The sequence below is a fragment of the Schistocerca nitens genome, chromosome 3 (genome assembly GCF_023898315.1).
Source record: "Schistocerca nitens isolate TAMUIC-IGC-003100 chromosome 3, iqSchNite1.1, whole genome shotgun sequence".
NCBI lineage: Eukaryota > Metazoa > Arthropoda > Insecta > Orthoptera > Acrididae > Schistocerca > Schistocerca nitens.
In genome coordinates, this window is record NC_064616.1 from 303,070,164 (window position 1) to 303,142,252 (window position 72,089).

Below are 72,089 nucleotides of genomic sequence, written 5' to 3' on the forward strand. Positions count from 1 at the left end.
TTCGCGTCCGTCAAAAATGTTTACGTTATGTAATTTAAAGTTGATATTTGCTAACTGATACTGTCTAAAATCGAGGTATATCACTCTCTGTATGCCTAGTCAGGAATGACTGTTAGTTACCGGCAGTCAAGAAATCTTAGTCTGCATGACCTGGGTTTGAATCCGAATGCAGAACGAGACGGTTCGTCGTGTCATTTGAAGTTCATACATATTCTCAACTAGCTGCTCGTGAATAACTTAAATTTTTAATACCATTTTGTGTTAAACAACAAGTATGGTCTGTTACTTTGAAGAGGATATCATGAATACGACGAACTTACTACGTGCATTACCTATCTGACGAAATAATGAGAGTGGTAACATTTCAGGTATGTCATTTATTGCAATAAATGTGAGATTACAAGCCTTAAGGACAGTCTTATCTGTGATAAGGTGTTCCCTGATATTTGTAGTATCTTGGTATTACTTTACATCTTGAATTATTGCGATACAGAGCCGAGTTTTCTATTGGTGACTTGTTGGAGCCATTTTCAATAGTCAAACGACTGTACCAAGGAGCGATTAGAGGACCTGCTAGACAGCTGCGTTATGTGGTTTGCATGCGAATCAGGCAAAATGCAATTCAGGTCATTCGGATACTTTTGAGCACAACTGTACATTATGGAAACATTTTCAATAGAAGAATGTAGCATAACTATCACCATGTGAAACATTGAAACATAAAGCTATTACTGAATATATCAGCCAGTTATAAGAGTTATGGACAGAAATGTGAGAGAGTGGACATGAACTGAACTTGATTTTTATATCACTGTTGGCAACAATCAGCAAGCTTCCAAGAACACAGAAAAAGCAGCAGTCACCAAAAGAGAGTTTCTGATGCCAAATCACAGTGCTAGTGATTACAGTCACAGAAAATTCAGATTATTATCACAAAAGAGTTAAACATTATGTGGCATTATGCTTTACCATACACTAACTTCATTTCATGTGTTTTTTCAACGAATCACAGTAATTTTCATTATATACAATCTCTGTCTGAACATTGCCTATTCTGGAAAGTTGAATCTTCATACCTATATACATTCTTGCCATCTGCAAAAAATCCTATCATAGTATGTCTTTAACTCTCATCACTCTCCACATTTCATTTTTGTATGTCGATTAAAGCTTCAAGCAGTTACCAAAAGATCAAATTTTCCACAGGCCAAATTCTATGATATTATACTAAGGCATTTTCACGTTTACTGCTTTGTTAAGGAAACACAGGTAGTAGTAACCTATAACCAAGGTAAAAAAAAGCACAAGAATTACACTTCCAGCAGATACGATCCAGGACCTGGATGTGCTACATAGGGAAAAAAGCTGCAGATTTTTAGGGATAAGTACAAAGAAGTCAAGAAAATCTTTCAAAAGGAACTCTGAAATTTGGAAAAAAAGTACAGCAATAAAATAGCTGTCAGCTAATACATACAAGGCTTTATGGTACATAACAAATACATTTCACAAAATCATCCTTAGCCAGACACTGAAATTGTAAACATAAGAAATGAAGGAGGCATAGCTGAAGAACCTAACAAAGTCTGCATCATTTTAAATAAATATATTGTATCTGCAGCTGTCAGTCCAGTTAATACCACAAATATGAGTGATAAGTTAAAGCTCTGCCCATTGCAAGGGCCATCGTTTTAATTCAAACAAGTGAATGAACAGGAAATAGGTAGAATAACAAATAATACAAAGAATAACTACTCATCAGATTGGAATGGTTTGCATTGTGTTGTGAATAAAAGATGTAATAAATAATTAGTTAAAATTATTACTCATCTGATTAACTGTAGTATCAGACAATACACTTTTCCAAATACATTGACGTGTGCACAGTTAAACCATGGCATAAAAAAGTATCTAACAAAGAAACTGGGACAAACATATTGAACACATTAATGACAAGCTGGATACAGGCTGCTGTCTTTTAAGGGCTCTAAGAGGAAGAATAAATGCCCAGGCACTAACGTGTGGCTATTACACATATTTAAATGCACATTTAAAATATAGACTCATATTCCAGACCACTTCACCAGCATATCTGTGACCCTCCAGAATCCAATAACGAGCCATTAGGAATTTTACATGGAGCAGAGCTACACAGTCACATAAACCAATATGTAAAGCAATGAAAGTGCTACCACTACCTTGCATGTTTATTCTTGACACACTAAGGTATATTAAGAAATGTAATTGGAAGAAAAAATTGTGACTTAGATAATCACAACACTAGATTAAAAGTTAACCTACATTTACCCCCAACCAATACAAGTTTGTATCAGAAAGATACATGCTAAATGTGAATAAAATTATCTAATAGGTTAAACATTGGAAAACTGAGGATGGGGTAGTGACAATGTTATGAAAGGGAGACTTGCTACTCACCAAATAGTGGAGATGCTGAGTCACAAACAGGCCCAACAAAATTACTGTCAAACAAAGCTTTCTGCCAAATGGGCCTTCATCAGAATTAGACAACATACACACACTAACACACATGCAAACACAACTCACCCTCACATGACCACAGTCTCTGGCTGCGAAGGCAGAGTAATCAGGATTATCCACAAACTCGGATTCAGAGACACTTGCAAGGAAATCTTTGTATGTCATAGTTGTCTGACAGTTTACTATATGAATTTTTACCAATAAATTATATTTTTTGTTACACATAAAAACAAAGAAACCAGTTTCTCTGATATGCATGTCTACAACACAAAAGGTAAAGACTGCTTCTATATCCCATGCATTAATGGCCAGATATGGTATAACACACTGCCAAGCTCTATAAAACATTAGTTACTTTCACGTTTCATGGATCATTTTGTACCATAAACTGCAATGATGTCTAATGAGTCATTTTACATTCACATTACAAACTACTCTGCAAACATGGCTACACTGAATTGAACTGAATTTTATTTGATCCTGTAGGATTACATGGTGTACAGTGAACATACATCTAATATATGAGACTTCAAACATTCAAAAACCTTAGTAGCACATACTTCCTAATTATTCTAATGTCATTGATTGTCATTAATAATATTTACAAATTTAATGTGAGCAGCACTCATCAATAATGGAAAATTCCTTTTCTACCAGATTGCCTTTTAGGTACTTTGAAGACTTTGTGTCATGTATGTTGTTACACAATTATTTAGGCAGACTTCTTAGTAATTTGATACCTGAGCACTCAGGCCATTTTTCAATCATTGCCAGATGGTGGGATATGCTTAACATCTCATTCTTCCTCTATGTGTTGTGGGTGTGTACACTAGTATTTGTAGTTCACTCTGCACTATCTTTTGTGACATATAGTATAGTTTCATATATGTACAAGGAGGAAACAGTTAAGATGCCTTGTCTTTTGAAGCATGTTTGTACGTGTTTCAGAAGTCTTTCTTCTTAATATGGTTCTTCCTGCTTTTTAATGTAATGTGAACACCATTTTTATTTCTTGAATGTTTGAGTTTCCCCACACTACCACTCCACACTGCAGGTCTGGTTCAAAGAGTCATTGGTATACCGTGCACAGAAGCTGTTTCTCTGCATACTGTGCTAGCTACCTAATTATAAATATGATGGAGATGAGTTTCTTATAGACAGAATTAATATATTGTTTCCATTTCAGCTTGTTATCCACAGTAATACCTAAGAATCTAGTGGATTCTACTTCTTCTAGTCTCATTTCAGCCACCTGTAAACCCATGTGCACAGCCTTCTCTTTATTTCTGGACACTTTTTAGGTTTATAACAAGTCCATTTTCCAGGAGCCATTAAGTTGTGGTGTTTGCTGATATGTATGCTCTTCTCTCAAGCTGCGGCACAGTTTGGTCATTGTTGAGTATTGTAATGTCATCTGCATACAATATTTTCTCCTCTTTCTCTTCAACACCCATGTCATTAACAAACCAGTGATGTCATAAGCGAGTCACTGCGTGTGAGATCGCTCTCCCAATTTTTATATATTTTTAGGTTTCAGATACATATTTCAACGGTTTTTGCGATAATATTTACTATATAAGTGACTTATTAGTGGTTTCTTCATTCAGCTCTGCCTTTCTTGTGTTGTGACCTGATATTTGTGAGTGTTTCGTATCGAGCAACGTAACCTCTTACCTGTGTTTACATTCCGCGCTGACCAGTTGCAGCTGTAGCGGCGCATCGAAAGGTAAGTACTAATTAATTGTTTGTGTATAGTGGTTTATTTAGGAACTTTAGTAGTCTTCAACCGGAGTTTTTTGTGTTTTCTAGTGAAATAATCTCAGAAGAACCTTTTGGGAACTGTTTTCAGCTTCGTTACTGTGTCATTAGACGTTTGATTCTCTTTCTGTATTAGTCATTTGTTATATTCAGATTTGTTGTTTATTAATACTATTAATAATAGTAGTTACTTGCCTTATAGAGTAAGTTTGTGATTATTGTAGTCAGGTTTTTAACATCTTCTTATTGTAGTAGCGGAACTTAAAAAAAGTAAAATTTTACCATGAGTGAGAAGTGTGGGCTTTGCCATAGGTTCATGAGTAGTGGATTGCGGTGTGAGACTTGTTTGAAGTATTTTCACTGGGCGGAATGCAGTGGAGAAGCCAGTGGGCATTCTGGTGAGATCCTCTCCTGGAACTGCAGGTTATGTAGCAAGAGTAAGTTGATAGAGGAGCAGGAGCGGAAGATCTGTGCCCTTCAGGTGCAGTTGAAAAACACACAGGAGGAGCTGGATAGGATGAGGAGGGAGAAGGGGGTTGGGGAATGGGAGTTGGCTGTTGGCAAGAGATCTGCTAGGAGAAGAAGATTTTTAGATAGTTTTACTATTGGTGTATACAATAGATATGACCAACTGTCAGAGTTTAGTGGAGAGGAATCTCTAGTAGCTGTAGATGTAGGAAGTATGCAGCAGACTTCAGTAGTTATGGTGGCTAGAACAGTTGCAAAGTCGAAGAGGAAGAAGAAGGTTCTGATGTTAGGTAGTTCTCATGGCAGAGGTGTAGGCCAGCAGTTGCAGGAAGTGCTGGGGAGTGAGTACCAGGTCACCAGCATTGTGAAGCCTAATGCAGGATTGGCTCAGGTGACTGTTGACATAGGGGGGTTATGTAGGGATTTTACTAAAGAGGATCAGGTAGTGATTGTGGTTGGGGCTGGTAATAGTATTGATAGCGGTGGGGAGTATGACATAGATGGTGACCTGGAAAAGATAGCCACTCAGACCGGCAACACGAATGTGCATTTCGTGCAACTGTTTCAGCATCATGATTGGCCTCATCTTAATACAGCCATCAGGCATAATAACATGAGACTTGGGGGTGCGCTGTTGACAGAAAGCATGGCTCACATTTCAGTGGTATCGGTGGAGTTTATCAGCAGGACGGGTTTCACTAGACATGGCCTGCACCTCAACAGGTATGGGAAGGGGAGGTTGGCAAAGCTTATAGGTGACAGCATAGGTGGGGTTGGTGGGATTACTCATGGGAAAATTCCTGCAGTAGTGGGTGTTAGAGCTGCACCTTTTTTAGATTGAAGTCAGCTGATAGGTATTCCTGCTAAAGGGAAGTCTCTCTAACAAAGGAACCACTTTTTACAAAGCTTAGGTATCCGAGTAATTAGGGAATTAGAATATTTCATCAAAATATACAAGGTATTAGAGATAAAGTTAGTGAACTGCTTATAGATGTTGACTCTGAAATTATTGGTATATCTGAACACTTCTTAAATAAGGAGTTAATTCAGAGGCTTCCTTTACCAGGATACAGGTTGGCTGGCAGCTTTTCAAGGAGCTCTTTGCGGTGTGGGGGAGTAGCCATGTATGTGAATAACGGCATCCCATTTGAGTCAATTGATGTTTCAAAGTACTGCACTGAAAAGGTGTTTGAATGTTGTGCAGGTGTGGTTAAATTTAACGGAGCTAAACTTCTAACTGTTGTTATTTATAGATCCCCAGACTCCGATTTCACAACATTTTTGCTAAAGCTAGAGGAGGTTCTTGGTTCACTTTATAGGAAATACAAAAAGTTAGTTATACGTGGTGACTTCAATATTAATTGTATAAGTGATTGTGCAAGGAATAGGATGCTGGTAGACCTCCTTAATTCATATAATCTTATGCAAACCGTATTCTTTCCAACGAGAGTGCAAGGGAACAACAAAACAACCATAGACAACATTTTTGTTCATTCCTCATTACTAGAAGGGCATTCTGTTAGCAAAAAGGTGAATGGCCTTTCAGATCACGATGCAGAAATTTTAACTCTAAAAGATTTTTGTGCTGCAACACGTGTTAAATATAGTCATCAGATGTTTAGGAAAGCTGATCCAGTTCCTGTAGAGACCTTTGTAAACCTTATCAAGGAACAAGAGTGGCAAGATGTTTATAGCACTGATACAGTATACGATAAATATAATGCTTTTCTCAAGACTTTTCTCGTGCTCTTTGAAAGTTGCTTTCCGTTAGAATATTCAAAACAGGGTACTAGCACAAACAGGCAGCGTGGGTGGCTGACTAGAGGGATAAGAATATCTTGTAGAACAAAGTGCAATTATATCAAAACGTTAGAAACTGTCAAAATCTAAATGCAGCAGCCCATTACAAACAGTATTGTAAGGTGCTTAAAAATGTTATTAGGAAGGCAAAAAGTATGTGGTATGCAGATAGAATAGCTAAGTCTCAGGATAAAATTAAAACCATATGGTCTGTCGTAAAGGAAGTGGCTGGTCTGCAGAGACAGGTCGAGGATATAGAATCAGTGTGTAGTGGGAATGTCCGTGTTACTGATAAGTCGCATATATGTACAGTATTTAATAATCACTTTCTGAATATAGCAGGTGAACTAAATAGAAACCTAGTCCCAACAGGGAATCATATAGCACTCTTAGAAAAAAGTGTTCCGAGACTGTTACCTGAAATGCTCCTCCATGATACTGACAAGAGGGAGATTGAGTTAATAATTAAATCACTAAAGACCAAGAACTCTCATGGATATGATGGGGTATCTAGCAGAATGCTGAAGTATTGTTCTATGTATGTTAGCCCAGTACTTAGCCATATCTGTAACATTTCCTTTCGGAGTGGTCAGTTTCCTGACTGATTAAAGTACTCGGTAGTGAAACCACTTTATAAAAAGGGAGACATTGATAATGTTGACAATTTTAGACGTATTTCTATGCCATCGGTGTTTGCTAAAGTCATCGAGAAGGTTGTATATACAAGGTTACTGGAGCATTTAAATTCACATAATTTGCTGTCAAATGTTCAGTTTGGTTTTAAAAATAGTTTAACAACTGAAAATGCTATATTCTCTTTTCTCTGTGAGGTTTTGGATGGATTAAATAAAAGGTTGCAAACGCTAGGTGTTTTCTTTGATTTAATGAAGGCTTTTGACTGTGTTGACCACAAAATATTACTGCAGAAGTTGGACCATTATGGAGTAAGGGGAGTAGCTTACAATTGGTTCACTTCTTACTTTAAGAACAGAAAGCAGAAGGTAATTCTCTTCAATATTGAGAGTGGTAGTGATGTTCAGTCCCAATGGGGCACTGTTAAGTGGGGCGTTTCCCAAGGGTTGGTGCTGGGGCCACTGCTGTTTCTTATTTATATAAGTGATATGCCTTCTAGTATTACAGGTGATTCAAAAATATTTCTGTTTCCTGATGACACCAGCTTGATAGTGAAGGATCTTGTGTGTAATATTGAAACAGTATCAAATAATGTAGTTCATGAAATAAGTTCGTGGCTTGTGGAAAATAATTTGATGCTAAATCATAGTAAGACTTAGTTTTTACAGTTTCTAACTCACAATTCAACAAGAACCGATATTTTGATCAGACAGAATGGGCATATTATAAGCGAGACGGAACAGTTAAAGTTCCTAGGCGTTCGGATAGATAGTAAGCTGTTGTGGAAAGCCCATGTGCAGTATCTTGTTCAGAAACTAAATACTGCTTTATTTACCATTAGAACAGTATCTGAAATAAGTGACACTTCAACACAAAAAGTAGTCTACTTTGCATATTATGTCGTATGGTATTATGTCGTATGGTATTACTTTTTGGGGTAATTCTTCTGATTCAAAAAGGGTATTTTTGGCTAAAAAACAGGCTGTTCGAGCTATATGTGGTGTAAGTTCGAGAACCTCTTGTCGACCCCTTTTCAATAGTCTGGGAATTCTGACATTGCCCTCGCAGAACATATTTTCTTTAATGTCCTTTGTTGTTAGGAATATTACCCTATTTCCAAGAGTTAGCAGCTTTCATTCAGTTAATACTAGGCAGAAATCCAATATGCATGTTGAATGCACTTCCTTGACTCTTGTGCAGAAAGGAGTGCAGTATTCTGCTGCATCCATTTTCAATAAGCTGCCACAAGAACTCAAAAATCTTAGCAGTAGCCCAAACTCTTTTAAGTCTAAACTGAAGAGTTTCCTCATGGCTCACTCCTTCTATTCTGTCGAGGAGCTCCTGGAAGAGCTAAAAAATTAAGCAAATTCCAGTGTTACATTGTTGATTTTCTTTATTTAAACTTACGACTTGTCACCTGAATATGTTTTTTTATATTTCATTTTATCTGTTTCTAATATTGTGTTATAATTTCATGTATTGACTCGTTCCATAACCATGGAGACTTCTCCTTAATTTGGTCCCACGGAACAATAGATAAATAAATAAAATAAATAAACAGATTAAACACCAATGGTCACATTACCAATCCCTGCGGCACCCCATATTTAATAGTGTTGGTTTCTGATTGATAATCATCTGTTACTGACACATATTGCTTTCTGTTGCATATGTATGGTTCTACCCACTTCCCTGCTTGCCCTCCAATACCATAGGTTTCCAATTTTCGTATCAGAATTTCATGGTCAAGTGCTGAAAGCTTTGGAGGGATTCAGAAACATTGCAGATACAAATTGTTTGTTGTCTAAGAACTGTATAGAGTATTCTGTCAGACTGGTGATCGCTGATTCTGTAGATCTACTCTTTCTGAAACCGTGCTGTGATGGTACGAGAATGTTGTATTTGTCCAGATAATCAACTAATCTATTATACATAAGTATTTCCAGGATTTTTGAGAAAACTGATATTAGTGAAACCGGCATGTAGTTGTTTGGGTTGTTCTTATCCCCTTTCTTGTACTCTGGTACCACCCTGCTTATCTTCACTTTTTCTGGAAAAATTCCATCTCTGCGAGAACTGTTTGCTATGTCCAGTAATTGTAACATCATTTGCTCACTTACTTGCTTTATTACATGTTTCAATATTTTACCATCAGCAACTGATTTCTTGGACTTAAGTTTCTGTATTGTTTTCCTCAGTTCATCTTCTGTGACTGGCCTCAAGAACATGGTTCTGCTTGATTTTTGTGATAACTTAGTAGCCTTATTTTGTGGACTATTTCTTTCCAGTTTTAAGTTATCTACCACATATATATAGTTATCATTGAGTATGTTAGCTATTTCTCTACCATCTGTAACCACTGTGTTGTTTATTTTCATTGACCTGATATTTGTTTCTTTGTTTGATCCAGTTTTTTCCTGTCTTTCATCATTAATGGTGTCTGAAGCTGTCTTAATTTTGTTTCTTGAGTTAATTATGGTAGCATTCATTGCTCTTGTTTTTTCCGCACATATTATTTTTCTATACTTCTCCTCCCAAGGAGGGGGACAATAAAAAGGAGTACAAACGATTTTTCTCTACTGAAAATTGTAATCAGTTCAAAATAATTTAAAAAATGCAGTTTGGTCAAAGGTCTTGGGACAAACAAACACAAATGATCTTTACAATATATTTGCTTCCACTTTTATGACATACTTTGAAATGTCTTTCCCAAAAAAGCTTTTGAGTTATAGATCATCTGGATCCAAAGGGACCTGGATTACACCCGGAATTAAAAAGTCAAGTGAAACCATGAAATTACTAAGCTTAAAGTTAAAAACATGTCAGTATGAACAGTTTGTGGAGTATGTGAGGACATGCAAAAAGACTTATCGCAAAGTAATAGCAATAGCAAAATTTTAAAGTAATGATAGATTAATAAGGCAGGCTAGTAACAAGTCCAGAATGATGTGGAAAACGGTAAAAAAAAAGAAACTGGGGGTCAAACTAAAGAACAGGAAATCAATCTTAAAAATAATGAAAATATTCCCATAGAAAAATATGTCATTTCAAACTATGTAAACAATTATTTTGTAAATATTCCCCTTACTTTAAGTAGTAAATTTAAGCAACAACCAACAGTGATGACTCCAATGGTAAATACCAGCATGATGGCAGTCCCAACAGATGAGCATGAAGTTCTAAAAGTCATTAAATGCTTGAAATCCTAAATGTCCTCTGGGTTGGATGATGTACCTGTATCAATAATTAATAAAATTGCTCCATGTGTTGTCAAACCTATAGTGCACATAGCAAACTTGTCCCTTAGTAAAGGAATATTTCAGGATAAACTTAAAATCTCTAAAATGATACCTCTATACAAAAATGGTGACAGACTTAAAATTGAAAATTACTGACCTATATCTCTCCTCCCAACCTTCTCCAAAATACTTGAGGAATTAATGAAAATCAGAGTTACAAAATATCTAGAAAAACATAAACTAATAAATAACAGTCAACATGGTTTTCGAGCAGGGCACAGAACAGAAACAGCCATATTGGACTACACAACAGAAATAGTAAGAAATTTGGAGTCAAATAAACAGGTTGTTGGAATTAATCTAGATTTATCCAAAGCCTTCGATACTGTGAACCATGTAATATTACTAGGGAAACTTGAAGCAATAGGCATCAGGGGTACTGTTAAAAAACGGTTTGAATCTTATCTGCAAAACAGGTCACAAGTTGTTGAGCTGAGGTCATCCAATAATCTTCACAATTTTAAACTCATATCTGAACCGAAAACAAATTGAAATAGGTGTTCCACAGGGCAGCATTCTGGGCCCATTGTTATTTCTAATTTATATCAATGATATACAGGCTCCAGACACCTCAGCCAAAATTCTACTATTTGCAATTGACACGAGTATCATAATTAGTGATATAAAAGAATCATCGTGTACTACAGCAGAAAAAATGCTCTCATACATACAGTCATGGTTTTATTCAAATAAGCTGACATTAAATACAAAGAAAACAAACTTTATACAGTATGGAAGCAAGTGTCAAGGGGAAAATATGTGCCTTATTCTGGATAGCAAACAAATAGAAAAAGTGTGCCCCACAAAGTTTCTGGGAATGTGAATTGACCAAGATTGAAACTGGAATGAACACAGAGTATATCTTACTCAGAAACCTAGCTCAGAATGTTTTGCCTTAAGAATAATATCCAAGGCATGTAGCAAAGAATGTATTAGAGCAGTGTACTTTAGTTATTTCTAGTCAGTTGCAAGCTATGGCATAAGTTTTTGGGGAAAAACCAGGTCAAGACTAAATGACATTTTTATTATGCAAAAAAGAGCTATTCGTGTCATGACACACAGCCCACCACAAACTCACTGTAGACCCTTATTCAGACAACTAAAGATACTGACAATACAATTGATATATACTTTTAAATGCCTGGAAATGACCAGTAAAAATAACTGCGATCTCCGAACCAACTCAAGCTACCATGATCACAATACAAGGCATTGTAAAGACTTCCACATTCCCTATGTAGCAAAAACGAGAAGTCAGAAACATGTTAGCCACTTAGGAATAAAGCTTTTAAAAGCACTTCCATCTCAAATTGAAGAATTAAAAGGCAAAAATAATTTCAAGTGTGAAGTAAAGAAATACTTGATGGAAAAATGCTACTACAGTGTAAATGAATACCTGTCTCAGACTGTGGATTGAAACCTGTACTTATTTTTTAAAAATTCAAACTAATTTAATTATGTTTTCAACTTCGTAATTATGATACTTATGAAAAGTCTGTTAAATATCTGTAATACGTTTTGTGTATAAGGTGTAGTTCATGATCTATAATTGTTTGTCATGAGCACGTACTCTTGATTTTGTGTAATAAGTTCTTGTACACTACTTATGTACTATGTGTATGTAATTTGTTTTGCTGTTTGTATATGTTTGTCCAGTTATTATGTGTGTGTATTGTTATGTGTTATGTGTAATCAAATGACAAATCCTATATCACATGTGTGATCTACTGGATGCTAAATAAATAAATAAATAAATTTTACAATTTTCAGCTTCACACTGAACATGTAATGAAAGGAACTTATTCAAAGTGGAACTGAAATCATCTTTCACTGATAAGTTCTTAGACTCTCTGAATAAATGTTAATATCAAACTAAACTGAAGTTTTTGTATATTTTGTTCTGTAAAATCCGAATATTTTTAATAATTGTGAAATAGCACACAAAACTTACAAAGAATTATTAGGATCTTTTCAAAAGTTATTGGTTGATTGTAAAAAAATACTACAAATACATAGGCAAAATAAACAAATAAATCTTACTTTTAACTGCACTTCTGTATATATTTAGCCAAAAACTCCCATCCAAATGCTTTTCTTCATTTTCTGCAGGCAGCAACACTCATGTTAAAGTATGCCTGCTAGTCTAAAACTTAAGGAAACTAAACAGTGCATGTCATATGATATAAAAGTAACCCAATGAAACTGTTAATCAAACTGTAATCATTTATTAATAAAAATACAGTCATATACATGACAAATAGTTTTTGTATAATTATTGTAATACAAAGTTCCCTGAATGACAGTATAATGGAATAAACATATTTTTAGGAACTTGGTCAATATCACACTGCCCAACATCTCTGACACTTCAAGCCATGTGTATTTGTCTAACATACAAACTTCTTCAAGAGATTTTCCCAATAAAACTTAATTTTACCTTCATGTTTTCCCGTATTTTCAATACTTGGAACTGCATGTGGCTTTTATGGTGCTACATTTGCACCAAATATTTTCTGGAAATAATATAATTTTTTACATTCATTATTATTGCTGCTATCAATATATTAAATAGTATACTGCATTTATTACAATGGACATTTTCATTCTAAAGTTAGGAATATGTAGTAGACCCCGTAACCTTATTATGTTCTTTATGATAAAGACAGTACACATTCAATGGCCTTTATTCATCAGCTGGTTTGTTCTTTTACTTGGATATGAACTAACTCTTTGAGTGGAAACCCAGTGTTCACTGCATTACATCATTTGCGCATATTAATTCTATCTTAAGTTCCCCTCCACCATGACATCGACAGTGTGTTAATTGCCTACTAAAACCACAACAGTTAATATCTGCTCTTGTTGTTTAACATAACTTTGTAGCAGAGTTCCAACTACTTAATAATTGTATCTACAGCTGCTAAGAGAGTAATAAAGAAAAACTCATTTATATCCCTCATGGAGCTCCTTCTGTCCATTACAATGTAAAAGAGTTTTATCTCATTATTCTTTGATGGTTTTCAGTTTTATAAAGTATAATTCTTTCAATCATGGGCACAGAGTAAAGTGTATTTGTTTTTTCTCCAAGCTCTGTGTATCAAGTTCCAAATATATATTTTTAATCCTTTACAGCCTGATATTTTGCAAGTTATTCTCTGATATTTCATTAATAATTTTCACTACACATGAAAACTCTGTATATCATATGTATACTAACTTTACTTAAAGAAATACGGTGATCTGCCACAATTTTATGAGTTCATTCTACTCTAAAGCACATTTTTTGCTTTCACCCATTTTCAACTGTCACAGTAGGTTTGTATCTTCCTCAGTATAACCTTTTTATTGACCACATTTTGAATGCTGTAGCTGCCCTGTGCAAAATACAATGCACTTAACTACAACATTTCTCAAATTTTCCATTTATGTTTAATTCATAGTTACATGCACTAACCTTTGTTCTGTAATTTGTGGATCCTTTCTTACACTGACATGTCCACTTCTATGGCTCATTGGTCAGTATGTCTGGCTGCTATGCAGTGGCATTCAAGTCTGATTCCTGGTACTGGTAGGAGATTACCCATGGTGGGAAAGCTACTACTTGAGTGATAGGTAACGGCTGCTATGTCAAGAAAGCATTCTGACACAATGCCCTTTCATCCATATCTAAGGGAGCCATTGGCAGAGGATGACATGGCTCTTGGACTTGGACAGTTCTGATTGGCTCATGGGCCAGAAACAGAGAGCTTTGCTGGTCTCCCCCCCCCCCCCCCCTCCAAATGCATGCATGGCATAAACAGTATGCACTGTAACATTCACCAGGTGACCTATTAATGCATTTGTTTGAATTGGAAGTTACATCTAAACTTTCTTACACATTCGAAAACTACTTCTGAAGTCAGCCATGTTCATAGACTCAATCTTGATGCCCTTAAATTATTAAAAATCTGTTCAAAATACAATATATGATGTAATGAAAAACATTTCCCTTTTTTATGCAGACTGATTATATTAGAGACAAACAGTAGCTAAATTATATTTAACATTATTAAGGTTCTTTGGCACAGTTTTTTCCATATAGGTAGTGGTAACACTAATGTTACATACAGGTAACAGACTGACACATTGGACTAAAATTTTATAATGAATACTCCGAGACATAAATGACTTATATTATACTTACATTGTAGTACATATACTTAATATTATATAAACAGTCATCACACTGGGCAGAGAACAGAAAATTAAAAATGGTTCAAATGGCTCTGAGCACTATGGGACTTAACTTCTAAGGTCATCAGTCCCCTAGAATTTAGAGCTACTTAAACCTAACTAACCTAAGGACATCACACACACACATGCCAGAGGCAGGATTCAAATCTGCAACCGTAGCGGTCGCCCGTTTCCAGACTGAAGGGCCTAGAACCGCTCAGCCACACTGGCCAGCTGGGAAATATGTAAAACCTACAGGAAGATGTACCATTCATGTGGGTATAAATTATCTTACACAGTCCTTAGAATCCATCGTCTTACAAGAGTGTAGTCACGATGTCATTCTTGGATGGAACTTTTTGAAAGCTTCTCAGGCAATTATAGATTGTGGTTGCTCGAAGATTATGCTAGACGAGATGAGATACTGTGGACAGGGAGATGCACATCCGAGTGTGTAGAGACTATGTGTGCTGCACGAAGTGATCATTCCTGCAGTCAGCGCTAGAAAGGTAACTGTCACGTGTCATGCCATACATGAACCCATGGATCTTGTAGTGGAATTTAAGAACGGATTTGGTGAATTGTGGATAGTTAACTGTCGGCAAGAACTGCAAATGCTTCCAAGATGCATGTGCGTAGCAAATGCTGAGCCGTTAATCGCAGAACAGCTGAGTGTCATAGAAACCTGCCATGCCGAGTCTGTGGGCGAAATTAGTGCTACCCCGACAAGACAAGATCTTCTAGCTCGACTATCGCCAGATCTCACTAAGGAACAACAGAAGAAGCTACTCACCATTCTTCAAGAGTTCTCTGAATGCTTCAATCCACAGGTGAAGAGCAAATTAGACAAATCGGTGGTGAAGCTCCAGATTAGCACTGGAGACCATCAACCAATAAGCCAGAGAGCATACCATAGAACATCGAATAATTCACGACGAGGTAGAGAAAATGATGAAGAATGACATCATTCAGCCTTCGTAGAGCCCATGGTCATCACCAGTAGTCCTTGTCAGGAAGAAGGATGGGAGTTGGCGCTTTTGTGTTGATTACAGGAAGCTTAATAAGATAACTAAAAAAGACATTTACCCTATTCCACGAATTGATGAAATGCTAGATTGTCTGAAGGGGGATAAGTTTTTTTCAATGATGGAAATGTACTTGAGATACTGGCAAAACAAAGTAGATGAGGCTGATTGTGAGAAAACTGCATTCATCACCCTTGATCGCCTGTATGAGTTTAACGTAATGCCGTTTGGTTTGTGTAATGCACCAGCAACTTTTGAACGTATGATTGATAATCTTCTAAGGCACCTGAAGTGGACAATGTGTCTTTGTTATTTATATGACAGTATAGTGTTCTCAGAGACATTTTATGAACATATAAAAAATACAGGGCCGTTCTTAAGAGTCTCCAACAAGGCGGACTAAAACTTAATCCTAGAAAGTGTCACTTAGCCGCGTGGGATTAGCCAAGCGATCTAAGCCACTGCAGTCATGGACTGTGTAGTTGGTCCCGGCGGAGGTTCGAGTCCTCCCTCGGGCATGGGTGTATGTGTTTGTCCTTAAGACAATTTAGGTTAAGTAGTGTGCAAGCTTAGGGACTGATGACCATGGCAGTTAAGTCCCAACACATTTAACAGTTTTGAACAAAGTGTCACCTAGGAGCAAAAGAAATTGAAATACTTGGACATCTTGCACCAAACAAAGGTGTGCGGCCAGACCCAGGATAGGTAAGATCTATAACGGAATTTCCTATTCCTAAAAGTACTAGAGATGTGAGAAGCTTCCTCAGATTAAGTTCTTATTACCATTGTTTTATCAGAGACTTTTGTATCAAAGCCAGGCCACTCCATGAGTTGTTAAAAGCTGATGCTCAATTTATCTGGACATGTGGCCTGTAATTGAAGAAGTGTCATGATGATCTCTCCATTGGCAAAAGATTCCGGAATAGTCCCCCATTCGGATCTCCGGGAGGGGACTGCCAAGGGGGAGGTTACCATGAGAAAAAGATTGAATAATCAACGAAAGGATAACGTTCTACGAGTCGGGGCGTGGAATGTCAGAAGCTTGAATGTGGTAGGGAAACTAGAAAATCTGAAAAGGGAAATGCAAAGTCTCAATCTAGATATAGTAGGGGTCAGTGAAGTGAAGTGGAAGGAAGACAAGGATTTCTGGTCAGATGAGTATCGGGTAATATCAACAGCAGCAGAAAATGGTATAACAGGTGTAGGATTCATTATGAATAGGAAGGTAGGGCATAGGGTGTGTTACTGTGAACAGTTCAGTGACCGGGTTGTTCTAATCAGAATTGACAGCAGACCAACACCGACAACGATAGTTCAGGTATACATGCCCATGTCACAAGCTGAAGATGAACAGATAGAGAAAGTGTATGAGGGTATTGAAAGGGCAATGCAGTATGTAAAGGGGGACGAAAATCTAATAGTCATCGGTGACTGGAATGCAGTTGTAGGGGAAGGAGTAGAAGAAAAGGTTACAGGAGAATATGGGCTTGGGACAAGGAATGAAAGAGGAGAAAGACTAATTGAGTTTTGTAACAAGTTTCAGCTAGTAATAGCAAATACCCTGTTCAAGAATCACAAGAAGAGGAGGTATACTTGGAAAAGCCCGGGAGATACGGGAAGTTTTCAATTAGATTACATCATGGTCAGACAGAGATTCCGAAATCAGATACTGGACTGTAAGGCGTACCCAGGAGCAGATATAGACTCAGATCACAATATAGTAGTGATGAAGAGTAGGCTGACGTTCAAGACATTAGTCAGGAAGAATGAATACGCAAAGAAGTGGGATACGGAAGTACTAAGGAATGACGAGATACGTTTGAAGTTCTCTAACGCTATAGATATGGCGATAAGGAATAGAGTAGTAGGCAGTACAGTTGAAGAGGAATGGACATCTCTAAAAACGGCCATCACAGAAGTTGGGAAGGAAAACATAGGTACAAAGAAGGTAGCTGTGAAGAAATACAAGTCACTGAGGAATGAAATAAATAGGAAGTGCAGGGAAGCTAAGATGAAATGGCTGCAGGAAAAATGTGAAGACATCGAAAAAGATATGATTGTCAGAAGGACAGACTCAGCATACAGGAAAGTCAAAACAACCTTTGGTGACATTAAAAGCAACGGTGGTAACATTAAGAGTGCAACGGGAATTCCACTGTTAAATGCAGAGGAGAGAGCAGATAGGTGGAAAGAATACATTGAAAGCCTCTATGAGGGTGAAGATTAGTCTGATGTGATAGAAGAAGAAACAGGAGTCGATTTAGAAGAGATAGGGGATCCAGTATTAGAATCAGAATTTAAAAGAGCTTTGGAGGACTTACGGTCAAATAAGGCAGAAGGGATAGATAACATTCCATCAGAATTTCTAAAATCATTGGGGGAAGTGGCAACAAAACGACTATTCACGTTGGTGTGTAGAATATATGAGTCTGGCGACATACCATCTGACTTTCGGAAAAGCATCATCCACACAATTCCGAAGACAGCAAGAGCTGACAAGTGCAAGAATTATCGCACAATCAGCTTAACAGCTCATGCATCGAAGCTGCTTACAAGAATAATATACAGAAGAGTGGAAAAGAAAATTGAGACTGCGCTAGGTGACGATCAGTTTGGCTTTAGGAAAAGTAAAGGGACGAGAGAGGCAATTCTGACGTTACGGCTAATAATGGAAGCAAGGCTAAAGAAAAATCAAGACACTTTCATAGGATTCGTCGACCTGGAAAAAGAGTTCGACAATATAAAATGGTGCAAGTTGTTCGAGATTCTGAAAAAAGTAGGGGTAAGCTATAGGGAGAGACAGGTCATATACAATATGTACAACAACCAAGAAGGAATAATAAGAGTGGACGATCAAGAATGAAGTGCTCATATTAAGAAGGGTGTAAGACAAGGCTGTAGCCTTTCGCCCCTACTCTTCGATCTGTACATCGAGGAAGCAATGATGGAAATAAAAGAAAGGTTCAGGAGTGGAATTAAAATACAAGGTGAAAGGATATCAATGATACGATTTGCTGATGACATTGCTATCCTAAGTGAAAGTGAAGAAGAATTAAATGATCTGCTGAACGGAATGAAGAGTCTAATGACTACACAGTATGGTTTGAGAGTAAATCGGAGAAAGACGAAGGTAATGAGAAGTAGTAGAAATGAGAACAGCGAGAAACTTAACATCAGGATTGATGGTCACGAAGTCAATGAAGTTAAGGAATTCTGTTACCTAGGCAGTAAAATAACCAATGACGGACGGAGCAAGGAGGACATCAAAAGCAGACTTGCTATGGCAAAAAAGGCATTTCTGCCCAAGAGAAGTCTACTAATATCAAATACCGGCCTTAATTTGAGGAAGAAATTTCTGAGGATGTACGTCTGGAGTACAGCATTGTATGGTAGTGAAACATGGACTGTGGGAAAACCGGAACAGAAGAGAATCGAAGCATTTGAGATGTGGTGCTATAGACGAATGTTGAAAATTAGGTGGACTGATAAGGTAAGGAATGAGGAGGTTATATGCAGAATCGGAGAGGAAAGGATTATGTGGAAAACACTGATCAGGAGAAGGGACAGGATGATAGGACATCTGCTAAGACATGAGGGAATGACTTCCCTGGTACTAGAGGGAACTGTAGAGGGCAAAAACTGTAGAGGAAGACAGAGATTGGAATACGTCAAGCAAATAATTGAGGACGTAGGTTGCAACAAGTGCTACTCTGAGATGAAGAGGTTAGCACAGGAAAGGAATTCATGGCGGGCCGCATCAAACCAGTCAGTAGACTGATAAAAAAAAAAAAAAAAAAAAAAAAATCTGGGTTGGTGCCCAACAAGATTCCTTTGATGTGCTGCGCGAAGCTCTGATGACTGACCCTGTACTTGGTCTGTATGATGAGAGAACACCTCCAGAACTACACACAGATGCCAGGGGATATGGGATTGGTGCTGTTTTGCTGCAAATTTTGGATGGAAAAGAGAAGGTTATAGCCTATGCTTCTAGGACACTTACAAAAGTCGAGAGAAACTACTCATCTACAGAAAGAGAACGTCTTGCTGTGATCTGGGCCATGTGCAGATTTCGACAGTATCTCTATGGAAGGCAATTCACAGTTGTTACAGACCATCATTCATTTTGTTCGTTGACAGGTCTTACGGATCCAACAGGACGATTTACCAGGTGGGCACTACATCTTCAAGAGAATGACATTACCATAGTGTACAAAAGTGGAAGGAAACACCAAGATGCAAACTGTCTCTCAAGAAACCCTGTGCAAGACCATCAAGACTTTGATGAAGATAGGGACTGTCTCACTGCACTCCAGGATCTTTCTGCTGAGCGGAAGAAGGACACCAAGATATCTCAAATTATGCTTGCCTTAAATTGGTCAGAGGATGTGAAAGGACAATTTAAGTAGTTAATGGATTACTTTGCAAGAAAAAGTTTGATCCATTTGGAAAGAGGTGGATACCAGTGATTCCTAAACACATGAGCTTAGATGTTCTACAGAGATTCCATGACACATCTGAGGCTGGACATTTAGGATCTATTAAGACATACAATAGGATCCGCAAGAGATTTTTCTGGTCAGGTTTATTTAGGAGTGTCCATCACTATGTGTTGCACTGTCGAAAGTGCCAGAGGAGAAAGGCAGTTCCTCAGAAACCACCTGACCAACTCATACCAATTCCACCAGCCGAAACGCCTTTCCAGAGTGTTGGAATTGACCTCCTTGGACGATTTCCAACGCCGGCTAGTGGCAATAAATGGATTATAGTTTGCACAGATTATCTGACACGCTATGCCATTACAAAAGTCATGACAAGAACCAAAGCATTCGAGGTAGCCAAATTTATCGTAGAAGACATAGTATTAAAACACGGTGCCCCAAGGGTGTTAATTATGAGTCGAAGGAAAGTTTTTCGATTGAATCTTGTGACAGAGATAAACCGTCAGTGCAAAATGACTCATCATATGACAACTGCCTACCATCTGCAAACTAACGGGCTTACTGAACACCTTAATAAGACCTTGGCTGACATACTATCAATGTTCGTGAATGTTGAGAGCAAGTGGGATGAGGTGCTACCTTTCGTAATGTTTGCCTACAACACCGCCAAAAAAGACACCACAGGATTTGCGCCATTTTTCCTGGTGTATGGGCATGAGGCAACTACGACAATGGATACTGTGTTTCCGTTGCATCCTGATGACGTTGATGACAACTACATCAGCCAGGTGTTAACCAGAGCTGGGGAAGCTCGGCAGTTAGCTCAACTCTGCATGCTACAGGCTCAAGAAAACGATCGCCGAAGGTACGATGCGCGCCACCGCCCTGTTGTCTACCAGCCTGGTGACCTCGTCTGGATCTTCACTCCTGTTTGGAATGTTGGTCTCTCTGAGAAGCTCCTCAGGTGTTACTTTGGACCTTATAAAATTGTAAGAGAGTTGTCTGATGTTGCTTATGAAGTTGAAGATTTCGACCCCGGCACAAGACGATGAAAGATCAGAGATACAGTGCACATCCTTCTAATGAAGCCCTATAAGGATCCTGCAACCCAGGCTACATTTGAAGCTCCAGCAACAGGGAACAAGTGGAAAGGTGATAAAGAGCGTGGCAGCAAAAGAAGTTCTAATAAGATCACCATCAGGATGAGAATCAGCCATCGGGAGTCGAAGTATGCAGGATCAATGACTCATTGCCAGACTAGGAGGATGTAGCACTGAGAGGCTGTCCTATTAAGGAGGGAGCAATGTCGCAGAAGAACCCTACTAGCACAGTTGCTGTAGCATAGCGGTTATGGTAGAAGACTGTTGCATCCAGGGTCGTCAGTTCAAAACTCACCTGAAGAGCCAACTTTTAATATCTATATTCGGTTTGAGTACATTCTAGAAGTATCCGCAAATAGCAAGAATCATTGTACTGGAATGTTCTGTAGCTGTACATATACTATATGTGTTCTGGCTGGAGGCATTTTGCTCCGCGCTCTTGTATGTGCAAGTGCTGAATAAACCTTTGTTAAGTGAAGTTAGTGGTTGCCATTCATCTAATTACACCTTCTTCTACATGACAATATTATATGGAGAGTTTGACAGTGTGCCAATGGCTAGGCACATCAGTCAATCCACCCCAGTCTTTCTCACTGTAGTTTACAATGACATCGTGTGCCCTTTCTTGAGGACCATGTGGTTAACTGTCGAAATCTCCCTCTCCCTATTATTATACATCATCTGCCTCCAGCAGAAAACAATGGCAGCTATGGTGCGAGCCTTGGAGCAGATCTTCTGAAAAGAGGGTGCATTGCGCACACTGGTGAATGGCAATGGTCCCTGGTCCATGGCAACCAATTTCAAAAGGTTTTGTACTTGTATTTCAATTAAGCAACGTATCACACACTCTTTCAATTCAGCCTCAAATGGGCTGTCAGAATGGTTTGTTTGTACTTTCAAAGTACAAATGTTAATAGCCTTAGGGTTTAATAAACTGGCTTCATAACAAGGGTATGGCCATAATTAGTTAAACAACTCAATTACATAAAAATAAACAGGCTTACACAAATTAAAGTCACGGTTAAGGTTTCCCAACCTCCATAGTAGTCTTCCCATATATCTCACTGAGCATGAAGTTTCTTGACCTAGCCAATGCCACATCATTTCAGTCTGTCATGCATGTGAGGGAAAAGTTATTTCTGTTATCCTTAATCAATTTTCAACAAAAATGATTGAACTTAAAATCCAACCATGACTCACGGTGACATGTAACAATATCTAATATAAACTATCTTCATTCATAAGGTCTGAAGGATTTTTTCTTTTCTTTTTTTGTCCTGCACGCAAGATATGGAATAGATTTATAACAAACAACAAAATTTAATAAAAATTAGAAAAAGTTATAATTTCATATTCAGATACATTGGTTATAGTCCTAATATTGACTAGAAGAAATTACATCTTCAATTAAAAATAACTGAGTAAAATATAGTTTTCTAAAATATGAAGCAGAATATGTTTCATCATGCATACAAAAAGTGTAAAATTGTGACACTGCGCCAACTGTTCATCTGTTGAAGGGAGAAAAAGGACATGTACAGAAACTCGAATTAAAACAATAATTATGAACAAAACACACACAACACTGGTGTACTATTCCACAAAACTGTATAATATTTTATGAGTGTTGTGTGTGTTTCATTCATAACTTATAAAATATTCTATGATAAACAGATGGAACAATCAATCAATAAAATAATAATAATTAGTGCAGATACATTCATGAACAATTTCTGGAATTCACTTTCAGCTTTTTTTATAAAATTTTCCCACAAGTTACAAAAGATCAAAACAAGTGGCATTTATAAAACTAGTGACCTAATTTTCTTTGTTTGAATGATTACCTGTTTTTACATATTCTGTTATTCTTGTTCTCAATCAGACGAATCTCTGCTTTAGGTACTTATGGTAGTACTTTTGGGAGAAAATAGACTTCCTCTGGAACAATAACTATAAGAACACATAATAAGTATGGAATTATAGCAAGCAATAATTATTTTTAAGCAGGAACAGAAAATCATATCATTTGTATTCCTTGCCCCCGTCAAAGTTTTGATCATATACAAGGTGTACAACTTTGCTTCTGCCATTTTTCCCCAACATTTGAGGCCTTAATGAAACAAATTGGTTACACATGTATCATTCAAAGTATTTTCCATCACTGGCTGCTACTTTCTCCTATCTTCCGGGCAGGGTATGAATCCCGCGTCGAAAAAATTGTTCATCGTTTGAAGCGATCTGTGAATCGATCCAATTTGTGACTTCTTCATGAGATTGGAAGTGTTGGGCGGCCAGGTCATGTGCCATTGATCTAAACAGGTGATAGAGGGAGCAATGTCTGGAGAATACTGCGGGTGGGGTAGGACTTCCCATTTTTATGTTTCCAAGTACGTTTTTACATCTTTTGCAATGTGGGGTCGAGTGTTGGCGTGCTGCAAAATCACTTTATTGTCCCTCTCACTGTATTGTGGCAATTTGTCTTTTAATGCTCTGCTCAAACACATTAATTGCATTTGATAACGAGCACCTGTGATTGTTTCACTTGGTTTCAACACCTCATAGTACACGATGCCGAGCTAGTCCCCCCAAATGCAGAGCATGGTCTTTGGAGCCATGAATATTCAATTTAGCTGTCAATGTGGAAGTATCCCCATGATTTTTTGCATTTAGGGTTATCGTAATCCACCCATTTTTCATTCCCAGTCACAATGCGATGCAGAAATCCCTTCCATTTTTGCCTCTGAAGCTAATGTTCACAAACACCATTCAACACCTCTTGGATTCAGCTCACACCAGACCAAAGTTCCTTCTCTCTGAATCATGCCCATAGCCTTGAGACATTTTGAAATGGCTTGCTGTGTCACTACCACGAATCGTGCCAATTCTTTTTGAGTTTGACATGAGTCTTCACTCAGCAATGCCTCCAATTCTGCATCTTCGAAAACATTCCCTCTTCCACCAATATGTAGGTCTACAACATTAAAATCGCCATTCTTGAAGCATTGAAACCACTCACAACATGTTCTTTCACTAATAGCGTCCCTACCATATGTACTTGAGAGCATTCGATGAGACTCAGCCGCTGTTTTCTTCATGTTGAAACAAAACAGTAACACCACCCGCAAATGACAAGAATAAGGCTCGTAAACTGACATTTTCAATCAAGAAAAACTTTATGATGCAGACACAAATCAACAAATGTTTGAATGATGTTATGTTGACCGAGGTCTAAGCTAACTGCCCGATGCCTGCGATCTATTTCTTTCGAGCGCTAGTTACTGTTGTCGCCACCTATCAGAAAATGGTGGAAACAAAGTTGTACACCTTGTAGCTGATGTGACCAGTGCAGTTACAAGTTTAAAACACTAAAAAAATGTTATTAGTTGTTAATTCACTTCTGACTGTTAATTAACTACTTATATTTTTAAATTAAAATAAATGACATGCAGGACACCACACTATTAATTATTATCATTACAGAAAAATATTATGAAAAGACAGAAGATCTTATGATAGAGGGAAGAGAAATGTTTAATTATTATTGTGTGGTGGGTGAAGGAAACGAAGGAGATATAGTAGAAAAATTTGCACTAGGCACACAGAATTGTAGAAGTGAAAGGTTAATTAATTTTTGTAAATAGAACTCATTAGTTTTTGGTAACGCCTTGTACTAGAACCATAAAAGGAAGTGATATACATGGGTTTCTTTTCTGAATGGAGAGAGGTACCAACTGGACTACAAACTTACAAGGAAGAGATATGGTAACTTCCGCAAGGATGCTAATGCATACCCTGGAGCTGACAAATTTTTTCCATAACCTGGTGGTAGGGGAAATAAAAGTAAAGTTGAAGAAAGTATGGAGAGGAGAAGCTAAAGAGAAATTAAGTATAGAGACTCTAAAGGAGGCAATTAAATAACTAGATGTGGAAAAAGAAGTTAGTACAAAAACTACAAAAAGAAATTAGTAACACCGCATAAATGATAAACGGATAAAACTGAGAGAGAGACTCAGGGCAGCTTCAAATGAAGTTGCAAGAAACGAAAGTTTAAAAACATCAGGAAAGAATAGGTGAAAGAAAACATATTATGTAAATTGAAAGTGGAGGATGGAGAAAGGAGAGGGAAGAAACTATTGATGTCAGCTGCATTGGGACTTTATGCAAAATCAGAGATGATGAGGGAAAATGTGTGCCCACCTGGGATTTGAATCCAGGATCGCAGGCTTGCTAGGCAGTTGTGTTAACCACTGCACCATCTGGACACAGCAACTGCAAGGTCTACCTCAACTACAAGGACTGTCTTGGCACGTCTCCCACCCGACCCACATTCCCACTTACTACCACCTCTGCACAGTCCCTGTCCATGTCCTCCGTGCTCACTACTTTGAGATTCCTACAGAAGGTCAAACAAAATTGTGCATCTGCACTGAAGATGGTGGATTCATTGCCCACTGAGGTAAATCAGTTATTTGAATGTGTGGTGTCTATTCTTTTGGACATGTCCTTACACAGGTTCTACAAGGTCTGGAGAGAACAACATGAGGCCTCTAGCTGAAGATGACTTGGAACACTGCTGCATTGTGTGTGGTTGTCAATGTTGAGAATATGCAGCTTGTGTAATTACATTTCAAACAGATAGCAAGATCATATGCAAATGGCATCCAAATAATATGCTGATCTTCAAAATTTTTCTGTGGAAACTGGAACATTGTAAAATGAGAATAATTTTATACTTGGTTGGTTTTAAATTAAAACATTATTTATCACTGCTCAAATATTTATACTTAAAATTTTGTACCCTTTTCATCATTTTGAGAGTAATGATGCATATTATTGCAGCCTGAGGTACTGGCCTTTCAATTGCACAACTTAGCATATTGATATCATGATTTGTTCATGAAAAGCTTAGTTTTACTAAGACTGCAGAACATATATTAAACAGTTTTCCGTTCAATGTGGTATACCTCTTTGTTAGCAGTTGATAAAACCATGTCGGCTAATCATCTTCCACCTTTAGTGTTGAAAGACTCTAAAAAATCAGGCTTTGGTATATTTGGGAAGAACAGACTTGTTGAAAGTAAATACAAATGCATCTTACTTGTACAGTAATCCAATGACTTTTATGTGATATTTTTTATGATAGTCACTCCATCAACCTCACATCCTTTGTTCAATTCACTAATGTCCTGGTCTATTATGTCCACAAAAGTCATAACCTCTTTGCCACAATTTTGGATATTGTGCAGCTCCATCATAATTGAGTGCTCTGCAAGTCATAAATACTCTACAGCTTTGTAACTCCACATGATACAGCTGCTTTTACACTAAGAATGCCTCAATGTGCACATGTTTTACCATATTCAAAAATTCCCATACAAAGCTTTCTGATGTAGAGATGTGACAGGTTTTTCAACATGCCTTATTCTCCTATTATGCTTATAACATATTCAGCAAATTGACCTGTATTCTGTTAATGCTTTATTATTTCATCTTGACTAATGTTCAGCTGGGTTGAACTCATTTCTCTTAAGAAGTTGGGAGATAATAGTACCCAATTGCCCACTCAGACATATGGGACTGTTTTCATTTGATGTTGGATGATTCATGGGCACACCAGCCCACAGGTTCACCCTATTGGCACAAAGCACACTTTCAGGTAGGCCAATTCCAAATGTGTGGCAATTGAGACCCCTGCTAAGGGAGAAAGCACAAAAACACAGGGGGCAGATGGAGGAGGGAGGGGGGGGGGGGTTGCACAAAAAAATGACTCAAGAAAATACAAGGCAGGCAGACAGTTTAAGAATTAACTGGGTAAGGTATGTGAGTTCTCCCAACCATCATCTGCCCATGAGAAGATGCCTTTCCCTCAATCCATGACTGTATACAAACCCTGTTCTTAATGTGTCATTTCTACAGTGCCATTATGTCCTAGAAGCATCATCATAAACAGATGACTACTGCTTAACAGACCTCTCCCATTCAGGTGGTTTATGTGGCTCAGTTCCCACAGCTGTTGCCTACACAACTCCCTCATCTACCACAACAGAGTTGTTGGTACTACTTTGTCAGAGTATAGCAGGATCTCAAATGCTGACTAGTGGGTGCTAATCAGACATGATATTTAACTGAAGGCTTCTGATTTTTGGTAATTTTTGCCAAATGAATACCAAACATGATGTGACAGTGGAAAAGGTAGCTCATGTTTTGATTGGTATGATCAGCTGGGTAAATAAAAAAGGATTCTGGAACAAGACTTCTGCAGCTGATGAATAACATTACAGGAGTTGTTACTTGTGCTTATAGACAGCTAAGCTCTATTCATCTATGTTGAACCTTTTTGTAAACAAACGTATACTCTAACAATGGTCATCGGCTGCAGTACTCAAGCATCTGGTGTCATAAGGCCACTGAAAGTATGTCTTACTTGGTACTAGATATGCCAGTTGATTTTAGTGTGGATTAAACTTCAACACATTACAAAGTATCGAAAATGTTGAATGTTATGCATAAATCACTTTGTTAAAGTTTTAACCAATATAACTCTTGTATGAAATCTCATCGCTGTGGTTCATTTTTGTTAAATCTACACACAAAGATAAAAATTAAAATTTGTTACATGAGCATAGAGAAAATGGCAGAAAGCTACTTTATAGAGAGGACTGGGAGGGGGGGGGGGAAGGGGGGGGGTAGTTTTAATAGTTTCACTAAGAGCACAGGATTTCCTCAGTACTCTTATGCTTGTTATCTGTTTATTTTAATAGAGGTTTGTACCATATCCATGACCCAAGCAGTTAATCTAGGATCCATATCACCTATGACATAAAATTTTCCACTGCCATGCCACTGGTAGTCACTGTGGCAATCAGATAACTTACAGTTACAGAGTACTGAGAGAACTCATCTGCTCCCACCTGCAGTGGGACATCATTCTCTAGGATTACATTTTCTCAACAGGAATTGTGGGTACCAGTATTGTTTTTCAAATTTTGGACAGGTCAATATTATCTCAATTGCTTTTCTATAAACTTTCATATAATTTTATACACAGTATTTTATATTTCAAGCTAAAATTTATGAAAAGGAATTATTTTATAAAATATTTTAGTGAAATTACGAATTATTGGCACACTTAAAATTTCTATTATTAATTATACAATCCTGTACTGTTTACTATATTTATTTCTGGATTCATTTATGAAATAATAATAAAAATTAATAATGTAACAGAAACTAGTAGAAATTCATTTGTGAAGAAAAACTGTAAACCCTTTGGAATATGATTATTTCTGCAGAGTGTGAAAGTCACAAGCATGCCTCTGATGTGATTCAAATGGCTCTGAGCACTAAGGGACTTAACAGCTATGGTCATAAGTCCCCTAGAACTTAGAACTACTTAAACCTAACTAACCTAAGGACATCACACAACACCCAGCCATCACGAGGCAGAGAAAATCCCTGACCCCGCCGGGAATCGAACCCGGGAACTCGGGCGTGGGAAGCGAGAACGCTACCGCACGACCACGAGATGCGGGCTCTGATGTGATTGGATGTATTTTTGCAAACAATGTAATTTTTGCTTTGTTAATGTGAAAAATCAAAATACTGTATGATATACTAAAATGTGAGGAAATATATTTGTGTAAAACGAAAACCTCCAGCAACAATCTTCAGATTTATTTAGTTCAAACAAACTGTGAGAACCCAATGTGACATTTTCAGCTTCAAGAATCAGACCCCTCGACAAGGAGAACTGGAGCCAACTCGTTCATTGTAATCTTCACTTCTCTCAAATCTTCATCAAAGACTTTGGTTATTAATTATTTGTACTGTACATTGTTTAATGTGGACAACATATGGAAGTAGGGCGGAGGGGGAGATTATAAGTGTGGATGTCAGCTGTGATTAATTGACTAATAATGAAATTTTGTCTATTACAGAAACTGTTTTATTTCGTTGATTTTTGAAATTTATCTAAGAAAAAATTTTTGATCACATGGAGTGAAACTGATGGCTGCCCAACAAAGGATATTTATACCAACAGTGACAATGTACTACGAATAATGATGGACTGGATCAAATGAAAGAGGGGAAGACTTTATAGCTACAACCAGGGACATTAAAAAGGAAAGATAAGTAGAAACTATTTGTGAAGTTAATTTGTTTGTGGAATCTTGTGCTTGTTAACAAAATTAATAGGGATGAGTGCAAAAGTGAGGTAGAAATGGAAGGTGCCCAATGCAGAGAGACATGTTTGAGCCAAGTGAAATTGTGGACAGTAAAGGAACTGTAAATAATGATGTTTAGCAGTTAATTGTGGCAAAACTAGAGGATATAAAGACAGATAATGATAGCAAATTTGCTTCACTACGAGGACAATTAAATAACTTGAAAACTGAAAACAAAAGTTAAATGGACAGGGTACAAGACCAGATAGGACAACTTTGTAATCAAGTTTCAGAGTTAAGAAAATGGGTTGTCAGAGGAGTTAAAAATGTGAATGAAAAAGTTTATGTTTTGGAAAATAAATTTATTGTTTTAGAAAATGAGTTTGTAGCTGAGTGTGAAAAACAATCAAAGAATGTGGATGACATCACAGTTGAACAGAAGGCTATAGTGGAAAAACGGTGTGAGTTGGGAGCTATCACCCAACAAAATGTCGCCAGTTTAAACCAAAACATTTTAAATGTAGGAAACAACATGCAAACTAATGTAACTGTTATAGGTCAACAAATTTCAGCAGTTCAGGAAACTTGTATTAACAAAAATCTGTGCGCAAACAATGGTATTGTGAGGTCCAAGACTTCTATCAAAATGTTTTAATCAGATAATTTACATCCAGTGTATCTTCTGCACCACTGCAGAGATCGCTTTGTGTCAGGCATAAATGACAATCAAAAGATTAAATTTGTTGAAAGCTTTCTTGAAGGATAATGTCATGAATAACTTCAAATTTAAGTCAGTAGGAAACATACCAGAGTTTTGAGAGAAGTTTTTTAAATAAATTTTTGTTTGAAGCAGAAGAGGGGAGAATCGAAAGTGAATTTTTGAATGGTACTACTTCTAAGAATAGGGATGGAACTTTGAAAGTGTTTTGTACGAACCATCTTAAAAAATTAGCACATCTTGACAAACTGTTTGACAAAATGACCTTGATTGATCCACTTAAAAGGAGATTATCAGAAAGATTGCTGTGGGATTTAGTATACAGACCTGACAATTGTCTTGAATAGTTTTTATGATATGTTGACAGGCTCGGTAGGGCAGTAGAAAGAATTATGTACTATAATACCATAATAACAGAAATGATAGAAATCACAATGGGAGTAATCAGAGAAACAGAGATAAAGGTAGCTTCCATCAGGATCAAAGTGTCAATAGAGAGAGAAATTCTGAACAGCAGCATGATAAGAATAATGGGAACAACCATGGGCATTTTAATAGAAGAAACAATCATAGAAGTAACTACTCGGGAAATGGCAGTGTGCCTCAATGAAGGTTCACAATTTTGGGGCAAGAAAACATAACAAGCACAGGACCCCTATGTTTCTCTAGCAATTATACATTAATAACAGTGTTAATGACATGATGCTTGTATCTGAAATTGAACAGAAGGAGTAACAGACTTCTCATTTATGTTTTGATCAAAAATTTTGGGATACCATATTTAGTTATGGTGATGTAAGTGCTAATCACAAACCAAAATGTAAGATTAGTGTGAATTTTGGTATAGTACGTACTAATGATTTATTCTCTTGGGTGGGAAACAGTGTTGTTGTTGTTGTTGTTGTGGTCTTCAGTCCAGAGACTGGTTTGATGCAGCTCTCTGTGTTACTCTATCCTGTGCAAGCTGCTTCATCTCCCAGTACATACTGCAGCCTACATCCTTCTGAATCTGCTTAGTGTATTAATCTCTTTGTCTCCCTCTACGATTTTTACCCTCCACGCTGCCCTCCAATACTAAAGTGGTGATCTCTTGATGCCTCAGAACATGTCCTATCAACCGATTCCTTCTTCTAGTCAAGTTGTGCCACAAACTCCTCTTCTCCCCAATTCTATTCAATACCTCCTCATAAGTTATGTGATCTACCCATCTAATCTTCAGCATTCTTCTGTAGCACCACATTTCGAAAGCTTCTATTCTCTTTTTGTCTAAACTATTTATCGTCCATGTTTCACTTCCATACATGGCTACACTCCATACAAATAATTTCAGAAACAACTTCCTGACACTTAAATCAATACTCGGTGTTAACAAATTTCTCTTCTTCAGAAACGCTTTCCTTGCCATTGCCAGTCTACATTCTATATCCTCTCTACTTCAACCATCATGTTATTTTGCTCCCTTTTACTACTTTAAGTGTCTCATTTCCTAATCTAATTCTCTCAGCATCACCCAACTTAATTCGACTACACTCCATTACCCTCATTTTGCTTTTGTTGATGTTCATCTTATATCCTCCTTTCAAGACACTATCCATTCTGTTCAACTGCTCTTCAAAGTCCTTTGCTGTCTCTGACAGAATTTCAATGTCATCAGCGAAACTTAAAGTTTTTATTTCTTCTCCATGGATTTGAATACCGACTCCAAATTTTTCGTTTGTTTCCTTTACTGCTTGCTCAATATACAGACTGAATAACATCGGGGAGAGGCTACAACCCTTTCTCACTCCCCTCCCAACCACTGCTTCCCTTTCATGTCCCTCGACTCTTGTAACTTACCATCTGCTTTTGTACAGATTGTAAATAGCCTTTCACTCCCTGTATTTTACCCCTGCCTTCTTTAGAATTTGAAAGAGAGTATTCCATTCAATATTGTCAAAAGCTTTCTCTAAGTCTACAAATGCTAGAAACGTAGGATTTTCCTTTTCTTAATTTGGCTTCTAAGATAAGTCATAGGGTCAGTATTGCCTCACGTGTTCCAATATTTCTACAGAGTCCAAACTGATCTCCCCCGAGGTTGGTTTCTAGCAGTTTTTCCATTCACCTGTAAAGAATTTACGATAGTATTTTGCAGCCGTGACTTATTAAACTGATAGTTCGGTACTTTTAACATCTGTCAACATCTGCTTTCTTTGGAAATGGAATTATTATATTCTTCTTGAAGTCTGAGGGTATTTTGCCTGTCTCATTCATTTTGCTCACCAGATGGTAGAGTTTTGTCAGGACTGGCTTTCCCAAGGCTGTCAGTAGTTCTAATGGAATGTTGTCTACTCCCAGGGCCTTGTTTAGACTTACGTCTTTCAGTGCTCTATCAAACTCTTCACACAGTCTCATATCTCCCATTAAATCTTCATCTACATCCTCTTCCATTTCCATAATATTTTACTCAAGTACATCGCCCTTGTACTTACCCTCTATATACTCGTTTCACCTTTCTGCTTTCCCCTCTTTGTTTAGAACTGGGTTTCCATCTGAACTCTTGATATTCATACAAGTGGTTCTCTTTTCTCCAAAGGTCTCTTTAATTTTCCTGTAATCAGTATATATCTTACCCTTGGTGAGATAAGCCTCTACTTCCTTACATTTGTCCTCTAGCCATCCCTGCTTAGCCATTTTGCACTTCCTGTTGATCTCATTTTTGAGACGTTTGTATTCCTTTTCGCCTGCTTCATTTATTGGATTTTTGTGTTTTCTCCTTTCATCAATTAAATTCAATATTTCTTCTGTTACCCAAGGATTTTTACTAGCCCTCTTCTTTTTACCTACATAATCCTCTGCTGCCTTCACTACTTCATCCCTCAAAGCTACCCATTCTTCTTCTACTGTATTTATTTTCCCCATTCTTGTCAATTGTTACCTTATGCTCTCCCTGAAACTCTGTACAACCTCTGGTTTAGTAAGTTTTTCCAGGTCCCATCTCCTTAAATTCCCACCTTTTTGCAGTTTCTTCAGTTTTAATCTACAGCTCATAACCAATAGATTGTGCTCAGAGTCCACATCTGCCCCTGGAAATGTCTTACAATTTAAAACCTGGTTCCTAAATCTCTCTCTTACCATTATATAATCTATCTGATATCTTCTAGTATCTCCAGGCTTCTTCCATGTATACAAATTTCTTTCATGATTCTTGAACCAAGTATTAGCCATGATTAAGCTATGCTCTGTGCAAAATTCTACCAGGCAGCTTCCTCTTTCATCTCTTACCCCCAATCCATATTCACCTACTATGTTTCCTTCTCTTCCTTTTCCTACTATCGAATTCCAGTCACCCACGTCTATTAAATTTTCGTCTCCCTTCACTATCTGAATAATTTCTTTTATCTCATCACACATTTCTTCAATTTCTTCGTCATCTACAGAGCTAGTTGGCATATCAACTTGTACTACTGTAGTAGGCATGGGCTTCATTTCTATCTTGGCCTCAATAAGGTGTTCACTATCTGTTTGTACTAGCTTACCTGCACTCCTATTTTTTTTATTTATTATTAAACCTACTGCTGAATTACCTCTATTTGATTTTGTATTTATGACCCTGTATTCACATGACCAAAAGTCTTGTTCCTCCTGCCACCAAACTTCGCTAATTCCCACCTTATCTAACTTTAACCTATCCATTTCCCTTTTTAAATTTGCTAACCTACCTGCCCGATTAAGGGGTCTGACATTCCACGCTCCGATCTGTAGAACGCCAGTTTTCTTTCTCCTGATAAGGACGTCCTCTTGAGTGGTCCCTGCCCGGAGATCTGAATGGGGGTCAATTTTACCTCCAGAATATTTTACCCAAGAGGGCGCTATCATCAGTTAACCATACAGTAAAGCTGCATGCCCTCGGGAAAAATTACAGCTGTAGTTTCCCCTTGCTTTCAGCTGTTCTCAGTACCAGCAGAGCAAGGCCATTTTGGTTAGTGTTACAGGGCAAGATCAGGCAATCATCCAGACTGTTGCCCCTGCAACTACTGAAAAGGCTGCTGCCCCTCTACAGGAACCACATGTTTCTCTGGCCTCTCAACAGATAACCCTCCGTTGTGGTTGCATCCACGGTATGGCTATCTGTATCGCTGAGGCACACAAGCCTCTCCGCCAACAGCAAGGTTCATTGTTTCTTGGGGTGATAGTGTTGTTGATATATGTAAATCAGGTGATGACTGTATTGGATCTGAACTAGGTGGTATTTTTTATGTAGATGTGAATGGCAGCTGTGAAGTAACTGAGGTCAGTAAGTCTGAGACTGGTGGCTTATTACAGATGAATGTAGGTGAGGTAAGTGACTTTGATGGAGATGAGACTTATACTGTCAGTGACGTTGTTGATGAAGTAGTTTTGTGGGAATATGATGATGGTGAGTATAAGGTATTTGTGGAGTTTAAGTGATATTGACAATACAGGTAAGGTAGGTGATGTATGTGATGTTTCAAGTGAGGGTCATGGAATACCAGTCCAGTCAAAATAGTTTTTCATTAATGTCATGCAGAGTAATGATCCAAACTGTAAATGTGAGGTATCTGTGAGCCTGGAGAATAAAGGTGAAAACTTTTTGAGGTTTGTTTGGGACCAGATTGATGACAGCTTATATAAAGGTGCATTCTGGAGTAAGTTAGCTGTGATTGGTCAGACTTTGTATCCCAGTTGGTGCAATGAAGTAAAAGAGGATCTAAGCAGGAAGTGTAATTTTGACAGTAATGTGTTTTGTGTTTCTTCTGTAACAAGTGATGTTAGATGTGCCATGGAAGCTATTCACTGTGCTCGATCTGTAGCTGACAACACGAGTGATCAAAGTAATAGAGAATTGTTTTAGATTTTGGATAGACTTACACCAAAATTAAGATTTATGGCAACTGTTTCATTGATACAGGTAGCTTGATTTGTGGTATATCTTAACACTTTAGAGACAAAATCAAGTATAGTAAGAGTTTTGTGGAAATGCCCGTTGTAGGTGTGAAGATAAGAGCAGCTACAGGTGAGTAGCACAAATTGGTAAAATCTCAGGTACTTTTAACTTTTGGTATAGAAGAAAAGACCTTTGAACACGCATACTTAGAGATCCCTAGTCTTTAAGAAAATATGAATAAAAATCTCTCGGTGTACTTGCCGTGTCAATTCAGGATAAAACTCCAAGCTTTCGATCACTACCTCTATGGTCGTTGTCAGGGCTAAAACTGACTGTCTTAATCTAGTGAGGCTCCCACTTTTATATGCAAAGGTCAGCTTCTGATTGGGTGGAATACGTCATAGTAACAGCGATATGGTGCATAGTGAAGTGGTGCCGTCTACTTCCATAGATGTAGTTTCTATCCCACGTTGCTTGCAGTGCCATCCCTTGAATCAGGAGGTATAGTGCGGGAAGTTTTCCTCTGCGATTTTTCTTTATCCAGTGCACTCTTCCAGGTGTTGCTAACTGCATAGCCTTTGTCTCTGTTAAAGTTATTATCTCTAAGTCTAATTTAGATTGCTTCTTGGATCACAGAGTCCCAGTAATTCGATGCGTGGGCTGTTACTCTCGTTTCTTCAAATAAAATCTTATGCTTGTTAAGCACGCTATGCTCAGCCACTGCTGATCTTTCCAAATACCTTTATTTCAGGTGGCGCTGATGCTCGATGCAGCGGTCGGCAACGGTTCTTACAGACTGGCCCACATAATTCTTGCCGCATTCGCAAGGAATACTATAAATTCCTGGCACCCTTAAGCCGAGACTATCTTTGACTGGTCTCAACATTTCCTTAATTTTCCTAGGTGGTCGGAAAACTGGTTTTATTTCTTGCCTCTTTAGGGCTCTGCCTATCTTGCTTGTTGTAGCACCTCAAAATGGAAGCTGCACAATGTGTTCGTCCTCTTCTTGTTTATGGATGGCATCGTGTCTTACTTTCTTGGACAATACTGATTTAATTTCACTGGCAGAATAACCATTCCTCTTGAAAACAGCCATCAAATGGTTAATCTCGGGACTGAGGTGGTCCTTGTTCTAAATAGTCCTGGCTCTGTGTACTAAGGAATTCAGCATAGCTCTCTTCTGAGACGGATGATGGAAGCTGTGGCTATGCAGATATAAGTCTGTATGCATTGGCTTTCTGTACACAGAATGGTCGAGTCATCCATTTGGTTTTCGCTCCACCAACACATCTAAAAAGGGTAACTTCCCTTCCTTCTCTACCTCCATTGTAAATTTTATGTTTGGATGTACATCATTCAAACTGCTGCAGCGTGTCACTGCCATGTGGCCAGATTAAAAAAGTATCGTCGACATATCTGTAGAAGCATGAGGGGCAGAGGTGAGCACTGCTCAATGCTCGTTCTTCAAAGTCCTCCATGAAAAAATTCGCCATTGCTGGTGATAGTGGCACACCCATGGCTGTTCCATCCGTCATTTCATAATAATTTCCACTGTATAAAAAGTAAGTGGTCATCAAGGTATGCCGGAACAACTTCAAAATTTCTGAGGAAAAATAAGCAGCCAACAGTTGTAATGTGTCATCCACAGGTACTTTGGTGAACAGAGAAACCACGTCGAGGCTGACCATGATATCATTTGGGCCTATCTTCATCTGTTTTATGATATCAACAAACATTTTTGAATTCTTAATATGATGTGGGCAGTGACCAACTATAGGCGCCAACTTAAGTGTTTTGCAAGCCTGTACGTAGGAGAGCCAACAGCGCTCACAATTGGTCTCATCGGGACGTTCTCCTTATGAACCTTTGGCAAACCGTACAATCTTGGTGGCCTAGGTGCGCCATATCGCTGTTGCTATGGCGTATTCCAGCCAGTCAGAAGCCGTCCTTTGCATATAAAAGCCTCGCTAGTTTACGACAGTCAGTTTTAGCCCTGATGACGACCATGGAGGTAGTGGTCGAAAGCTTGGAGTTTTATCCTGAATTGACGCGGCAAGTACACCGAGAGATTTTTATTCAAGAAATACATCAAGAAAGACTTCATATCCATTTTAAGAAAATATAATTCTCATTATGGATTGGATAGTGAAAGTTGAGGCTTGTTTTGGATGGAGTGCTAAAGAATTGTTTACTTTGGAATCTAAAAGTATTACTTACATGAAAACTAATTTCTGCATTTTAAAGTGTAGGAAAAGTTGTAACTATTTGCAAAACATTGTGAACCAAGGTGAGTACCAGACATTTTATAACAACATAAATTTTTATGAGACTGAGGATCAGGATTCTGAAAGTATTGTAACTGTAACTGAGAAAGAACTTTTGGCTGTACATTGGGCATTCAACAAGTTAGAAAATTATTTGCTGGGTCACAAAGTCATCATCTATACTGATCACAAAGCATTATGCTATATTCATGAGTGTAAGCTGTACCATAACAGAATTACTCATTGGGCCTTGTTTTTACAGCAGTTCCATTATGAGATCAGATATATGAAGGGCACAGACAATGTAGTTGCTGATGCTCTGTCTAGGCTAACTTAGGGAGTGAATCGTCTAACAACTTTGGAGAAGGAGAGAAAGAGTTTAAAATTATGTATTTGAGAGGTGTAAAATAGGAAACAGAGATCTTGAAAATTTGCAAAGACATCTGTAGGTATAAAAATGATGATCAAAATAGGAAATTGGTTAAAAGCATGTTGGGTAAGAATGGAGGAGAAAAGACTGAACAATATTATAAGGTACACAAGGGTATTTTATTCAGGAGACGTAAGACTGACTCAAATGATTGGAACTATGTTGGCCGGAACAATGTACTGATACATTAATATTTTTATAACATAGGAAGGAGAGTCAAGAAGAAGAATGCCAGCTATGACAGATATCAAAGAGTGAAGGTAAATAACCAAAGAAGTAGGGGTCAAATGCAAAACATACCACCTAATTGTAACCTAGACCTCGTGCCTGTGGATGTCTATAGCCATTTGCTTAAATCTAAGAAAGGATTTTGTTATGTTTAGTAAGGCTGTTTCCTCTTAAGAAAGCTACTAGTAAGCAAATCATTTATATGTTTGAAAACACATATCTTCATCAGGAGGGTATTCCTAAACCAGTTTTATCTGACAATGGTTTTCAGTTTACATCACAAGCTTGGAAAGCTTTTGTTGGTCATGCAAAAATAAGGCACATTTTAACCTTTGTGTACCATCTGTCTAGTAATAATGCAGAAAGATATATGAGAGAAATTGGAAGACTGTTAAGAACATATTGTAGAAAGAATCATACCAGTTGGATAGATTATGTCAGTGATTTTGAGAATATTATGAACAGCTTAGAACATTATTTAACAGGTTTTTGACCATCTGAAATCATGTTTGATCACAGACCAGATAACTTTATTTCTGAGAATGTTGAGTCACATATAGAGAGAGAAGGGTGTGCCAGGGAGATGATGAAAAAGCAAGGAGATAGGAGAAAGCAGAGGCATGATGGTAAAGGCAGATTTTCTAAGTTTGAGGTAGGAGATGTTGAGTTGGTAAAAGCCAAAGAGAAATCTAAAGTGTTGTGAGATAAAGAAATTCTTTGACATTTATGTAGGATCATTCAAAATTCTTGAAAATCCGCATTCTAATGCATACAGACTTGTGTATCATAAATCTAAGAAAGTAGTTTGGATTATGCAATGTCACTGAACTGAAAGCTTAGGAACAGGATACATAAGTATCTCATTTTTTTCTTTCTCAGGAATGTAGTATGTAAGATGATGTGCTTTCTAAAGTTCTGTCTTATCTATTGACTGAGTTTAAATCTATGCCACACTATATTTGCAGGTTTATACCATTATATAATTCTGTTATGTAACAGATTTGTGCTTTAGATTTTGATACATATATTCCATGTGACTAAATGGGTAGATCCTTTTACAAGTTTGAAATATGACAATGCCATTAAATATCTATTGATAGGTTTCTAATTTTAGAATGCTGTTAGTGTTAAATATTATTATTATTGTTGTGTACTCTGCAGAAAGTGGTTTAATGTAATTATCAGGAACTCTTTTGGGTAAAGTCATGGGTATTCTGTTAACTTGTTCTAGTTATGTTTTATTCATGTAAACTGTAAATATTAGGAATAGTATCTTGAAATTTCATATGTGCAAACCAAACACATGCGTATGTTAAATACAGAATTCTTATGTCATAACATTGTCAACTATGGCCCATGCCTCATTTTGTAGTCATTTGTCCAATGCTGTGTCAGAGCAGTCCAACTTGTCTTGCTTGTGCACATACTTTCTTTTAATGAATGTTACTTTGAAATACCTCTAGTATATATGTGCATATTACCTTAATAATTCATTTTTTCATTGCATTATCTCTGTTTATTAATATGTGTGAACAATTTTTAATCCATTCTTATGTACACCTTGAATACTTATTTTTTCAATACAGATAGGCAGAACATATGCCATGTGATGTGAGGGAGGTATTTAACAGCATACATAGTATATAAACGGCATATCAGGATTTGATGTGAAAGCTAGACAGGAAGTGATGAGAGATCTAGGGATTGACTGAAAGATGTGAGTGGATCCACTCCCTACTCCTGAATGGCTATGCCCTTGTTGGTCCAGTTGACTTTCAAGAGATCATAGGTGCTGGGTAATGTACTCAAATGTACTCAAGCATCTGACAACTACATCAGTCTTGTGACTGAAATTTGTAAATTGTTAACCAAGAAATTATCCTATGTGCAGAATTCTTATATTTATATAAATTTCAGGGAACTATTTGTTTAGAAAAGAAATCACTGCTTTGGACAGCATTATTCCACATAAATATATGTTTCTTCAAGTAGGGGGATTAACTTTCCAATATATTATGTAGCTTTAAATCTGGTTTGACTTGAGTATAATATTGTGGAAGTTTGAAGTTCTATGACTGATGATTTGTTATGTTCAACACAGACATGTGAAAACTTTAAAAGTTTAGGAGTATGTTGTATGAACCATATTGTAAATCATTATCAGAAGCTGATAAAATTAAGCACTGTTAGGTTAGTAGTCATACATTTCAATGAATTTTCTTATCTGAACACTCAGTATGTATTGTTTTTTAATTGTAAATGGATTTTCTAGGCTTCTTTGTATGTAGGTTAGTTTGCATAAACAATTAGCAAATAGTGTGGAAGACATTTACGTTTGTAATCATTAATGTGTACAGACTGTATAACAAGATGAATACATTTCTGATTTCACACACTGATTTTGGTCCTCATATTACTCTATTGTGTCATCATTCAAAGCTATTTAAAGTCTGACTACTTGTATTTATCATGAGTACTGCATTATTGTATCTCATTGGAGCTTGAGTTGTGTGCAAACTCATACTTAACTCTGTTTCGGGTACCCCTGGTTATCATGACTGTGTGTGTCTAATCAATGAGAGTGTGTAACTATTGATTGAGGCAAGATGTTTCCTCGAATTAGTCTTTACATATGACTGAACTTATTGATATATGATAATGAACTTTATTCATTTAGTTGTGTGAAAACATTTCTGCTGGTGTGGTTTGTATTCGTGGGTCGGTCCCCACATCAGGAGTCAACATATCATTACATATTCTGGTTTATGTGGCTGATTGATTTTGTCCTACACTCCTACTAGTGATTGAGAATATTCTTCTGGTCAGTACTGGCTGTTGTGAGTTTTTCAAGTCAGCTCACTCGTTATACACTTACGCTCTGAATTTTTTTCTTGTATTTTGATGATTTTGAAGGCGTGACTTTATAGATGTAAACCTGCAATTTGTCATTCTAATACTTGACATGGCCTCTGCACTTATTTCTATAGTTTAGTGTTGTATTGTTGTAATTTTGTCTTTGTATCATTTGTCTTGGGACAGAATGTTTCACAGATCTGAAGATTTGAATGCCATGTCTCCATATATTTATATATTATGACTTGTAAAGTAGATATTTTTCTTATGTTTTCTGTAATATGTTATGTATAAGATACTTCCATACAACTGAATTCTACTTTGTGATGTTTAATGTACTTATACTTGTGTTATTTATTATGTTTGTAGGAACCATGTTTCACTTTTGTGTTATGTTCGTTTATATTAGGTTATTATGGTAACACTTTTCTATAATATTTAATTATTCATTTTTATGTGACATTAACAGACACTTAAACATCATTCATTGCAGTGCTGAAAGAGACTTAAAGATTACACTACATTAGACCATTCTGTGTGAAGATAAATATGTTAGAGCAACGTCATGTGAATTTTGTCCATAATTTTGCAAATTGTCACCATATGTTAATTTTGGCATTTCACTATGTATGCTATGTATTCCCTTCTATAGCTTTTGCAGTTTTTTGAAACCTAACCTATACTAATGTTCATAGGGAACTGTTGATCATACAACTGAAAATTTTCATGTAATTTTGGAATTTAACTTCAGCAAACTGTACTCTATGTTTTAGCATCATTTTGTACACTGTTTCATAAATCTTATAGTAGGTCACAAAATATTGTAAACACATTGTTTCCACATTATGTGAGGGAGATGTTGTAGTGGGACATCATCCTCTAGAATTAGCTTTCCTCAACAGTAGCTGTCAGTATTATTTTTCAAATTTTGGACAGGTCAATAAAATCTCAAATGATTTTCTATAAACTTTCATATAATTTTATACACAGTATTTTATATTTCAAGCTAAAATTTATGAAAAGGAATTATTTTATAAAATATTTTAGTTTCAATGTTATAATTGGCAAGTACTAGTTCTGAATGTAGAGTCAAAATCATTTTTTTAGAAACCTTTGAAATTACGAATTATTGGCACACTTAAGATTGCTATTATTAATTATGCAATCCTGTACTGTTTACTATGTTCATTTGTGGATTCATTTATGAAATAATAATCAAAATTAATAATAAAACAAAAACTAGTAGAAATTCATTTGTGAAGAAAAATTGTAAACCCTTTGGAATATGATTACTTCTGCAGAGTGTGAGAGTGATGAGCATGCCTCTGATGTGACTGGACATATGGACATATTTTTCTATTTTGTGTGAACAATGTAATTTTTGCTTTGTTAATGTGAAAAATCAAAATACTGTATGATATACTATCAGACCCCTCGACAAGGAGAACTGGAGCCAACTCAACATGACACTCTAAGTAAACTAGAAAGTTCATTGTAATATTCACTTCTTTCAAATCTTCATAACAGTCTTTGGTTATAAATTACCTGGATTGAACATTGTTTAATGTGGACAATGGATGGAAGTAGGAAGGAGGAGGGAGACTGCACACCTCAAGAGTACTCAGTCTTCCAAACTTATTCCCAGTTCCCTGAGGTGCTCATTATTTGGCAGGAGGCGCAGTGGCTAATCAAACGTCATAGACACAATGAGCAGTACCTTCATTCATTTATGAGATTTGTGGTTGGCATCATGAACTTGTGTAAAAGGAAAACAACATTATTTTAATTCAGTTATGAGATTTGTGGTTGGCATCATGAACTTGTGTAAAGGAAAAAGCAACATCAGTTTAATTAACACAAGACAGAGAAATAATGTCTCTTTTGTGAGCACTATCATAACTTACTTTTCAAACAATGTACAGCACTCTCCAAGAAACATCTTAAATAAGATTCCACAAAAGTTGAAGACCAACTAAGGTTTTCAAGTGCTGGTTGAAGGCTTTTCTCATGGCAAACTCCTATTATTCCTTACAGGAATATTTCAGGTACATTTCATTTTGTTCAGGGCTGTATCCCACTACAAGGAATTAAAAGTATACAACAGTTCTCATAAATGAATACTAAATGCTTGTTTCTTTTATACCCTGTAAATTACTAAAATGGATTGTGGATTATAGAAAGTATTCATTTAAAGACATTTCAGGCTTAAAAACCAGATAAACTCAGTTATTTTTTGTGTCACTAAGTTATTTGTATGCTGTGACATGTTTTATGATATTGTATCTCTGTCATTGACCGCCTACTGAATAATATTGATCGATAAATTCAGACATAAAACTAAAAAAAATTAATAAAGAAACACAAGAACACAAAAAATGAGTAAGTACCAATTTGCAAAAGCATTGGATTTAATGAGTGATATTTGCATTACTGCAAACGCTAGTTTTTGAAATTTATATAAGGGGTTATGAAAAGCTTTCCTTTCGATGATGTTGCTGTAGCGTATGTGCAATGTAGTGTGAACACAGTGTGGGTCTATAAGTACTGTCATGTAGCCAAGGAATTAGCATGGCATTCCTGTCTTTCTGATATGTGTGCACTAAATACTGAAAAGTGAAATATGGAAAAATTATTAGAAAATGCGTACAAAGCAGACCAACATGCTGTTATTCATTTCTTAGCTGCTGGAGGACAAACACTGGTAAACACCCACTGAATAATGAAGAATGTGTGTGGGGCAGCATGTCTGTCAAAAACCACCATTGGGGAATGATGCAGGACAAGGGCTGCTGCTGCCTCATGATAGAGTTATGTCCCTACATCGCAAATGTCATGATGCAGAAATTATGCAAACTCAAGTGGGAGACAAACACCTGCCACATAACTGTGATCTCTTCCCATGGAATTATCACAACTTAGGTCCCTTAAAAGGGTCTTCAAAAGCTGGCAATTCCTGTTAGATGAGGATGTGCAGCAGGGCGTAAGAAGCTTCTTCATGCTACAGGACAAGATGTTTTACCAAGCAGGTATCTTTGACCTGATATGTCAGTGGTTGATAGCCTCAATGCTCATGGTGATTTTGCCCGATTGGCACACTGATTCTTGACTGGACAGCTTTCAAACAGAAACTATTTGATAGCCCCTGATATACAGGGTGATTCATGAAGATATGCAAATATTTTAATATTTTACTCTACAAGTAAAACTAAGGAAGAAAGTTCATATAAACATAGGTCCACAAATGCTTAGTTATGGAGTAATGGCTAGTAAAAGATTTTGGCTGAAATTTAGCAACTTTTGCTAATTTGAAGCCATTGCAAAACTATACGAGGTTAAAGTAAGGCATGATTCCCATTCATTTCATTGTTATTGGTCTGGTGAATCTAATAAAACATGTCACAGACATGTATCTGCAGTAGTTTTCTAGAACATCCAGAGAAACAAAGATTATTATACAAGTAAATTTGTTTACTTTCCATTAAGAATGTTGAAATATTTGACTGTTGGCAACCATTAGTGAGTCATTTACTAACCTTGAAACAAGTTAGTTTTCGATATTGTTCAGTGAGAGAACATGAAAACAACAGTGTATTTAAGTGAAGCCACATAGTAACTGTTGTAGTCTGTATATTATTTATGAAATAGGGATGCCTTTCAAATTTATGACAGAGGAATATGCCGATATGGTATTTATTTATGGCAAATGTGATGGTAATGCTATGGCTGCAGTTGACGAATAACACGTACGTTATCCAACTCCGACAATTCTGAATGCATGAAACATTAGTGGAGTATTTCGATTGTTACGGGAGACAGGTTCTCTTCCTAGTGTTCATAATCAGTATGAGTGCTTAATATGTGAAGACGATGATGAGGATATTATGGATGCTATTGAACATAGCCCGGGTACCAGTACATGAATGCAAATGTATTTTCAACATGTCGGCATGCCTCCACATATCACCAATGCTGTTACTACACATTTAAATAAACATTTTCTCCAGAAATGGATTGGTCGTGGTGCTGCATGTCCCAATTTAACAGCAGTGGATTTTTGTGTATGGGGATGGATGAAAGACATAGTTTATGAGGGCAAAGTCAATACACGTGAGGCATTACTTGCTCGCATTATGAATGCAATAGACAAAATTAAGAACAACCCTGTGAAACTGAAACTAGCAACAAAATCTGTTCATACATGTGCAGCTAAATGCATTAAATTCACTGGAGAAATTTTTGAACATTTATTGTGAATGTATTGTGAAATTGTATGTATACTGTACAGCTTCCTTAACACTGAGCTTTGGTTTTTCCTATTTAACATGAATTTATGTGTGCTGTGGTATCAATAAAAGCAGATTATCTGACACACTCACAGAGTTTCAGTTAATGTTATTACTATCATTTATCAATAATTAAATTCTTTGCATCTTCTATTCCGCGCGGAATTAGCCGAGCGGTCAAGGCGCTGTAGTCATGGACTGTGCGGCTGGTCCCGGCGGAGGTTCGAGTCCTCCCTCGGGCATGGGTGTGTGTGTTTGTCCTTAGGATAATTTAGGTTAAGTAGTGTGTAAGCTTAGGGACTGATGACCTTAGCAGTTAAGTCCCATAAGATTTCACACACATTTTTCTATTGAAAACTTTGTGTAATTTTCTGGAATGTAAAAAACAAATTGGGCCAAGAAGTTAATAAATTAAAAATTTTGCATAGTTACTTCTCTACTTCACTTGATTTTCTGGAAAACTACTTCCAGTACATGTCTGGGATATGTCTCATTAGATTCACCAGACCAATAACAACAAAATAAATGGGAATTGTGCTTTACTTTAACCTCATACAGTTTCGCGATGGCTTCATATTAGTGAACTTGCTAAATTTCAGGCAAAATCTTTTATTAGCCGTAACTCTGTAACTAAACATTTGTGGACCTACGTTTATATGAACTTTTTTCTTTAGTTATACTTGTAGAATAACATATTAAAATATTTGCATATCTTTGTGAATCACCCTGTATTGTACAGTTTCAGGATGGCTTCATATTAATGAACTTGCTAAATTTCAGGCAAAATCTTTTATTAGCTGTAGCTCCGTAACTAAACATCTGTGGACCTATGTTTATATGACCTTTTTTTCTTTAGTTATGCTTGTAGAATAACATATCAGAATATTTGCATATCTTTGTGAATCACCCTGTATTGCTTCTTCAGAGAGGAAAGAGAGACTGATTGGGGAAGATTAGAAATTGGCATGGTGCAGGTTACTCAGATCCTGTGTTGAGAGTGATCCACGTGTTGTGAGGAGAAGGGAGGACTAAGATGAAGGAGACAGCATTCAAGAGATTGGGTGGTTAAGGGTAGTGCAATGGAAAGCATAATTCCAGCTTTAGTTCAATGATGTACATATTACAGAGTGAAACATAACATTGGATGAGGGATTAAAAAGGAAGAGAAATGAATAGTGGATGAAATAATAATTTTTTTAAAAAAATGAAGGGGATGAGAAAAAAGAGAGAAACAAATAATTAAAAAAGATAGAGGCAAAGAAAGAAATTCTACCTTAGGAAAGGGGAAGGGGGCAGTTCTTAATGGAGGTTGAGTCCAGGAGGATGACAGGAGATGCTGAAGAGCTAGCTCCCATGTTCAGAGTTTGGGGGGACTACAACTGTGTGAGAGGATCCAAACTGTCCCTGTGATACAGCAAGCAGGTCTCTTGAGTCAGCTGTAGAGCATATTCACTAACTGAATACTGACTGTTCCCAAGGCAGACAGTTCCTCTATGTCTGTTCATAAATTCATTTAATTTAGTGATGGTCATCTCCATACAAAAATCCATGTGAGTGAATGCATATCACTCTACAATGTAACTGGAATCATGCATTGCTCTGCTTTGGGTATTATAGGACATACCAGTTATTGGTGTAGAGTAAACAGTAATGCTTGGATGTAGGGGGCACATATTACAGTACGAATGATAAGGTGTGTGAATCTTTTGGTAGGAATAATGGCCTAGGAATGTCACAGGCCTATAGTATGATAAAGAGCTTAAGAGGGTGACAGGAGGTGACAGTGGATAGTGTGAAAATGATGTAAATAGAAGATGACCTTATTTGAAGGCTTGATTTGAGAAAATCATACCCTTGAGGATGAATTGTATTGAAGAATTCAGGCCTAGATGTCACAAACAATGACAGGGAAGAGAGCTACATTTGTCAGGTGGTTGGAAGAGGAAATTGCCAAGGACATTTGTTTGAGAAAAAGATGTGTGGGGTATCTGAAAAACAGGAAAATGGGGGCTATAAGTACTAAGGGATTTGATACTGGAGCAGATATATTTAGCAAGGATGCCTAGGCTGTAAGGAATGGAGTATTTGAAACGAAGGGCTGGCAACTATTAAAATGGAAGTATTATTGTAAGTGACAGGAAAAAATGATTTTATTTTATGGCCAAGTATTTTGCTAAATTTGTTGTTTCTCTTGCCAAATAAATATTATTTTTTGCCAAATTCATTTTTATTTTTGTTAAAGTTGGTACTGGTATTTTGCCAAATTAGTGAGTTCTTGTCCAAATTCTGTGTTAGCTTTTGCCAGTTTCAGTCCTCTTTTCAATGTCTCATCATAGTTAGTCCATTATGCAGAAAATTATCTCCGTCTGTCATTTTAAGCTCAGTCTTGAGGAAAAATGAAGTCAAAAGGAAATTACAACATTTAATAACTATTAGTTGTGAACATTAATAAACTGCCATGCTCATATTTACAGCATTTTTTATACAGGAAAGTTATAAATTTCGCAGTTGTGAAAATGAATCACGTCCAGCTGTATAATGAATTAATGACAAATGAAATTTGTGGTGGACCAGGACTCAGACCTGGATTTTGCACTTTATGCAAGCAGCCACATTAACTACTTTGGCTATCAGTGAACAACACATACCCTGACCCAAACTTCCATGTGTCATCAGCCCTGTGTCATACTGGTACTCAGACATCCCATTCATATTATAAGTCACAGGCCTGGTATTGACTGATAAATACAAAATTGCAGTACCTTTGTTGTGAAGAAGTACAATGCAGTGTTTCTTTGGACATGCATGCATGGCCAAAGGAACAGCCACTGCAATGACTACAGCTACTATGAAAGACATGAAATGTGTTTGCAGTTGTGAGTATGAACCACCTTCAGCTGTATAACAGAAAGATGACAACGAACATTTTTCTGGACTGGGACTCAAACCCACTTTAAGCAAACGGTCATCTTAACAGCTTTTTTGATGTCATGTCATAGTTTGTTAGGCAGGAAATGGACCATCACTTTAAGATTATACATGAATCTCAGCACTGAGGAAAAAGAGAAGTCAAAGATGCAGTTCCAGCATTCAATAACTATTAGTTATGAATATTACTAAACCACCAACCTCAGATTTAGTACATTTTTTTTATACGGGAAACTAATGAATTTCGCTTATTTCATTTAAAAATGTCAGCTCACATTATTTTGCTAAAGAAATGAGATGAAGTTGAATATCAACGATGGTGGTCTCAGATTTGGACAAGGATGAGGTGAGTATGCATTTGGAAAAGGAGTTAAGTGAGCTATTGCAGGAGGTCAAGGAGTTCTTGTTCACGATTAGTCATGATCACACAGATAACAGAATTAAATCTGTACCAAAATAGTGAACACAGCTCCTGGGTGTTGAGGAATGTCTCCTTCATGTGTTGCATTAATGGTGTTTGGGACAGAACCAAGCTGTACTGGTTTTGATAGTCACCCCATATATGTTTGTGTCTAGATATCAAAGATGAAGGCTAAGGTTGATTAGTGTGATAAGAAATGAGATTTCTGGGAGGATTTCCTGTGGGTGCTGTAGGAGGAAGTGTTCAAGGTTTGAGATATCACGTGTATGTGGGATGTTGGTATGCTGTAGGGTGAGTTCCCAAATTTGAATTTTCCAACAGGAATGTTTTTTGGTAACTCATGTTGCAGTTAATATATTTTGTTAGTTAATGATATACTCTTAAAAACCATGAGGTTTGTAGAAAATATTCTAATTCTGCCAGAGATGAGAAAGAACTTAGAAGATGTGTAGAATTCAATGGATAGTGTCTTGAAAAGGGATTACAAGATGAGTGTCCACAAAATTAAAACAATGGTAATGGTATATAGTCAAATTGAATCAGAAAATGATGAGGGAATGGGATTAGGAAACTTGACACTAAAAGTTATTGATGAATTTTGCTGTTTGGACAGCAAAATAACTGATCATGGCTGATCTAGTGAAGATATAAAATACAGATAGGCAATAGTAAGAAAAGTATTTCTGAGAAAGAGAAATCTATGAGCACTGAATGTAAATTTAAGCCTTACAAAATCTGTTTGAAGGCATTTTTCTGGAGTGTAGCCTTGTTTGGAAGGGAAATGTTGATACGAAACACTTCAGACAAGAAAAGAACAGGAACATTTTAAATGCAGTACCACAGAAGAATACTGAAAATGAGATGGGTGGACTGAATAATTGCGATAAGCACTGAACCATGATGGGAAGGGAAAAAATGTTATACAACTTCTAAAAGGAGGGACCAACTGATTGGACACATTCTGAGACATCAAGAAATTGTCAGATTGTTAATAGAAGGAAGTTTAAAGCTTCATATGGTTCAAATGGCTCCAAGCATTATAGGACTTAACATCTGACGTCATCAGTCTCCTAGACTTAGAACTACTTAAACCTAATGAATTACAGAGAGTGTCATCAGACCAATCTTCAGGTTGAAGACCACATCATCAAACTCTAATGTAGATTGGTTCTCTGCCTCCCATTCTCAGCCGTCATGGTAGCAGTGTCTCTATACTCTGTTTTAGAGAATTGTCTATCTTTTATTTTATCTTGTTCACTTCTCTCTGGCTCTATTAATGATGTGCTGTGATTGTTAACAGGATCACATTTGCACTCATTCTCATTACACATACTCAGTCACAAAAGTCATACTTTGGCATAAACATTTGGCTCTACACATCTTTAATAGAGGGGCTCAAGATGACTGCTGCCCTTGCAGAATAAGAGGAGCCAGCTGGTTCCAAATACGTCATATATTTGCCACATTTCTCTTTTTTTGTTTGAATAACTCACAATCTTTCAGCTACAAAATAGCAGGTCAGCAACTGGAAGCAGTTAATTCCATAAATTATCTGGGAGTACACATTAGGAGTGATTTAAAATGGAATGATCATATAAAGTTGATCGTCGGTAAAGCAGCTGCCAGACTGAGATTCATTGGAAGAATGCTAAGGAAATGCAATCCGAAAACAAAGGAAGTAGGTTACAGTACGCTTGTTCGCCCACTGCTTGAATACTGCTCAGCGGTGTGGGATCCGTACCAGATAGGGTTGATAGGAGAGATAGAGAAGATCCAACGGAGAGCAGCGCGCTTCGTTACAGGATCATTTAGTAATCACGAAAGCGTTACGGAGATGATAGATAAACTCCAGTGGAAGACTCTGCAGGAGAGATGCTCAGTAGCTTGGTACGGGCTTTTGTTAAAGTTTCGAGAACATACCTTCACCAAAGAGTCCAGCAGTATATTGCTCCCTCCTACGTATATCTCGCGGAGAGACCATGAGGATAAAATCAGAGAGATTAGAGCCCACACAGAAGCATACAGACAATCCTTCTTTCCACGAACTATACGAGACTGGAATAGAAGGGAGAACCGATAGAGGTACTCAGGGTACCCTCCGCCACACACTGTCAGGTGGCTTGCGGAGTATCGATGTAGATGTAAATGTAGAATTGTAAATACATGGCATAGGAAATATTACTCAAAACCAACTTAAAGTATATTTGAATGACCTACAAAGAAAATTTCTTTTGTTTATCTACTCATGACAACTGCTTTATTGAAGTCTTTTCCGTAAACTGAAATCAATTCAGTACATTGCTTGGAAATGTTTTTTTGTCTAATGAGCCTCTGACCACCAATATACTCTTAAAGTTTATATGAAAGGTCTTATAACACTGTTTTACTCAGTATCTTCCTTTTATTCACTGTTTGTCTCAGTTTAAAGAAATAAAACATGGTTATAACTGAGCTGTGTATCGACTCGTGGTACACCTTGTGTTTAGATTGCATTGGTTTTCCTTTTCTTCCCCTGACATGTTTGTTTGATATGTTGTCTGTCACTAAGTGGCTGCTTGGTTATCTTTTCCCTCTGCTATCGATATCTGCGTTTTTGCTTCCGGGAAACTGCTATGCAGGAAATGAGATATTTGACCAGTTGTAACCTCGTGCCGTGGCTTGGAAGTAGGGTAGTGGTGGACACGGGAGGACAGTGTGGCTCTCCAGCATGAAGCAGGCATGGTTGGTTGTACCCAATCGCCACATGATGTATGTCGGTTGTGTGTAACGATCAGGCTGAGTTGACGGAAGAACTCCACGCATGTTGGTTGTATACGGAATCGCCCCACGAGTACCTGCTGTTCATTTCGCCTTGGTGGGATGTTAACAAGCTTCTTTAAATACTCTGTTTCAACACTGGGGTTTAAAAGGACACACCTAACATGAAGGAGTGGTCATTACCCGTTAACGTTGCAGATAAGACGTGAACTCCGGTGGCAGAGTGTGTTGTCGCATGACCGTGGCGTGTTGGGTACACTGGCGACGCGTGTGTGGTCGGATATGTGGATCCTTGGCATTGGAGGTCATGTCCTGCCTGTTTGAGCATAATTGCAAGTTAAGTTTGTGGAAGGTTTAATCATTAAGTAATAATTTTGTGTAACCAGCGTCTCTTCTGCCTTGTGGCCTCCGGGTTTCCTGTCCTTGGCACTGGTGTAATTGAAGACAGTGATCTTTCCTCCTCCTCTCGTTACTGTCCAATGGGAGGTGTAGTTTTGGCAGTTTAATTGTTTCACTATTCTGTCGTGGGTTATGAGTAAATTCATGCTTCTTGTTGGTTGATCATGTGGTCGCTCATTCTGGACTGTGTGGTGAAATGTTTCCTTTCATGAGGTTAGCTCTAATTCTGTCAGCAAGTTAAAGCCATCTTATAACAAGTTTTTGCTAGCTAAAGGTCGGTGCAGTGACCAGCCTGAGAGTGGCAATTGTGTTTACGGGCGTATTTAAATTGGTCATTATTCTGTCCATCCTGAGCATCCCTGAGTGGGTGATTTGTGGCCACCTTACATGGGTCCGTCATATCTGTTATGTTCTAATCATATTCCAGGACACTTTTGTTTAAAAATTTTTTAAATTCCTCCAAGTTTGTAAATTCCTTTTATTGTCATTAATTGTGTGTTTGCTGAGACTTGTTTAATTTTTTTTTAATGGCGTTGTTGGTAACTTCACTACCTCACCGTACTTTATTAACAAAGTTCTGTATTTACATCAGTAGCCTTTTTACTGATGTTCTTTAAATTTTTTAAAATTGTTGTATTGCTATAAATTACTTTGATTGGCATTAGCAGCGTGTTTTAAAAGGTAGTTTATTGCCATACCGCTACCTTCTGTGTTTTTTAAAAAAAAATTTAAACTGTTGTATTGCTGTAAATTACTTGATTGCCATTAGCGGCATGTTTAAAAGGCTGTTTATTGCTGTACTGCTAGTTTCTGTAAGATACAAATAAAACATTTGCGAAAATCTCAACTTGACAGTAAACTATGCTGGAAGTGATTGGTGAGTGTAAGGCGGCAGCAAAATTCTTGCATGGGGCGGCTGATCATCTCAGAGATACTATATTCTTCTTAGAGGATGCTCAGTCTAGTGGAAGGCAAGTAGATAGGGTGCGGGCTCAGTTAGCTCACCTCGGTAATCAGGTACGTGATTTAGGGTCAGTTGAATTAAGTGGCTCAGATAAGCAGTCGTGGGTGGGGTTGCAGGGGAGAATAAGTGCATTGCAACTTGATCTTGCTTGTTTGGAACTAAGAAAGGAACTCCCTGAGGGAAGAGAGGAATTAGAGTTCCACGATGGGATGAGTCGTGAGGGTGGTTGTGACTCTGTGAGGGCCGGTCAAGCGGCGTATTCCAAGTTACCTAATCTGATCATGTATTTGTTTTAGGATGACAGGGAGTTACGTATAGATCATCTTGAACAAGTGGAAGATTTTTTGTGGTTGTTGGTTTGGCTCGAACAGCATGCACAAGCATTTAGAGTTCCTCATCAGCTGATCTTGGGGCTCTTGTATCCATTAGCGGGTGATGAGTTAAGGCAATTTATCTTTCAAGCAATGGAAGGAGGTTTGTCTTTAACTCAGTTAAGGCAGCTGGTCATTGATAAAAAATTAACCAGAGGACTCCGGCAACAGCTGCAGTGTAATTATATTTGGCGTATGCAATGGAAGGACGAGGGGTTGTGACAGTATGTTGATTGAGTCAGGTTAGCGTCATCGGCGTTGTTATTAGGGCTTCCGGAGGAAGAACTGGTTTCGATAGTGTTAAGAGGCATGCAAGCGGTGGATAAATCTGATTTCGTCTTCAGGTAGCGTCCTGTCAATTGGCAGGAGTTGGATGAGGCAGTGGGTAGTATCTCAGCATTGTCTCTTGAGAACCAGCTGCCTGATGATGGTAGGAAGCAGTTATCTCAAACTGATCTACAGGTTAAGGAGAAACGGGGAATTTCCAGCGATGTGAATAAGCAGGAGGACTGACGATGTTTCAGATGTGGAAGTGTAGGGCATTTTGTTAGGGAATGTAGTGCTCCTCGAACGCCGAGAGCTAACAGATGATGCCAGGTTGTTGGTAAAAGAGGAACTCGGAGTTATCGAGCCAGGTGTGCCCGAGTGATTGCTGCCCCGATCTCCTCGTTGCCATATATTTGCTGTAGTGTGGGAGGTGAACCTGTCTGTGGGATGTTGGATTCCGGAAGTTCTATTTCCTTGTTGAATTTAGATTGGTACTTGGAGTTTGTACATATTACTCGCCTTAGATCAATTCCATCCATGGTTCAAAGATGTCATTTGGCTGATGGGCAGCTGTTACCTCTGCAAGGCTGGGTTTGTGGGGGTTTGTCCCTGGGAGAATTTTCTTGGTCCATATGTTTTGCCTTGGTGAAAGGATTGTTTGCTAACTTCATTCTTGGATGTGACTTTATTAATAAAACTCGTTTGGTTTTGGATTGTGCGGGGCATACCTTTTTCTTTAAGTTTAAACCTGAAATGAAGTTTGGTTTTTGTGAATGTAAACAGTGGGTGCAATGTGCGGGTCCTAAGGCCTTGGCAGTCGAAGCAGGCAAGTTTGATCTGGGGCATCTCTCGGTGGAGCAGGCTTGTCGTCTTGGTAGGTTGTTAGCTTATTTTCCCCAGTTTCTCTGTGATTGACTAGGAGTTAGCAAAGTTATTCAGTATAAGATTCGGCTTAGTGACCCGATTCCTGTTAGTCAGTCTCCTTATTGTTTGTCACCACCTAAGGTCAAGGTTTTGAAGTCTAAAATATCTAAAATGTTCGAAGAGGGAGTCATTAGACCCTCCCTCAACTTCGTCCTACATGTCTCTGGTGTTCCACGTGCCTAAGGATCAAGCGCGGGACTTCAGAATTGCTGTTGATTATCGTCGCCTGAATAACAAGGTGGTGTTGGAGTCAGTTCCTCTTCCCGACCTTCGTAATTCGTTCACTTGGTTTGCGGGTGCAAATTGGTTCACGGTCCTTGATCTTAATCAGGCGTATTACCAAATTCCTCTAACGGAGGACTGTAAGCATGTTACCGCCTTTTGCACAGATTGGAATCTGTTTGAATTTAATAGGGTTATCTTTGGTCTCGCTACCGGGGCAGCTGTATTAATGCGATTGTTGGACAATGTCTTATGTGATTTGAAGTTGGTTTATGTGTATAACTATTTAGATGAGTTGGTCATCTATAGTAAGTCATTTGAAGAACATCTTGAGCATATCCGGCAGGTATTCATTAGGCTGTAGAGTGCCGGCTTGACAGTCAAACCCGAAAAGGTCACCTTCACTCGTCCGCAGGTCTCGTTTTTGGGACACCTGGTATCGGGCCGAAGTAAACATATTGACCAGGACCATACAAAGGCCTTAAGAACACTACTGCAACGTAGAGATAAAAGGGGAATTGCCAAATTTATTGGCATGGCAAGTTTTCGGTGCTTTGTCTTCTGCTTTGCTCAATTGGCGGCACCCCTAAATGAACTTCGTCGGAGGGGAGTTAAGTTTGAATGGGGAACCGCAGAGCCTTCAACCAGATCAAAGAAGTGATTGCCCATCCTCCGGTATTAGGCGTTCCTGATTTTAGTAAGAGGTTTATTGTGCAAACTGACGCTTCTAACTCCGGGGTTTCTGCGGTTCTTCTTCAAAAAGGGGACGGGCAGAGGCAGCCGCTAGCATATGCATCGCACCGGTTAACGAATGCCGAACTCAGGTATTCAGTGTATGAGTGTGAGGCATTGGCGGTCCTCTTTGCTTTAAAAAAGTATTGATTCTATTTGGAGCATTGACCCTTTGATCTTGAAACTGATAATCAGGCTCTGAGCTGGGTGTTGGCTCGCCCATGTAAAACAGGGAGAATCACGAGGTGGGCTGTGCGAATTTCCGCCTTTCAATTTACTGTTAAACATATCAGGAGAACTGACAATGTCGTGGCCAATGTGCTAAGTTGGATATTTAATAGTTCACCCAGTGTTGATCACAATCAGGAGAGCGAGGAAGAGGATTTTAGTTGTATGGTGTTGGAAGAGATTCCCCAGCTTTTCGTCAATCTACGTATGCAACAGGAACAGTACGCTAACCTTGGTGAAATCAGGAGAAGGCTGAAAGCAAGTGAGAAGGTAGGCAGGCCCCTATGTTGTGAATAAAGGGGTTCTGTGTAAAAAAGTGAGAGATGGTCGGAAACTTAGAATTTGTTTACCAGCAACCTTAGTACGACCAGTGTTTAAGTATTTTCATCAATCTGTTCTCGGGGGACATTTAGGCACCCATAAGACATTACAGAAAGTGAAGGAATTTCTCACATGGCCTTGTATGGAGCAAGATATAAGACAGATGGTACCACAGTGTCGGGAATGCTGTATTGCTAAGTCTAGTAATGCATTGGGGCAAGTGTTGTTCAGTTTGGAGCGTGAGGCTTACCCTATGGACTAATTGTACATCAATTATGTGGGTCCGTTACCCTGGACTAAGCAGGGTAATCAATATATTCTGGTAGTGATTGATGCCCTTTCTAGGTTTACTTGGCTTATCCCGAGTCGAAATGTAAATGCTGTCACTACCATTGCTCATTTACTCAACATCTTCAGTGTATTCAGACCGCCTAAACAATTGGTTAGCGATAACGCTCCCGCTTTTTGTTCGGATCAGTTTAGAATGTTTACCTTCAAGAACAGGATAAAGCATATTACCACAACTCCATATTATCCTCAGGGATCTTTTGCAGAATGGGTGAACTGCAATTTGAAATCCGCTCTTAATATTTACCATCAGGATTCTCCTAGAAAGTGGGATTCAAATCTCTGGTGGATTAGTTTCACCTTTAACACCGCATGTCATAAATCCATCAAGGCAACCCCTGCTTCTCTGATGTTTACTTTTCCTGTTAATTCTCCCCTTACTAATTTGTGGAGGATTCAAGACCTAATTCCGACAGTTATTACTCCCCAGCTTATTAAAGAAAACTGGGGTAGGGCCAGGCATAATATTCTCACTGCTCATAACAGACAAGCCATTCGTTATAACCGCGGTCGGTGTCAGTTTCAGGGCGAGCCTGGTGATCAAGTTTATATTCGTAATTACCCGGGGAGAGATGCACGAGTTGACAGGCTGGGAAAATTGACTCCTCGTTTTATTGGGCTGTGTACCATTGGGTCCAGCGAATCTCAGTTCAGGACAATCAAGTGGGAAAGAAGTATTGAGTTCATCTGAGTCAGGTTAAGTTGAGGTGAACATTTCTCTTGTACGGTTTTGGAAGCTATGCTTCCAGTTTAAGAGGTAGGGGTTCAGCTGTGTATCGACCCGTGCTACACCTTGTGTTTGGATTGCATTGGTTTTCCTTTTCTTCCCCTGACATGTTTGTTTGATATGTTGTCTGTCATTAAGTGGCTGCTTGGTTGTTTTTCCCTCTGCTATTGATATCTGCAGTTTTGCTTCTGGGAAACTGCTATGGAGAAAGTGAGATCTTTGACCGGTTGTAACCTCGTGTCGGGGCGTGGAAGTAGGGTTGTGGCGCGCAGAGAGTGTGGTGGACACGGGAGGGCAGTGTGGCTCTCCAGCGCGAAGCAGGCATGGTCGGTTTTACCGAGTCGCCACGTGATGTATGTCGCTTGTGTGTAATGAGCGGGTAGAGTTGACGGAAGAGCTCCCCGCATGTTGGTTGTATATAGAATCGCCCCACGAGTACCTGCTGTTCATTTTGCGTGTTTTAAAAGGTAGTTTATTGCCATACCGCTAGCTTCTGTGTTTTTAAATTTTTTTTTAAACTGTTGTATTGCTGTAAATTATTTGCTTGCCGTTAGCAGCATGTTTTAAAAGGTTGTTTATTGCCGTGCTGCTAGCTTCTGTGTTTTTAAAAAAAAAAATTTTAAATTGTTGTATTGCTATAAATTACTTGATTGCCATTAGCGGCACGTTTAAAAGGCTGTTTATTGCTGTACTGCTAGTTTCTGTAAGATACGAATAAAACATTTGCGAAAATCTCAACTTGACAGCAAACTACTAGAGATTTGGCCCCGTTTCCCAACTTGTGGTGTGACTTGTAGTAACCGTAACCACTGTGTGTGTGAATAACCTTCTGTGATGTTTTACAATGGCTCAGCTGTGTCCACAATTCATTGTCACAGTAATCCTTTTTAGTTTAAGAAATATAAATGTGTCTCCAATGAACAGATTCTATGTGTAATGTTTAATTTATTTTTCCTGTCCTGTCCATGGCTTAATATTTCATCTCTCAGCCCATATAAAATCAACACCAAAGAGTCTCTACATCTGATATGTGATAGAAACTACAAGTCATAACACTTAATATCATTAAAAAAATAAATTGCAAAAATGACAACTGTACCTGTATTTACCATGTTTTGCTTGAATTCATCAATCAGATAAAATTAGGGTAACCAATCTGAAATAATAAGAACTGTTTTCTAGTTCTTAAATCACATTTGATTCATAAGTATTCCCATAAGTGTTTCACAAATCTATGAAACATGCAAACAAGGAACTAGTTCTCTAATTTACTTTTTTGATTGGCTTACCTGCTTCAGGATCCAGTGGTTTCAGACATATGGGGGCCTCTGGTGGTGCCGTAATGGTAGCAACTTCTGTGAAAGTCATTTTTGGTCTAGTTCGTGAATGGCTGAATAGACAACCTGAAAGGACAAATAACATATAAATGAATATGCGGGTATACTATGTGTTCAGCTATGTCATGTGGGATGAGTAAATATTTTGGTGTAACTGCAGTTACAGCAGGTGACTGGTCCATAGGGCAGAACTACTGTGGTTTATATTACAAACAACCAAAAGACACAGGAAGATATTGGGACATTCATTAAGGAGTTGGTAAGTCCTTTCATGGTTTATTAATGAAATTACTGCAGTAGTAGATAAGTGGCGTTCATGGTAGATGAAAGAGAATTTATGACAACATAAAATAAGTTAAGTAACTGCAAAATTATGGTATCTTAGTAAAAAATCATAAAAAAAGTATATAAAATTAGGAGACTGGGAATCTTTGATTTGGTTAAGGCCATCCAGATATCAGATATGATATCATAGTGACACAGACTGAAAAATATGAACAGTGCAGTCAAAAACTACAGTCTGTGAAGTATGTGTGTAATAATTATTATATTTATGATAATTAATTCACATAAGATAGAATATTTATAATTGCATTAAAATATCTGCAATAACCAAATTGTAATAATAGTTGTTATTAATACATAATTTCATGTGTACATCAGGATTGAAGAAAGTGTAATATCCAAAGAAAGCATCAACTCCTCTTTTATTCAAAGCTAATTGAATAAGAAGAGAAATGCAGTTAATGAGTAACTGAAAAGCATAAAAGACTTCTTTGATTGTAATTCTAGTGAAAATTATAAATACCGGTTCCCAGGTAACTGAACATAAAATTAAGAACCAATTTGTTACACCAATCACACATCATTAGATGTAGATGGAAAGTGGAGAACAGAGTACCACAATAAACAATGAAAAACCCTTAAATTTCTATGATTTCTAACAAAATAATGCTTGAAAGAAGAAATACCAATGTCTCTGTAGGGAATAATGTACAACATCTTTTTGTATTGGCAAACACAAGAAAAATAAAAGAACTGAATTTAATACATTTATGATAGATGCATATATGATTGTGTATTAAAACAGTTCTACTAAATAGATAAATAGAACTTGCATTGCTGACCATTTATTTTCCTTTGTTTCATTGCATTACCTGCATTGGAATTCAATGGTCTTCTTTTTGTAAGATTATCTAATTTTTGTTGCTTGGACTATAGTAATTTATAATTTGTATAAGGTATAATCTGGAACAATAACAAATTGTAAGTGAAGATTGTGGGGTAAGTGCTTCTGGTTCCCTGAAATGCCTTCTGTAATGTTTTACTAAACTTTGTACTACAAGCAATCAACAGAAACAAAATAATGTCTGAATCTTTCTGGAAACATGAAAATAATTTCAGAACAGAGCATGCACAACACACACAATTTTATTTTGAGAACATAATGTAAGTGTTGAACTACAGAAGATCAGGAAAAGCCTCAGCAGAGATTTGGTCTTCTTTACCCAGACAACATCTTACAGACTCCACAGACCCTATCCTAGAGCAGAGATGACAAATTGGATGTCAGAATGCCATGTTGCATGCACTTACTGCTTACCATGCTTTTGCCAGATGATTGGCAGAATGTTTATATGGTCGTCATTTTTGGATTTGGCCTCTAGCATTACATAAGACAACTTGACATCTTATATCCCCCTATATTGACATAACTTGGGAACCCAATGTTGTAACAAATGAAACCGGCTGTGACACAATAAATGTATTACAATACAGCTGTGATGGATGGATGAATGGAAATGTTTGTATGGGCAAACAACAGCAAGGTCTTTAGCACCCACGTGAAAACGGATTGACACAAGTGTCAGTAGAATGCACAAAATAGGAAGATAAAACAGCACATAAAACACAAGTAACAGAAGTTGGAAAATACTGGGCATACCAGCACAGAAGTGTGGAACAAAGTGTTGCATCAATAGTAAAACATAAATGGCACAGGAAGAGGAGGAGCCAGCCACTCTGAAACACAATAAAACCTCCAGCCCAAAAGTTTAGGCCAGAGTTCAGACACATCACAACACTCTAAAACCTTAGATATACTCATCTCATCATCAGCTAAAATAGAAGGAAGATCCCTATCAATATTAGCTGTGGTGGATCTAATTAATAATAAACATTAGATGTCTAGTTAATGTGACCAAATAGTTGGTACGGTCATGGCAGCTGTCAAATTTAAATACTTGAAATGTGTCTGAAATAACATTTATGCACAGATTCTTATTTACTATAGCTACACTGAATTTTCTGCAAATTAAAATGAAAATATGTCACTTAAAAATGACTGTAGTGCCATTACTGTCCAATGTTAGAGTACTGAGGATGGATTAGTACTCAGTGGAGGTGGGCACAGATAGCTAGTCATCTTCTTCTTTAGGTAGCTAGTAATCTTCTGGTTTCCTTTGTGGTGGCACAGTTCACAGTTTGTTTCATACCATTGTCTCCCATCTGGTAGGTCCCTTGGTCCCACTATCTTTTGCAGGAATTTCCTTTCTTCTGATTCAAGGACTCTTATTAGGCTCTTCTTGATTAGGTTCAAAATGGCTCTGAGCACTATGGGACTTAACAGCTATGGTCATCAGTCTCCTAGAACTTAGAACTACTTAAACCTAACTAATCTAAGGACATCACACAACACTCTTGATTAGGGATAAGCACTCTGCTGCATAGAGAACTTATGGTCTGACTGCTGTGTTTTAGTGTTTCAGTTTGATGTGCATCTATAGATGATTTTAGGTGTACATTTTTCTAGAAGCAGAGTATGGCCTATTTAGATTGATTTTCCTTTGTTCAAGAGTTACTGTGTATGTAATCCATTCTCCAAAGTAATTTACAGTTTTGGCTCTCTTGATAAGCTTGGTAGTCCTGACTCTCATCATTCTAGGGGAATCTTTAATGTTGGTAAAGAAATAGTGCTTCCCAGTGTTGGTCAATAGACCTGTTTTCCCTATCAATAAATGCAGTGCTTGGAGTTGCCTGGAAGTCTCTTGAATGTCATTTGCCAGTAAGGTCGGGTTATCAGCAAAAGCCAGGCATGGGATCTTAGGTTTTCTGCTTTGATCCTATCCTTAATTCGGCATCTGCTGGAAGAGATCCAGTCAATTCACTGACAATTTTTTTCAGAACTCAGTTACATATTACACAAGAAATGCCATGTCCTTGCCTTACTCTCATATTGAGCAGGAAACTATTATTTGTGAAAGGGTGATAACCTTTTAAACAATTTACTCCATCCAAACAAAGTAGGTTTTATGTCAATGACTTGCATTCAAACTCAGACTTATTTTTCTGATTTATCAGCTAAAGAACAAACACATGTGGTATGGTTAGGCAGCAAGTGTGCATTATATCAAGACTTAGGGGAGATTCAACTGAGGAGCAATGTAATTAGTAGCAATTAATATGGTGCTTTAGAATCAAGACCACCAACACAAGAGAAGCATGGATGTTGATCATCAGTAATATCACTCAAATGCTCAATATGGAAATGACTGATAAGAAGACTGGTAAAAAATTCAAATAACTGGTATAGGTTGGTGATTAAAACACAAGTACAAGGTAGCCTATTTCTCAGACATTCTTTTGAGCTCTATTGTGCCATTATACAATACAGAAAATTTAGTTTCAGCATTCTGTGAATTTTAATTCATCATACTCTCTGCTGGATGATAACAATGTGAGCTACATAAATAGTTGAGTTCCCTCTGTTTTTGTTGAGACAGTTTGTAGAAGCTCATGCAACAAAATGGCACAAAGCTCACAAAGGATGATGTTCTGCTAATGACAATATTCTGCAATGTATGGAGATCCCTTTCTCAATTCTTTTGTAAGGAAATAATCAAAGAAAGGTGTGTTCATGCATAGATGTGTAGTAAACCCAAAGCAGAAATTACTTTAATTCTCACTTTAGGACCAACGACACTTACTGAACACAAATAAACTTCTGTAACAACAAATTAAAATTGCATGTTAGTTCACAAAACCAAACAGTCATAGTCATTGGAAGAAAGTAATATAAATAAAAAAAGGGTCTAATATGAGACATTTCATGATAAAAATCAAAGTTTCATTAAGCCTGAAAGTGGTGGAAATCACAAGTTCCAAAGTTGCAGCGTGACATTCACAGATTTATACTTGCCCCAGATAAAGAGTCACAGTAGCCAGAGCCCACTGGTAGACAATCTGGTAACAGTGACTGAGAAAGATACCACAAGCCTCCTATTTGCTCACTATGGGAATTCATGTGACTGGCTGGCAATATCAATGCTCCTTCCATCTTGTTCATCCTGCCTGATGCAGACAGCATTACACACACTGATTAATTTACATCTTCAATTTACACATCTGGTGGGGTTACTAAATTCCTTGCCCCTTCAACCAGCATTTGGGGCCTGAACCTGTCTAGTCAGATTAGAGCATGCCATAATTGTGAAATTGTCCAGAAGCTCAGGAAGACATTCAGGGCTGTTGATAACAACAGTGCTTGATCAGATGCATCTTGTGTAGAACCAGAGACTTGTGGGAGTGGAGATATCCCTGTTGGGTGCAGAAGGTCCAATAATTCAACTGTTGAGAAAGCTAGATTGACATTCATGGGTGAGTTCCTCAGCTCATGGAAAGGGACAGCCAGGCAGCCATCTTCGCTGAACCAAGAACAGAGAATGCTATGATTTGGAAGCAATGGTAGACTACCCAATGATTACAGTCACTGACCAATGTGCTGCAACCAAAGTTGATTGGTGAGGATACACACACATCAAAAAAAGTTTTGCATCACCCCAGTTCCCTGAACTCCTGAAGATAAATGTTGATTGTGGATATTCTGTCACAGACACAGCACCTTGGACTGTTCATAGACGTCACTAAAACTGCCTAAAGATGTAAACAACAATGCATGAGCAGCACCTATTAGGTGGAGGGGGTCTGACAGCCAAACGGTTCCAGTCATTCCACCAGGAAGCAGGTACATGACTCGTATTGTCTGTTGTTCAACCATGTCTAGACAGTCAATACTGCAGTTCAATTGCTTCCGCATTGTTACTTTGTGCCAGGAAGGGCACTCAAAAAGGGAAGTACCCAGGCATCTCAGAGTGAACCAAAGTGATGGTGTACAGACGAGACAGGAACTGTCAATGATGTTCCTTGCTCAGGCCACCAAAGTACTACTACTGCAGTGGATGATCATTACCTACGGATTATGGCTCAGAGGAACCCTAACAATTATGTCACCATGTTGAATAATGCTTTTCGTGCAGCCACAGGATGTCGTGTTACAACTCAAACTGTGCACAATAGGCTGCTAGATGTGCAACATCACTGCTGACGACCAAGGCGACGTCCATCTTTGCAACCACGACACCATGCAGTGCGGTACAGATGGGCCCAAACACATGCTGCATGGACTGCTCAGGATTCAAATCACGTTCTCTTCATCAATGAGCATCGCATATGCCTTCAACCAGATAATCGGCGGAGATGTGTTTGAAGGCAACTCGGTCAGGCAGAATGCCTTAAGAGCAGCAAGGTGGAGGTTCCCTGATGTTTTGGGAAGGATTTATGTGGGGCCGACGTACACCGCTGGAGGTCATGGTAGACACCGTAACAGCTGTATGATACATGAATGCCATCTTCCAACCAATAGTGCAACCATATCGGCACCATACTGGTGAGGCGCTCACCTTCATGGATGACAATTTGCACCCCCATCGTGCACATCTTGTGAATGACTTCCTTCAGGATAACAACGTCACTCAACTAGAGTGGCCAATATGTTCTCCAGACATGAACCCTATCGAACATGCCTGAGATAGATTGGAAAGGGCTGTTTATGGATGATGTTACCCACCAACCATTCTGAGGGATCTACACTGAATTGCTGTTGAGGAGTGGGAAAATCTGTACCAAGAGGGCCTTTATGAACTTGTGGATAGTATGCCACAATGAATACAGGCATGCATTAATGCAAGAGAATGCACTACTGGGTATTAGAGGTACTGGTGTGTACAAAAATCTGGACCACCACCTGTGAAGGACTCACTGTATGGTGGTACAACATGCAATGTGTGGTTTTCAAGAGCAATAAAAAGGCAGAAATGATGTATATTTTGATCTGTATTCCAATTTTCTGTACAGGCTATGAAACTCTCAAAACCGAGGTGATGCAAAAGTTTTTTTTGATGTGTGTATATTGAGCTTGTATCTGTTCTTAGGTGTCATGACTGGCTGAACTCTTCTGTCATGAGAATTAATGTGTAGTTGAAACAGCTGCTTACATTGGGTCCAGGGTTACACATTGGTGTGGTTCCTCTATATTCTGTCAGTAGATGGCCTTCATCTCAGCATGAAAGGGAAAGATAGAGTGGTTGACCTCAAAGCAGAAAATTTAAGGGGGGAGGCATTGTGATTAGTGATAAAGTACTAGTGATTATAGAGTACAGAACAGCAGTATTTTCAGGGTAGGAAGGACAGAAAGAAACCAAGTTTTAGTAGAGGTCAGGATTGAAACAAACCTTACTTACTTTTATGGAGCAGAAATGGAGAAAGGAGGAGATGTCACCTTCATCAGGAATTAATTTTGTCTAGAGCACTATATGGATGCACATGCTACAGACATAGAATTTCATATTAAATCCTTTGTAATAGTAAATTAATTTCGACCACCTGGAGGTAACATCAATCTGTTCATAAACCACCTTTAAGCTCTAATGGTACAATGTAACAACAAAAACAATGAAGCAGTGGTGGCTGGTGAGATATTACAGTAATTTATTAGAATCAGTAACACTTGCATTGAACTTAATTTCTGCCATAAACTTCCCAATTACAGTAGCTCTTTGGTTGCAAACAGCCATTGATAATATCTTTGCACAAAGGATTAATAAACAACATTGTGTTTCAAAACCAACTGCCAAAGACCTCTCAGAACATCACATTCAGTTCCTGTCATTAAATGTTAGTACTGAACAGTATATAAAAGCTATTAAATTGGAATTCAGTGGTGTAGTCAGTAAGCCAAAACTGGATTACTTTAGGACACTACTGAAAGACATGAACAGGAGTGATGTACACAGTATTCATAGCATGAACAAAAAATACAATACTTTTATTACTTAAGTGCTTACCTTATTTGAATACTGTTTTCCTCTATACTGATGCAGATTAGACCAGAGTCCACAAAGAAGTTGTGGATTAGTTAAGGAGTAAAAGTATCTACTAAAATGAAAAGGAACTGCCTCAGCTGGCCGAAGTGGCCGTGCGGTTAAAGGCGCTGCAGTCTGGAACCGCAAGACCGCTACGGTCGCAGGTTCGAATCCTGCCTCGGGCATGGATGTTTGTGATGTCCTTAGGTTAGTTAGGTTTAACTAGTTCTAAGTTCTAGGGGACTAATGACCTCAGCAGTTGAGTCCCATAGTGCTCAGAGCCATTTGAACCATTTTTGAACTGCATCTGTCAGTCAGAAACAGCTCTGATATGGATGTTATAACACATTACAAGACATAGTGCCAAATAATAATGATAGTAATACTGACATGAAAACAAATTCATTATGAGCAGACAATAATCACATCTGATAACAAAACTGAGACAATATGGGATATAGTGAATGATGAGACTGGTAGAACCAGACACTAAGAGTAAATGATACATTGGTAACAGATGTGTGCAGCGTTGCAAAACTTTTTAACAGGCATTTTACAACTGTTACTGGAAGATGGAGTTGTTGTGTTCAGTAGATACTGCCATAGAGTATCTCAGACCAGTCATTACAAACGACTTCACTAATATGAATATGACTCTTTCTGCAGCAAGAGAAGTGATGTCCACCATAAAATCTTTAAAATAAAAAAAATTCTGATGGTTGTAATAAAATGTCAATAAACTTAATTAATGAGTGTGCTTCTGAGTTTAGTAACATATTCAGCTACCTGTATACCCAGGCGAACATTTCATCAATGGCTAAAATACGCTGAAGTTAAGCTTTTGTTCAAGAAAGGAGGTAAAGAAATACTGTCAATATTGATAAGGAAAAACACTTCCTAATGTCAAATTTCCAACCAGTTTCACTTCTGGCTGCATTCTTGAAAATTTTAGGAAAGATAATATAGTATTGACTTCTTAACCAGAATATAATATATTGTCAAAGTCACAGTTTCAATTTGTAAAGGATTCTTATAGAAGTACTTAATTCATGGCTGTGTAAATCACAATATTCTGTTAAATAAATCAGAATATTCAAGTATAATGGGACATGCTGCAAAGTGGTTAAAATCCTGTATCTGTGAGGGAGAACAAAGGGTGTCATCAAGAAAGAGAATTGTAATAATCTATCACACATCATCCAACTGTAAACAAATTACATCTTAGGGCCCTTACTTTTTTTTGTTGTATATCAAACACTTTTCATCTGTAACATTTCCAGATGCCAACTTTGTTTTGTTTGCATCTGATACAAATGTTGCAATAAATACCAAATGAAGTATAGTCTTACAAAGACTGGTTAGTGAAATATTCATGGACATTAACAAATAGTTCATACCCAATTCTTTGTCACTAAACTAAACTTGTAAGAGGTTTCTGACCATTATATGCCTAAAATATGATGACAAAGTGACAGAAGAAGTTGATAGTGATTAATTCTTCAGATTACAACTTTATAATAAAGAAGTGCACCACAGTGCTGAATTGCTTAAACAAATCTCTATTTCCAATGCAATTTTATTAGAAATTGGTGACATAAAGAAACTGGCATACTATGGTTACTTCCATTCCACACTGTGATATGGAATTATTTTTTCTGGTAACTCATCAAGCCAAGCTTAAGTTTTCCAGGTCCAGAATGAAATATGCTATCAGAACTACTTGTGATGTGAATTCGAAAACATCCTGCAGAGGCTTGTTTGGTGAACTAGGGATACTAACTACTGCTTCCAAATACATTTATTTCTTAATGAAATTTGTCATTAAATTGTATCTCTTTTCAAAACCAACAACTCAGTTAAGGGCATCAGCACTATAAGTAAGAATAATCTTCATAAAGGTTAAAAGTTACTTAATTCAGTAAAAAAAAGGTGTCCGTCATGTAGGAACACACATATTCAATAACTTGCTAGAAGCCATAAGAAGTGTAACTACCAGTAAAGTTCAGCTAACAGGAGTCTAAAGAATTTATTGGTGGTTAGCTCCTTCTAATCCACTGACAAATTTGTTAGCAGAACCAACTCATATGTATGTGTTACTAATAATATCAAATAATGTGAGTATTAATACATCTAACATTTATAAAAATTAAGTGTAGTAACACAATAATTGTAAATAAGTGTTGTAAAATGATTATTCTATTTGATGATGCATGGACACAACAGCCCAAGAATTATCATATGGACCTGAGTGTACTGAACATTTCCATGTTTCAAGACAAGTTATTTTTTTATCTTTTAAATAAATATATGATCAAGGTTTTTTTTACTTATTCCATATCCTTGATGACCATTTCACTTAGTGTCTGTAGAAGGTACTTTTGCATATTTGTTTTTCTTTATGAATATTTATTGTGTATTCTAGTTATTCTGATATGCTCTACATCATGGAAGATCTCATTACTATGAATTTATTGTAACAAGAAGTACAACTAATGTAATCCAAGCTTTATTGCATATATGCGCACAAACATCATGGGCGAACCATGAAGTAGCACACCCACAAAATTGATAGTTATAGCACTGCTCTTTATTTGCAAAGAAGTGAGTACAGTGATCATGTTAATTTCTTCCATGGCTGACATAGGTTGTTGAGTCATGTGATGCAGTGCCATGAGTGCATAAGGTCAGAAGTGGCTCGAGTGTGGATAGGTGTGTCTCCTGTGCCTGTGAGAGGCTATATGGTGGAACAGATATGTTGGTGCAGCTTTCATTTTCCATGTCCGAGTACAAACCCAGGGAAGAAGATGGCGGCAAAGGTGGTAGAACAGGTGGTGCCGGCTGCAAAGGAGGTGGCAGTGGCAGAGGCATTGGCTACAACAGCACAGGAGTTGGGGTCCTGTTGATACCATCGACAGCTGAAGGGGCCACCCACAGCAGAAGACAGTTGTGAAAACATCAGCAGCAGTAGGAGAGAAGGTAAGGGTACTGGCTGTGATGTAGGAGATGGCCAGGCAGACGGAGTATGCAGGTGCGGTGGAGCCACACTTGGTGTACAGCTGCCCACATGATGGAAACTTACAATAGGCATCAATTACAACATGCCAGGAGAAATTCAAATAAGGTATAACAAAATCTACATTAATTCATTCCAAGCCTGCTATGGTGCAAAGAAGCATGGGGAGCTGCATAATGGGTGGCAGACTGCGAGCAGGCTGCAACAACATGTGCTATTTCCCCATCAATGCTTGGCTGAAAATATGTCTGCGTGCTAACACTTTTGTTTGTGACACCCCAACACATGTAATAACTGCATAATCTCATGCCAAAGGGTATCTGGGACTATAACTGGGAGAATGGTGCCCACTGTAGCTAACAGTAGCACTCCATCCGAAACAGAAAGACGATTTTGTAACCCAAAATAATTTCTCAAGGGATGAGAAGCATTGCCTGTAGGTTTGTTTTGTCAGTTGTGTTGAACAAAAGAAATGACTTTACTTAAAACAGGATCCATGGCAACTAAAGCTTTAATTTTAATGCCAGAAATAGGAAAACCATTAACAGCATTTTTGAGCTTCCATGTCTAAATGAAAACAAAGTAATTCCTCTCTATAAGACTCTGAATTTGGAGCAATTGGCAAACATGATGAGGTGTCACCATTTGCATGTTGTGCCATTGGTTGAAAATTAATCTCATAATTGTACCATGAGAGGAAAAAAACCCACTGATGTAAAAATGTGCAGCTCTGTCAGGCAAGGACGTCGAGGGTTAAAAAATGACGCCAGTGGTTTGTGGACTGTGATCTGTTGAAACTTAGACCTCTACAGAAAAAAATGAATTTTTTTAGAGCATATATGATCAACAAAGCCTCTTTCACTATCTAACAATAATGCTGTTGTGCTGAATTTAAGAATTTATAGGCATATGCAGTCGGACTTTGAGATATGTCCGCATACTTATGAGCAAGAAGAGTGTCAAGCCCAAACTGAGACGTTTTCATTACTAACACAAAGTGACCAGCCAAGAGGCCATTTGCAGCTTGGATTTCAATAACTTGAATTCCTAGTCATAAGCCAGGGACCAGTGAAAAGGAAGGTCATTATGTAATAGTGCATGGAGTGGTTGTGCTGCAGTAGCAGCATCTGGTATAAATGTGTGGTAGTACATAATTTGTCCTAAAAATGCATGTAATTGCTTGATGTTGATGGATGTGGGGCATGGCAATGCGACAACAGCATCAATATACTGGCACAATTGTTTAAAGCTAGCATATGTACCTTCAGAACCCAAATAAATAATGTATGATCAAAAAAACTGTGCCTTGTCCAAATTCCACTTTAGCCCTGCAGACTGTAAAATTGAAAATAGATCATGAAGGTACTGCAAATTTGCCTCTGTAGAGGAACCAGACACTGTTATGTGATCTAAATAGTTAATGCAGCATGTAACTGATTTAATAAGTTGCTCTGAAAAGCTTTGAAAAATGCTGGTGTGATTGCCACACCAAAAGGCAAATGCTCATATTGATAAAGCCCAAATGGGGTATTAATAACAAGAAGGTGTTTAGAGTCCTCACTGACTGGCAGCTGCAAATATATCCCTGCCAAGTCAGCCTTTGAAACCTAGTGGCCTCCTCATAATTTTGATAATAGCTCATCAGAGCATGGCAAAGGATAGGTATCAATGGTGGACTGTGCATTTGTTGATTGTTTAACATCACAGCAGAGGTTTAAATTACCTATAGGTTTTTTCACATCACCAGTGATGCTGATCATGCACCGGAGGAAATAGTATGAATAACATTAGGGGACTGAAGACAATCTAATTCTGCTTTTACTTGATCCCATAAGGTTACTGGTACCAGGCAGGTCCAGGAAAAAGAGGTGCAGGTAGACTGTTTCATTCTAATAATGAAATTTTGTTGCAGAACTCAGACTTGGAGAAAATAGAGAGGAAAATTCTGCACAGAGAGTGTCTAACTGTTGACATGGAACTTGATAGAAACCAAATGCATTTCATCATTGATGGAGGCTCCATATAGTTTAAAACCACCCAAACCAAACAGATTGTCCACAACTAGGAATGTTAATGAACAAACAACATTCTTGTAAGTCACAAGTGTGAAAACTGTCCAATGATGGGAATCTGTCACTTGTTATAACTCACTATTGGTGCTGGGTTCAGAGGGGGAGAACCCAAATCCACCTAATTCAGAGAGTTCATCAATGTTTCTGGAGCACCCATGTACACATGAATTCTCAATGGTTGGCTAAACACACACATTTTAGTGTATAACTTGCTTTGAGACATCATCACTGCTGACACACTGTTCACATCCATTTTCATTTCTTCCTTACTTAGGTTTGGAAAGGAGTTACATGCAGAAGCAATGTGTCTTTTCTCATGGCACCTATTACTCATTGGCCAGTGCTTGGAACACACAGTCCTTTCATGATGAATAAAGCAATATGGACATGAAGGCAGTGGAGTATGAGGCTGTTGCTGTTGTGATGGATACAGCTGTTGTCATTAATGAAGATTACATATATGAAGCTGGGACTTCTGCTGGACTGCTGCATTCCATTACAAACTGACTGAAGGCTGGGAGGGGTGAGAGGAACTGATTTCTGAAACTTCGGACCAGGCTTGAGCAAAATGGGTCATTGTATCATGAACTATGTGATCTGCAAAGGATTCCTTATGAACATTTGTCACGAAATTACAATGATGGATAAGTCTATGTAGTTCTGCTGTTCATGCCCTGTATAACTGTTTTGCTGCTTTTGACAGGAGTAAAACTCCACACAAGCAGCAATAACTAAGTGCACTTATAGTGAGAGGTAGAAAGTAACTCAGACATCTGGGGGCAGGACTGCAGGTTGTGCCAATGTGATTGTTAAACTGGACATAGCAACAGTCAGTGCCTAATGTTGCTCGGGAACAGACTTAAGCACTGCTTCCATGGAAATTAAACTCAAACCACCAATGAACACATGGAGTTGAGTACTGTACTCATTGCCCAAAAAGTGTTCTAACTCAAGAACACTGTAATTTATTACTTTGAACAGTACACATACATATAAGAAAAAATACAGTACAATCAGTAACACACAAGTGGTTGGTGGAGCCTTGGTCTCTGGTCAACATGGACATTAGTTCCAATAGGGGGCACAGCTTGCAGGTTGCACAGGCAACTGCTGTGGTATTAGCAGGCCGGATGGCCTATAGTGGCCAAATCAAGCAAAAACTTCACACATGAACCATGAAGTGGTGCCCCCACAAAACTGGTAGTTACAGCACTCACAAAGCTGGCTATTTCTTTTGGGTGGCTTATTTGACTACCTTTGTTTTTAATTTGTGGATTAAAGAACTTTTGCCCAATGTTTTCTGTCTCTGATTTGATAATATTCCAGGTTACATTGCTTTTGTTTTCACTCTTCTGTATTATTTTATGTTTGTAAGTTTATAGAATCAAGAAGTAAATTTCCGTAAATTCTCCTATAGATTAACCTGGTACAGTATCATTCATTAGGTATTTGAAATGACATGGGGACATGTAGGATTATAAAGTAATTAGTAGGCTTATTGAGAAACCCCATGCATGAAAATGTTGGAGGCTTTACATTCAAGTAATATCACAGGCCTTTACATGGTCATAAAATGTACCTATTAGGTAATATTTGTACAAGAAAGCCTGTTGCTTAGCCATCTCCAGCAAAGTCAGTTTATGAATGACGGAGCTATTTATCCTGAACCCATTCAGAAATCAGCTAAGGAGTAGTCTGAGTTCTAAGAGCACACAAAGGTAGCAGATGACCAGATGACCACCCGCTATGTCACTAGTAATGGCAGTGTACACATTTCAGAGACAATATCAGTTAAATTAACCA